Source organism: Microchirus variegatus, assembly GCF_963457635.1.
Source record: "Microchirus variegatus genome assembly, chromosome: 5".
NCBI classification, from domain to species: domain Eukaryota; kingdom Metazoa; phylum Chordata; class Actinopteri; order Pleuronectiformes; family Soleidae; genus Microchirus; species Microchirus variegatus.
In genome coordinates this window covers 30,252,903-30,313,850 of record NC_139806.1, presented here as the reverse complement: position 1 = coordinate 30,313,850, position 60,948 = coordinate 30,252,903, and the positions used below count along the sequence as shown (strand labels likewise).

General features: G+C 42.9%; 6 protein-coding genes and 1 long non-coding RNA gene across 7 annotated transcripts; 5 read left to right on the top strand and 2 right to left on the bottom strand.

The window, feature by feature from the left end:
- Positions 1 to 4,003: 4,003 nt before the first annotated feature.
- On the top strand, positions 4,004 to 5,242 carry LOC310927641. Its single transcript, XR_014592826.1, has 3 exons — positions 4,004 to 4,024; positions 4,909 to 4,971; positions 5,053 to 5,242. It is a non-coding gene; the product is annotated as an uncharacterized lncRNA (long non-coding RNA).
- Positions 5,243 to 5,718: 476 nt separating this feature from the next.
- On the top strand, positions 5,719 to 8,673 carry LOC310927416 (uncharacterized protein; the record flags this gene model as incomplete). Its single annotated transcript, XM_083889710.1, has 5 exons — positions 5,719 to 5,910; positions 6,439 to 6,592; positions 7,593 to 7,655; positions 7,737 to 7,954; positions 8,426 to 8,673. 5 exons carry the CDS (start codon positions 5,719 to 5,721, stop codon positions 8,606 to 8,608), a joined length of 810 nt encoding a protein of 269 aa, XP_083745836.1. The 3' UTR covers positions 8,609 to 8,673.
- Positions 8,674 to 10,109: 1,436 nt separating this feature from the next.
- On the top strand, positions 10,110 to 13,381 carry nhp2 (NHP2 ribonucleoprotein homolog (yeast)). Its single transcript, XM_083888895.1, has 4 exons — positions 10,110 to 10,365; positions 11,159 to 11,228; positions 11,308 to 11,413; positions 11,594 to 13,381. Exons 1-4 carry the CDS (start codon positions 10,197 to 10,199, stop codon positions 11,717 to 11,719), a joined length of 471 nt encoding a protein of 156 aa, XP_083745021.1. The 5' UTR covers positions 10,110 to 10,196; the 3' UTR covers positions 11,720 to 13,381.
- A 6,288-nt stretch (positions 13,382 to 19,669) lies between these two features.
- LOC310927415 (forkhead box protein I1-like) lies at positions 19,670 to 20,823 on the bottom strand (the record flags this gene model as incomplete). The annotated part of the gene is made up of 2 exons (XM_083889709.1): positions 19,670 to 20,217; positions 20,307 to 20,823. 2 exons carry the CDS (start codon positions 20,821 to 20,823, stop codon positions 19,670 to 19,672), a joined length of 1,065 nt encoding a protein of 354 aa, XP_083745835.1.
- Positions 20,824 to 23,426: 2,603 nt separating this feature from the next.
- lcp2a (lymphocyte cytosolic protein 2a) lies at positions 23,427 to 32,055 on the bottom strand (the record flags this gene model as incomplete). Its single annotated transcript, XM_083889708.1, has 20 exons — positions 23,427 to 23,576; positions 23,718 to 23,867; positions 24,774 to 24,848; positions 25,169 to 25,181; positions 25,342 to 25,429; positions 25,548 to 25,563; positions 26,104 to 26,122; positions 26,218 to 26,325; positions 26,407 to 26,429; positions 26,592 to 26,617; positions 26,757 to 26,834; positions 27,539 to 27,602; positions 27,689 to 27,786; positions 27,903 to 28,068; positions 28,668 to 28,705; positions 28,804 to 28,829; positions 28,921 to 28,986; positions 29,063 to 29,109; positions 30,497 to 30,559; positions 31,978 to 32,055. The coding sequence occupies 20 exons, from the start codon at positions 32,053 to 32,055 to the stop codon at positions 23,427 to 23,429; spliced, it is 1,392 nt and encodes a 463-aa protein (XP_083745834.1).
- A 1,113-nt stretch (positions 32,056 to 33,168) lies between these two features.
- On the top strand, positions 33,169 to 39,657 carry zmat2 (zinc finger, matrin-type 2). The gene is made up of 6 exons (XM_083889114.1): positions 33,169 to 33,194; positions 35,433 to 35,532; positions 35,610 to 35,733; positions 36,727 to 36,800; positions 38,748 to 38,893; positions 39,231 to 39,657. Exons 1-6 carry the CDS (start codon positions 33,177 to 33,179, stop codon positions 39,372 to 39,374), a joined length of 606 nt encoding a protein of 201 aa, XP_083745240.1. The 5' UTR covers positions 33,169 to 33,176; the 3' UTR covers positions 39,375 to 39,657.
- An 11,973-nt stretch (positions 39,658 to 51,630) lies between these two features.
- Positions 51,631 to 59,895, top strand: fam53c (family with sequence similarity 53 member C). The gene is made up of 5 exons (XM_083890530.1): positions 51,631 to 51,808; positions 54,849 to 55,372; positions 55,600 to 55,657; positions 56,518 to 57,566; positions 58,479 to 59,895. The coding sequence occupies exons 3-5, from the start codon at positions 55,651 to 55,653 to the stop codon at positions 58,776 to 58,778; spliced, it is 1,356 nt and encodes a 451-aa protein (XP_083746656.1). The 5' UTR covers positions 51,631 to 51,808; positions 54,849 to 55,372; positions 55,600 to 55,650; the 3' UTR covers positions 58,779 to 59,895.
- The last annotated feature ends 1,053 nt before the right edge of the window (positions 59,896 to 60,948 follow it).

The window sequence follows — 60,948 nt, the reverse complement described above, 5'->3', positions numbered from 1 at the left end:
TATTCATGGCTATCATTTTGTTAGCAGCGAGCGTCACGGGAAAAGTGGATGTCAACCACAATGTTTTAGCCTAGCTGAGCACCAAGACCGCAAGTTAGCATAGCTGTCTTGTACCTTGGTAACAGTTCCCAGGATGAGGAAAGGAGAGATAGCATTATAGTTAGCGTACTGCGGCATAGAATTACAGGTAGCTGATTTAGCATCCATTAATGTTAACACTGTTAGCTCACTGTGACACCATGTTATAGCATCACTGACTGTTAGCTCAAGTTTAGCCGTTCATGGCTATCATTTTGTTAGCAGCAAGCATCACGGGAAAAGTGGATGTTAACTACAATGTCTTAGCCCAGCTTAGCACCAAGATAGTAACTTAGCATAGCTGTCTTGTACCTTGGTTACGGTTCCCAGGATGAGGAAAGGAGAGATAGCATTACAGTTAGCGTACTGCAGCATAGTATTACAGGTAGCTGATTTAGCATCAGTTAACATTAACACTGTTAGCTCACTATGACACCATGTTATAGCATCACTGACTGTTAGCTCAAGTTTAGCCGTTCATGGTTATCATTTTGTTAGCAGCAAGCATCACAGGAAAAGTGGATGTCAACCACAATGTTTAAGCCTAGCTGAGCACCAAGACCGCAAGTTAGCATAGCTGTCTTGTATCTTGGTAACGGTTCCCAGGATGAGGATAAAAGAGATAGCACGCCAGTTAGCGTACTGTGGCACAGTATTACAGGTCACTGATGTAGCATCAGTTAACATTAGCCTCAAGTTTCAACCACTCAAGTTTAATTCTTGCCAACTGTTCAGCGGCTAACTGTTTTTTAAAGTTGTTTTTAGCTCCTAGAAAAAAGAAGCTAGCGTTAGCTAGGTGTCACTAAACATGTTGCTGTTAGCAGCAGTTTGCAGTTTGACCTTTGACCCCTGTTGACTGACACATGGAGTGTTTTCATATTTTTATTTTGTCAGCACTTTCATTTGTAGAGTTTCATTTACTCTTCTGTCTGTCCCTCAGTCCTCTTTGACTCTTCTGTCCTCTGTCCCTCAGTCCTCGTCCTCTGGTCCACACGTCTTTGTCCACGCTGCAGCTCCAGAGTCGCGGTGCAGACCAGAACATTTACCAGATGGACGAAGACGTCTACGACACCTGTCCCTGACCACTGTGAAGCTCCGCCCACCTAACCCTGACCCACGAGGCGGGGACACGATAAGCTCTGGACACAGTGTGTGTGTGTGTGTGTGTGTGTGTGTGTGTGTGTGTGTGTGTGTGTGTGTGTGTGTGTGTGTGTGTGTAAGACAAACGTGGACATGAAGACACTTCAGTCTGTCCCTCACCCTGGAATATGACAGTCCTGACAAAGGTCAAAGGTCAAAGCTTCTCCTCTTTAACCAGTAGTTAATAAAATGAAATAAAACAATAACTATTCAATCATATGAAATGACTTTGACTCAGTTAGTTAATTTAGTTAGTGTTTTAGTTTAGTTTGTTAATTTAGTTTGTGTTTTAGTTCAGTTTGTTAATTTAGTTAGTATTTTTGATTCAGTTCGTTAGTGAGTTAGTGTTTAAATTCAGTTAACTATTTTGAGTCAGTTAACTATTTTGGGCCAATTAGTTAGTAAACTATTTTGAGTTAGTCAGTTATTAACTTAGGGCCCTATGATTTCCGTGTTAACGGAACACGGACGGAATCGCGGAATTGGCCAATAAAAACGGAATCTAAAGTTAAACGCGGAATATCGCGGAAATTGACATAATGTGACTGAAATGCTGTCATCGTGAGGAGAAGGAACGTTTGTCTGGAGAAATGTTCCGGGGAACGCTCATTCGTGGCACCACCCGTGCATCTCCCCACAAACACTCACCCGGCCAGGGTCTCCCCCAGTGCGTGTTGCTTGTTTATTTACTTTATATACACTTATATTTATACAAGTGCGCTGCGCCCGCATGTAACCGGCGAGCGTCCCCTTGTCCATGTGCCGATTGAAACTCAAGTCACACCATCAAATACGCGATTATTACGGTTATATTGTTATTGTCAATAAAGATGTTATATTTAGGAATGCACCGATAATTCGGCGGCCGAAACACGGCGAGTAAACTGTGGAACATCGCCTGTTAAATGCTGGAAAGTCTCTGCGCAAAAGTGAAACTTATGAACTCCCCGCGACTTTCACTTCACACCAGAGAACATTCTCTCTCTTTGAACAGTTAACTAAAGACATCGGCTCATCTGATGCATCTTTTATCCCCTTAATTGCAGAGTTGTAGGGGTAATATTGCGTGTAGAGAAACGATCCAGTCGGATACGGAGAAGCGCACGGAGCAGGAGAGGGAGAACAGTTACAGCGCAGGGGCGGTGCGCAGAAATCCGTCTGCACCAGATGAGGGGACACTACCACTTTTTTATTTATGTTAATTATTTTACTTTTAAATGTGACCAGCATTGCATGGCTTGTTTTAAGATTCACTGGCATTTACTTAATTAGGATTTAACTTAAAGGTACAATATGTAGTATTTATGGGTTTATATAACCCAAAATCCACTTTTTTATACATATTATGTGCTCCTGCATTGTCTAGTCGCTGTATAATAGTTTTTGTTTCATTTTCGTAGTGTTTCAAAAGTCATGTAAAATAACATGACCGCGGACCGCGGTTGCATAGCCACTGTTAGCAGCGAGACGCCATGTTTCTACCGGAGCCTGTAAGGACAAACGCGAGAGAACAAATCAAGTGTCTCTTTACTTGTAGCAGAAGTCCCGCCTCCTCTCTCTCCGCTTCGTCTGCTACGGCCGTGGTAGCTCGCCCTCTCCCTCGCCTCACGAACCTCATCTGCTGACACGGAGAAAGACGACGAGGACGACATTTGACCAGCTGAGGATACCGTAGCGCTCAGGGAAGGGAGGGGGTGAGCAGAGGAGCAGGTCTTTGTTGTAAATTTCAGCCTCTCCTCTAGATGGCACTATAAACTACTTATTTCCCCTTTAAGTCAAAACAAGTGAACAATTGAGAAGTTAGTGGATTCAAGAAGAAAGTTGCATTTCAGTGGACATTTTATCCACTGACACAAAAAGCACACATTCTATGGTGGTAAAGTAAGTATAAAAGGTAAAAAAAAAACTGAATAAAAAATAAATAAAACGGAAAAAACGGAATTCTAAAAAATTAAAACGGAAAAAACGGAATTTGGAAAAAAATAAAACGGATTTCATAGGGCCCTATTAACTATGTTAGTTAATTATTTTAGGTCAGTTAGTTAACTATGTTGAGGCAGTTAACTAATTTGAGCCAGTTCGAATCGTTCATTAGTTAACTATTTTGAATTAGTCAGTTAGTTAACTATTAACTATTAGTCAGTTAACAACAGGAAACTGAAGTCACTCTCCCACACCAAAGTCACTCACTCTCCCACACCAAAGCCCATAGAGTAAACCAGTGATTTTAACATCACAGAGACACAGGAGTTCACAGGAGTTGTTGATCCACTGTTGCCTCCATCACTAACTTACATTGTCTAATTTTGTTTAATTCGGCTTTTAAAATATTTACTTTAGACTTAACTCAGTGACACAAAGTGACCACACGAGGCAGCAGAGGACCAGCAGCTCCTGTGTCCCTGTGAGCTAAAATCACTGGTTTTCTCTGTGGACTTTGGTGTGGGAGAGTGAGTAGTTTACAAACGTCAGTTTAATAGTGAGATAAAGACGTGATCATGTTCTGAAGTGTTTTGTTTGGTGGCTAAAGTCTTTCTAAAGTCTTTCTAAAGTCTTTCTCTCTAATAAAACTCTGGTCCACACAAGGGAGAAGAAGACGTCCTCAAAAGGACAAACAGTGACATCTCCACTGTATCTGTTTGTCTCTCATGATAAACTGCTCTGCAGGGAAGACGCTGAAGTGGAATTCCAGAGAAGCAAAACCAAAAGAAGATTTTCCCAGAAGAGACGTCCTCCGTCCACCTCCTTAGAGACAGAGACGTCCCCAGTCACACAGGCTGCATCAGAAGCTGTGAGGCACTTGCAGGTTTGGTCGTCTTTGTTTTCTGCGTGTGTGTGGGGGGGGGTGTGTGTGTGTGTGTGTGTGTGTGTGTGTGTGTGTGTGTGTGTGTGTGTGTGTGTGTGTGTGTGTGTTTAGACTTTAGTTATTGTTAACATGGTGATTTTGTGATATAGATATCAAACTTTTCTTCTTTTCTTCCGTGTTTCACTCAGTGTGTGTGTGTATGTGTGTGTGTGTGTGTGTGTGTGTGTGTGTGTGTGTGTGTGTGTGTGTGTGTGTGTGTGTGTGTGTGTGTGTGTGTGTGTGTGTGTGTGTGTGTGTGTGTGTGTGTGTGTGTGTGTGGTGCGTGCGGGTGGCTCAGATTACCTTCTGTGTTTCCGTGATTACATAATCAACACTGTGTGAATGTGTGTGTCTTAGTCGTTTGGTTAGTCGTATTGATTCAGTTAGTTTGTTAGCCAGTTAGTTAGTAGTTTTAATTCAGTTAGTTAATTGGTTGGTTAGTAGTTTTGATTCAGTTATTTAGTTTGTTAGTCAGTGAGTTAGTAGTTTTAATCCAGTTAGTTAGTTGGTTAGTTAGTTTTAATTCGGTTAGTTAGTAGTTTTGATTCAGTTAGTTGGATAGTCAGTTAGTAGTTTTGATTTAGTCAGTAGTTATTTATTTAGCTAGTCAGTTAGTTAGTAGTTTCGATTCAGTTATTTAGTTACTCAGTTAGTTAGTTGTTTGATTCAGTTAGTTAGTTGGTTAGTAGTTTTGATTCAGTTAGTTTGTCTGTTAGTTAGTTAGTTAGTAGTTTTGATTCAGTTATTTGGTTAGTCAGTTAGTCAGTAGTTTTGATTTAGTTATTTAGTCAGTTAGTTAGCCACACATCTTACCTGTTAACTGCAGCTTCCTTTTCCTGTTTCAGGTTCTTTGATCCGAGTGTTCATCAGTCACGTGACTCTGTCAACAACAACAACAACAACAACAGGTCAGAGGTCGTGTCCATGTCACAGTGATCAAAGTGTTGTTCTCTTTTTTCATCTCTTCTTCTTCTTCTTCTTCTTCACAGCGATGACTCTGGTACAGTACTCAGCAGAGGGCGTCCCACTGAAGGACCAGAAGTACAGTCAGATCCAGGAGCTCCAGCCTGGATCTCCTGGAGTCCTGGAGTCCACCACGGTGAACATCTCCCCGGAGCCTCAAGACCACGTCGTCTGGTCCCTCGCCAATTTTTTCTACGCAAACTTCTGTTGTCTGGGACTGGCAGCTTTAATTTGCTCCATCAAGGTGAGGCCGAGCTTTTCAGAATAAAAGTCTCCGTTTCTGTTCATCCACACTAACACACAACCATAAGGTTTTCTTTTTGTCCATTCTAAAAGGAAACCACCCAGTTTTCAAAATAAAAGTCTTAAGTTTCTTTTTGTCCATTCTAAAAAAAAAATAGTTTTCAGTTTTCTGTTTATCCATCCTAAAAAAATCCAGTTTTCAAAATAAAAGTCTTAGTTTCTGTTTATCCATCCTAAAAAAAATCCAGTTTTCAAAATAAAAGTCTTACGTTTCTTTTTGTCCATTCCAAAAAACACCCAGTTTTCAAAATAAAAGTCTCAGTTTCTGTTGTCCATTCTAAAAAATATCCAGTTTACAAAATAAAAGTCTTAGTTTCTGTTCATCCACACTAAAAGACAACCATGCATTTTTCCAAATCAAAGTCCCACTTCCTTCCAAACACCAAACGATGACCATGAATCCTTCCTTCCAGGCCCGAGACAAGAAGAGACGTGGAGACTTGGCTGCTGCTCGACAACACGGCTCCAAAGCCTTCATCATCAACACCGTGATCGCAGTCCTCATCTGTGTCTTCATCATCACATCCATTGTCGTCTACTTCTATAATCCAATGTATTCTTATGCTGTTGCTGGATACCTGGTACGCAAACTGTAAAGCAGTGGCGTTGGTTCCCGCAGTGGCGTCTTTTCTCTGCTGACGCTCTGTGTATTGACGTGTCAATAAAAGCCTCTTTTTCACAAACTGTCAGCGATTGAGTTTCCTGGTTCCATCGCCGCACACACTCCACTTTATTTTAACCACTTTTCTGAGCAAGGTCACAAAGGTCAACAGAGGCCAAATGAGGGCAAAGATATCGATATGTTCACGTCTTTATCTTCACTGTTAGACAGACTTCTGTAAACCACTCACTCTCCCACACCAAAGCCCATAGAGTAAACCAGTGATTTTAACATCACAGAGACACAGGAGTTCACAGGAGTTGTTGATCCACTGCTGCCTCCATCACTAACTTACATTGTCTGATTTTGTTTAATTCGGCTTTTAAAATATTTACTTTAGAAAAACTCTGGTCCACACAAGGGAGAAGAAGACATCCTCAAAAAGGACAAACAGTGACATCTCCACTGTATCTGTTTGTCTCTCATGATAAACTGCTCTGCTGGGAAGACGCTGAAGTGGAATTCCAGAGAAGCAAAAACAAAAGAAGATTTCCCAGAAGAGACGTCCTCCGTCCACCTCCTTAGAGACAGAGACGTCCTCTTCCTCTCAGAGACGTCCTCCTATCACACAGGCTGCATCAGAAGCTGTGAGGCACTTGCAGGTTTGGTCGTCTTTGTTTTCTGTGTGTGTGTGTGTGTGTGTGTGTGTGTGTGTGTGTGTGTGTGTGTGTGTGTGTGTGTGTGTGTGTGTGTGTGTGTGTGTGTGTGTGTGTGTGTGTGTTTAGACTTTAGTTATTGTTAACATGGTGATTTTGTGATATGGATATCAAACTTTTCTTCTTTTCTTCCCTATGTTTCACTCAGTGTGTGTGTGTATGTGTGTGTGTGTGTGTGTGTGTGTGTGTGTGTGTGTGTGTGTGTGTGTGTGTGTGTGTGTGTGTGTGTGTGTGTGTGTGTGTGTGTGTGTGTTTAGACTTTAGTTATTGTTAACATGGTGATTTTGTGATATGGATATCAAACTTTTCTTCTTTTCTTCCCTATGTTTCACTCAGTGTGTGTGTGTATGTGTGTGTGTGTGTGTGTGTGTGTGTGTGTGTGTGTGTGTGTGTGTGTGTGTGTGTGTGTGTGTGTGTGTGTGTGTGTGTGTGTGTGTGTGTGTGTGTGTGTGGTGCGTGCGGGTGGCTCAGATTACCTTCTGTGTTTCCGTGATTACATAATCAACACTGTGTGAATGTGTGTGTCTTAGTCGTTTGGTTAGTCGTATTGATTCAGTTATTTAGTTTGTTAGTCAGTGAGTTAGTAGTTTTAATCCAGTTAGTTAGTTGGTTAGTTAGTTTTAATTCGGTTAGTTAGTAGTTTTGATTCAGTTAGTTGGATAGTCAGTTAGTAGTTTTGATTTAGTCAGTAGTTATTTATTTAGCTAGTCAGTTAGTTAGTAGTTTCGATTCAGTTATTTAGTTACTCAGTTAGTTAGTTGTTTGATTCAGTTAGTTAGTTGGTTAGTAGTTTTGATTCAGTTAGTTTGTCTGTTAGTTAGTTAGTTAGTAGTTTTGATTCAGTTATTTGGTTAGTCAGTTAGTCAGTAGTTTTGATTCAGTTATTTAGTCAGTTAGTTAGCCACACATCTTACCTGTTAACTGCAGCTTCCTTTTCCTGTTTCAGGTTCTTTGATCCGAGTGTTCATCAGTCACGTGACTCTGTCAACAACAACAACAACAACAACAGGTCAGAGGTCGTGTCCATGTCACAGTGATCAAAGTGTTGTTCTCTTTTTTCATCTCTTCTTCTTCTTCTTCTTCTTCACAGCGATGACTCTGGTACAGTACTCAGCAGAGGGCGTCCCACTGAAGGACCAGAAGTACAGTCAGATCCAGGAGCTCCAGCCTGGATCTCCTGGAGTCCTGGAGTCCACCACGGTGAACATCTCCCCGGAGCCTCAAGACCACGTCGTCTGGTCCCTCGCCAATTTTTTCTACGCAAACTTCTGTTGTCTGGGACTGGCAGCTTTAATTTGCTCCATCAAGGTGAGGCCGAGCTTTTCAGAATAAAAGTCTCCGTTTCTGTTCATCCACACTAACACACAACCATAAGGTTTTCTTTTTGTCCATTCTAAAAGGAAACCACCCAGTTTTCAAAATAAAAGTCTTAAGTTTCTTTTTGTCCATTCTAAAAAAAAATAGTTTTCAGTTTTCTGTTTATCCATCCTAAAAAAATCCAGTTTTCAAAATAAAAGTCTTAGTTTCTGTTTATCCATCCTAAAAAAAATCCAGTTTTCAAAATAAAAGTCTTACGTTTCTTTTTGTTCATTCCAAAAAACACCCAGTTTTCAAAATAAAAGTCTCAGTTTCTGTTGTCCATTCTAAAAAATATCCAGTTTACAAAATAAAAGTCTTAGTTTCTGTTCATCCACACTAAAAGACAACCATGCATTTTTCCAAATCAAAGTCCCACTTCCTTCCAAACACCAAACGATGACCATGAATCCTTCCTTCCAGGCCCGAGACGAGAAGAGACGTGGAGACTTGGCTGCTGCTCGACAACACGGCTCCAAAGCCTTCATCATCAACACCGTGATCGCAGTCCTCATCTGTGTCTTCATCATCACATCCATTGTCGTCTACTTCTATAATCCAATGTATTCTTATGCTGTTGCTGGATACCTGGTACGCAAACTGTAAAGCAGTGGCGTTGGTTCCCGCAGTGGCGTCTTTTCTCTGCTGACGCTCTGTGTATTGACGTGTCAATAAAAGCCTCTTTTTCACAAACTGTCAGCGATTGAGTTTCCTGGTTCCATCGCCGCACACACTCCACTTTATTTTAACCACTTTTCTGAGCAAGGTCACAAAGGTCAACAGAGGCCAAATGAGGGCAAAGATATCGATATGTTCACGTCTTTATCTTCACTGTTAGACAGACTTCTGTAAACCACTCACTCTCCTTCACCAAAGCCCGTAGAGAAAACCAGTGATTTTAACATCACAGCACACAGGAGTTCACAGGAGTTGTTGATCCACCGCTGCCTCCATCACTAACTTACAATGACTGATTTTAGTGAATTTGGCTTTTAAAATAATTACTTTAGACTTAACTCAGTGACACAAAGTGACCACACGAGGCAGCAGAGGACCAGCAGCTCCTGTGTCCCTGTGAGCAAAAATCACTGGTTTTCTCTATGGGCTTTGGTGTGGGAGAGTGAGTCCATTGTTCATTCTAAAAAACACCCAGTTTTCAAAATAAAAGTCTTTGTTTCTGTTTGTCCATTCTATTAAAAAAACACCCAGTTTTCAAAATTAAAGTCTTGGTTTCTCTTCATCCACACGAAAGGAAACCACCCAGTTTTCAAAATAAATGTCTACAATTTCTTTTTGTCCACTCTATAAAAAACATCCAGTTTTCAAAATAATTGTATTAGTTTCTGTTGTCCATTGTAAAAAAAAAAAAACACCCAGTTCTCAAAATAAAAGTCTTAAGTTTATTTTTGTCCATTCTAAAAAAAGCATCCAATTTTCAAAATAAAAGTCTTAAGTTTCTTTTAGTCCACTCTAAGAAAAAACACCAGGTTTCCAAAATAATAGTATAAGTTTCTGTTTCTCCATTCTAAAAAAAAACATCCAGTTTTCAAAGTAAGTCATGAGTTTTAATGAAACTCTCCCACACCAAAGTCTATAGAGTAAACCAGTGATTTTAACATCACAGAGACACAGGAGTTCACAGGAGTTGTTGATCCACTTCTGCCTCCATCACTAACTTACAATGACTGATTTTAGTGAATTCGGCTTTTAAAATATTTAATTTAGACTTAACTCAGTGACACAAAGTGACCACACGAGGCAGCAGAGGACCAGCAGCTCCTGTGTCCCTGTGAGCTAAAATCACTGGTTTTATCTGTGGACTTTGTTGTGGGAGAGTGAGTGGTTTATAAACCTCAGTTCATGATATATATGTGTGTGTGTCTGTGTCATGTTCTGTGTGTATTTCTATCATAAACAACTCTCTTTTTTTTCTTTATTTTCATGTTATTTGTCATTATTGGGAAAAACACGTGTTTTGTCTTTGGCATGGGATTTTATTTTGAAAGGGGGGGCCCGGATGCTCTCACCCTCTCGGGCCGCTGGGGGGCGCTGGCTGTCGTGTTTCAAACGTGACGGAAATCGAAGAAGAAGAAGAAGAAGCAGCCCCCAAACACGTGTGGTTTCTTCGCTGCTGTTCGCTCTGACGATAAACGACGATCGATTGTCGACTGTGATCGAACTCACTGATCAGAAAATGACGAAAGTGAAGAAGGAGAAAGTTTCCGCGGAGGAGGCGGAAGAGGCCGCTGCTGGAGCCGGAAACGAGAGGTCGTACCAGGAGCTGATCGCTCACGTGAACCCGGTGTCTCAGCCGCTGGCCTCCAGGAAACTCAGCAAGAAGCTTTACAAGTGTGTGAAGAAAGGTAAGAGACTGACGAACCCCCTTAAAAAACTGAAAAAGTTCATCGCGTGTTTTCTCGCGTTCAGCAGCGGCGGAGCTCGACAAACGCGACACATTCTGAATGCGTGGACTCCGCTGATGAATTCGGCGCAAGTCGTGTCCCTGTAATGTTAAAGTTAAGTCTGCAGTACAGGTTTTCGTCTCACGGTGGCAGCACAGGGAAACGTGAGCGTGGAGTCGGTGTTTGTTTGGGGCGGAATTTCATTTGAAAAAGCCTCGATTTTATTTTCTGGTGCTCGACATCGCGTGGTGAAAACGTTTCAGCTCGTCACGTGATGTTTTCTCAGGGTCACGTGACTCTGACGTGTCATTCGGCTTTCATTATAGATATAATATATAGATATATATATTATATAGATATATATATGTAACTATATATCCTCAGACAGCAGCTCTGCAAGAAATAAAAGTCTGAATTTCTTTTGTCATTCTAAAAAAACATCCAGTTTTCAAAATAAAAGTTTTAGTTTCTGTTGTCCATTTTTTTTTAAATCCACTTTTCAAAATAAAATTCTCAATTTCTGTAGTCCATTCTAAAAAAAAATATCCAGTTTTCAAAATAATAGTTTGTTTCTGTAGTCCATTCTAAAAAAAAAAATCCTATTTTCAAAATAAAAGTCTTAGTTTCTGTTCGTCCATTCTAAAAAAAAACCATCCAGTTTTTCAAAATAAAGGTTTCGGTTTCTGTTCTCGGATGCATTGCGGCGTGTTTTGCTAACTAGGTCTGGTTTTTGTGATGTTTTCGCTGAATCCAGCTGCGAAAGTGAAGAACATCCGACGAGGAGTGAAGGACGTTCAGAAGTTCATCAACAAAGGAGAGAAAGGGTGAGTTGTTGTTTTGTGCAGGACACGTGTTCACATGACGTAAACCGCGTGAGATAACTGTGTGTGTGTGTGTGTGCAGGATCGTGGTTCTGGCCGGAGACACGCTGCCCATCGACGTCTACTGTCACCTGCCAATCATGTGCGAGGACAGGAGCCTGCCGTACGCCTACATCCCTTCAAAAGTGGTGAGTCAGGGCCGCACTCTTATTGTGAAAAAACACACAGGAAGTGACGAGGGGGGGCTTGAATTCAGAGGGAGAGAGAGAGAGAGTGAGTGAGTGAGGACGGGTGTGTGTGAGACGACGGACGTGAGTGTGTGAGGACCGACTTCCATGTCTCTAAAGTGTCTCCATGTCTGTCCTCAGGACCTTGGTTCTTCTGCAGGTTCTAAACGTCCGACGTGCGTCATCCTGATCAAACCTCACGCCGATTATCAGGACGCCTACGACGAGTGTGTGGACGAAGTGTCTGCTCTGCCCAAACCAGTCTGAGACGCTGCGGCCAATCAGGGAGCGGCTCTGGGCTCTGAGGTTGCCGCCCACATTTTAAACGAACAGTCCGGCCCATTTAAAGCAGCTCTCCTCCCGTTTCTTGTCAGAAGCTCCGCCTCCATCCACTCGTGTATAGAGTGGGTGGAGTAAGGCTAACGGTGTCCCTCTGTGGGCGGTCTTTTTGTTAAGCTAGGCCTCTGTATGTTTTTTCTTTGTGCTATGCTAGGCTAACACTTTCTCTCTTTTGATCAGCTAGGTTAGCACATTCTCTCCAGCCTTTGTGCTAAGCTAGGCTAACACCTTTCCTCTGTGTCTTTGTGCTATGCTAGGCTAACATTTTCTCTCTTTTTGTTAAGCTTGGGAAACACATTCTCCCTCAGCCTTTGTGCTAAGCTGGGCTAACACTTTCTCTCTTTTGAGCAGCAAGGTTAGCACATTCTCTCCCACCCTTTGTGTTAAGCTAGTCTAACACTTTCTCTCTTTTTGTTAAGCGAGGCTAACATTCTCTCTCAGCCTTTGTGCTAAGCTAGGCTAACACATTCTCTCTCAGCCTTTCTGCTTACCTAGGCTAACACATTCTCTCTCAGCCTTTGTGCTAAGCTAGGCTAACACTTTCTCTCTTTTTGTTAAGCTTAGCAAACACATTCTCCCTCAGCATTTGTGCTAAGCTGGGCTAACACTTTCTCTCTTTTGATCAGTAAGGTTAGCACATTCTCTCTCAGCCTTTGTGCTAAGCTAGGCTAACACATTCTCTCTCAGCCTTTCTGCTTACCTAGGCTAACACATTCTCTCTCAGCCTTTGTGCTAAGCTAGGCTAACACTTTCTCTCTTTTTGTTAAGCTTAGCAAACACATTCTCCCTCAGCATTTGTGCTAAGCTGGGCTAACACTTTCTCTCTTTTGATCAGTAAGGTTAGCACATTCTCTCCCACCCTTTGTGTTAAGCTAGTCTAACACTTTCTCTCTTTTTGTTAAGCGAGGCTAACATTCTCTCTCAGCCTTTGTGCTAAGCTAGGCTAACACATTCTCTCTCAGCCTTTCTGCTTACCTAGGCTAACACATTCTCTCTCAGCCTTTGTGCTAAGCTAGGCTAACACTTTCTCTCTTTTTGTTAAGCTTAGCAAACACATTCTCCCTCAGCATTTGTGCTAAGCTGGGCTAACACTTTCTCTCTTTTGATCAGTAAGGTTAGCACATTCTCTCCCACACTTTGTGCTAAGCTAGGCTAACACTTCTCTCTTAGTCTTTGTGCTAAGCTAGGGTAACACATTCTGTCTCAGACTTTGTGCTTACCTCGGCTATCACATTCTCTCTTAGCCTTTGTGCTAAGCTAGGCTAACACATTCTCTCTCGGTCTTTGTGCTAACCTAGGCTAACACCTTTTCCCCTGTTCTTATGCTAAGCTAGGCAAACAGTCATGAAGAGCAGAGGATGACATTTTCTAAAAACAACAAAGAAAACACAAATATTTCCATTTGCGTTTGTTGCTTTGAGACGGACGAATGTTTGTCTCCAGAGGACGAATCAGAGACTGTCACCCATGAAGACAGTTTTTTCTACGACTCGTACTTTTATTTTTATTGTGTTAAAAACTGTAAAACTGTGTTCAAACGAGTTCATGATGAATATTGTTTGTTTTTAATTAAAGAAAACGTTGAAAAGACTCTTTTTTCTGTTTTTTTTTGTGAATTTTCTCTGACATTATATAAAAAGCCGCTCAATAATACACGTTTATTTAAAAGAACAAAGTCACAGCTGGGAATCAGAGGAAACTTCAAATATGGATCAAAATGATCAATAATCCTTAGGTTAGATGTCATTTAAAAGAACGGCCACCAGAGGGCTCACTAACCCACATCTCTTCTGTTTTGGATGAACTTTGTCAAATATTAAATGTTATATATTTGAATTTATCAGAATAAAAACTAAAGGTTTCATTCAGAACCTTCCTCTCCCTGACCACCAGGTGGCAGCACAGCACATGTTTTCATAACATTATTTGAAGCATTTTTTTTATTATTTCTTTGTTTTTCATAAAAGCATCAATAATTTCAGTTTAAATAATAAAAAAAACACCACTCTTATTTCTCAAAGTAAACCTAATGTTGTAATACCTGTGAAAAGCACCAGGGGGCATTAGAACCACTAACGCTAAATACTCAACTCCTGTGTGTACTACGAGTTACATTAGTTAATGTTAAGTAATATTAAGTTAAAATTAACTAATGACCTAATAATTAACTAATATTGAATCGGTATCCAACCTTTAACTAATCAACTAATAATTTTTAGATTTTTGTTAACTCATCATTAACTAGTGTTGAGTTAATGGCACGGTTATTAACCAAGTAATAGTTAGCTGATTGTGGTTAACCAGTAACTGCTAACCTGATGATTATTGGTTCATTGGTACTTGAACCTATAGTAATGATTAGGAGTGATTAACCACTCATGAGTTAGTGGTTAACCAATGTTTAGTTAACCATTAACTAATGATCCTCAAAGGTTAATTTAAATGTTTTTAGAGGTCGTGAGGATCTGTGGTTTCAGTGTAACGGACACGACCAGAGACATACGGGTCGTCTTCATGAACGCTGTCAGGATACCTGCATGACACACACATACACACACACACACACACAGACTGTTAAACGGCTCACACTGTCATTTAAAGTGATTCAGTGAAAACACAAGAGAGAAAAAACACACACTTTAACCAAACCTCATAGAGAAAACCAGTGATTTTAGCTCACAGGGACACAGGAGCTGCTGGTCCTCTGCTGCCTCGTGTGGTCACTTTGTGTCACTGAGTTAAGTCTAAGTAAATATTTTAAAAGCTGAATTCACTCAAATCAGTCATTGTAAGTTAGTGATGGAGGCAGCAGTGGATCAACAACTCCTGGGAACTCCTGTGTGCTGTGATGTTAAAATCACTGGTTTTCTCTATGGACTTTGGTGTGGGAGAGTGAGTGACTTTGGTGTGAGAGAGGGAGTGGTTTATAAACGTCAGTTTCCTGTTGGGACAGCGTCGTTGTTGAGACGTGGTGGAGTGTTGAGTCCGTGTCTCAGCAGCAGGGGGCGATCACACACACACTCACTGCTCCTTTAAAGACGACACACACACACTGATTGTTTTTCCTGCGTCAGTTTGTCTCGCGGAAAATGACGTTTATTTTAAACTTTATTTGAGGTGTGTTTACTGCTGCAGGCCACATACACTTCCTCTGTGTGTGTGTGTGTGTGTGTGTGTGTGTGTGTGTGTGTGTGTGTGTGTGCGCGACGTTATGCAAATGTGAGGTAACCAGTCATCACTCTGGCAGTTATCGGGTCGACCACACACACACTTCATCGTGGTAACCTACTATTTCTGCTGCCCTCTAGTGGTGCTTACTGGTAACAGCGTCTTAGTATTCAGGTGTGTGTGTGTGTGTGTGTGTGTGTGTGTGTGTGTGTGTGTGTGTGTGTGTGTGTGTGTGTGTGTGTGTGCGTGTGCGTGTGCGTGTGTTTGTGTGTGCGTGCGTGTGTGTTCATCTATTTGTGGGAGTGTGTGTGCGTGTGTGCGTGTTCATCCATTTGTGTGTGAGTGAGTGTGTAGGTATGCGTGCGTGTCTATCTCTGTGTGTGTATGTGTGTGTGCATGTGTCTATCTGTTTGTGTGTGAGTGAGTGTGTATGTGTGTCTATCTTATAGTGTCTGTTTATGTGTGTGTCTCTATCTGTCTGTGTGTGTGTCTATCTATCTGTTTTTTGTGAGTGTGTGTGTGTGTGTGCGAGTGTGCGTGTGTTCATCTATTTGTGTGTGAGTGAGTGTGTATGTGTGTCTATCTTATTGTGTCTGTTTATGTGTGAGTGTATGTGTGCGTGCGTGTGTGTGTCTGTTTATGTGTTTGTGTGCGTGTGTGTTCATCTATTTGTGAGTGTGTATGTGTGCGTGCGTGTGTGTGTGTATGTGTGTGTTTGTGTGCGTGTGGGTTCATCTATTTGTGTGTGTGGGTTCATCTATTTGTGTGTGTGCGTGTTCATCTATTTGTGTGTGTTTGTGTATGTGTGCGTGCGTGTGTGTGTATGTGTGTGTGTTTGTGTGCGTGTGTTCATCTATTTGTGTGCGTGCGTGTTCATCTATTTGTGTGTGTGTGTCTATCTGTTTGTGTGTGTGTGCACGTGTGTGCGTGCGTGTTTGTCTATTTGTGTGTGTGTGTGTTCATCTATATTTGTGTGTGTGTGTGTGTGTGTGTGTGTGTGTGTGTGTGTGTGTGTGTGTGTGTGTGTGTGTGTGTGTGTGTGTGTGTGTGTGTGTGTGTGTGTGTGTGTGTGTGTGACATGATATAAGTGCGGGGCCCCCTGGAGGAGAATGTATTTTTATGAATGAATGAATGAATGAATGAATGAATGAATGAATGAAGTCACTGTCTCTCACACACACAGACACGTGAGGCGTTCAAAGACTCTGAAACTGTGATGTTGTTTTGACTTTGAGGGGAAAATGAGACCATCGTGGAAAAGTACTGATGGAAGTTAGACAAGCAGAGACAGGAGCACTGTAACACACACACGCACGCACACACACACACACACACACACACACACACACACACACAGGTAGATGTAATCAGGACGTTATGACAGTTATGCTGGTAACCAAAGTACAGCTAATAACAAACTGTCCTGTAAAATACACCTGGACGTGTTCATAAACTGACATTATCTGTAAACCACTCACTCTTCCACACCAAAGTCACTCACTCTCCCACACCAAAGTCACTCACTCTCCGACACCAAAGTCCATAGAGAAAACCAGTGATTTTAACATCACAGCACACAGGAGTTGTTGATCCACTGTTGCCTCCATCACTAACTTACATTGTCTTATTTTGTAAAATTCGTCCCTGTCCCTGTGAGCTAAAATCACTGGTTTTCTCTATGGACTTTGGTGTCGGAGAGTGAGTGACTTTGGTGTGGGAGAGTGAGTGGTTGTGTGAGTCTTTTATGTTACTCATGTCAATACAGCGACTTCGTTAAAGGTGCAGTTACAAGATTTACACACAAAAAAAACACAAACTCTACATCACACACGCACACACACACACACACACTCTGCAGTGTTTATTGTGACAATACAGATCATCAGTGGCATGTGATGACAGTGTGTTGTGGGTTTTGCTCTTCATGTGGGGACCTAACCTCATTTACACACGAGTCACATTATCATAAGTGTGTGTGTGTGTCCTGGGGGTGTGTAGTTGTGTGAAGATAAGTGTGGAGAGTGTAAACAAAAGGCACACTTACTCCGCCGTCACTGATCACACCTGTAAAGGTCAGAGGTCACGCCTCTGCTGCGTCCTGTCCTGGAACCAAAGGCCTCGTTTAAATGACACACACGCACACACACACACTGCGTGTTGTGCTGTAAACAGTGGGAGCCTGTCAGACGTCTGTCAGTGATCAGCTGATGCTATCACGGTGTCAGAGTGTGCTGTTTGTTTACGGCCACATACACATCAATGGACAACATGATGACAACACACACACACACACACACACACAGGTTAACTTTTTCACTTGAAACAAAAGTCGTCGTCATCTTCCCTCCAGCCCTGCAGATGCTAACCTCAGCCCATCATTGATTTTATTTTAATTTTATTTATTTTATTTATTTTTTGCTCCATTAAAAGTTTCCCCTGCGTCGCCGCCGTGTTTGTGTCAGATAAAGTCGAACGACCGGTTTTAGCCGCTTCACTCTGAACTGATAAGAATCTGTGTCGGTTTAGGTCTGCGACGTCTTTATCTCAGTGTTAAACTGAAGTTTGTAAAACACTCACTCTCCCACACCAAAGCCAATAGAGCAAACCAGTGATTTTAGCTCACAGGGACACAGCAGCTGCTGGTCCTCTGCTGCCTCGTGTGGTCACTTTGTGTCACTGAGTTACGTCTAAAGTAAATATTTTAAAAGCTGAATTCACTAAAATCAGTCATTGTAAGTTAGTGATGGAGGCAGCAGTGGATCAACAACTCCTGTTAACTCCTGTGTCTCTGTAATGTTAAAATCACTGATTTACTCTATGGACTTTGGTGTGGGAGAGTGAGTGGTTTATAAACGTCTGTTTCCAGTTACTAGAACCTTTTCTATTTGATAAAATCCTCATCAAGACAAGTCTGTGATATGTTAAGAACACGTTCACGTCTTTATCTCCACTGTTAGACAGACTTTTCCTTGTGTAAACTGAAGTTTGTAAACATCTCACTCTCCCACACCAAAGCCCATAGAGTAAGCCAGTGATTTTAACATCACAGCACACAGGAGTTCACGGGAGTGGTTGATCCACTGCTGCCTCCATCACTAATTTACAATGTCTTATTTTGTATAATTCGGCTTTTAAAAATCTTCATTTAGACTTAACTCAGTGACACAAAGTGACCACACGACGCAGCAGAGGACCAGCAGCTCCTGTGTCCCTGTGATGTTAAAATCACTGGTTTTCTCTATGGGCTTTGGTGTGGGAGAGTGAGTGGTTTACAAACTTCACTTTCCCACGCCTCCGTCACTTCACTGACTGTGGGAAGCTGCCGGTGTCACGTGACCGTCGATCTAATCTGCCGCGTCGTCTCATCAAAACTGCTGAGTCGCGCCGCGGAGCAAGTCAAACACACCAAAGGCGACAGTTTGGGCTCTGGCATGACATGACTCAGCACTTTGGTTTGTTTTGCTCAAACCTGCCGACGTCATTGGTTTTGGTGGTGGGAACAAACTGAGACTGAAACTGTCTGTCTCTGCAGCTTTAATCCAGGGACACTTCAGGATTAAGCCAGGCTCAGTGAAAGCAGAGACAACGGGGAACATCGGTTTAAGTCTGCGATAAATTTAGAACATGTTCCACGTCTTTATCTCACTGTTGGACAGACTTCAACATCAGGAAACTGGAGTTTATCTCCCACACCAAACCTCATAGAGAAAACCAGGGATTTTAGCTCACAGGGACACAGGAACTGCTGGTCCTCTGCTGCCTCGTGTGGTCACTTTGTGTCACTGAGTTAAGTCTAAAGTAAATATTTCAAAAGCTGAATTCACTAAAATCAGTCATTGTAAGTTAGTGATGGAGGCAGCAGTGGATCAACAACTCCTGTGAACTCCTGTGTGCTGTGATGTTAAAATCATTGGTTTACTCTATGGGCTTTGGTGTGGGAGAGTGAGTGACTTTGGTGTGGGAGAGTGAGTGGTTTACAAACTTCAGTTTACACAAGGAAAAGTCTGTCTAACAGTGAGATAAAGACGTGAACATGTGATATATAGAACTGGCATAGATTTAATTGGATGAGTATTATTTTTTAGGCTAAATAAAAATGTAACTATAATCTTTTAAAGTTTCCTGTCCCACACCAAAGTCACTCACTCTCCCACACCAAAGCCCATAGAGAAAATCAGTGATTTTAACATCACAGCACACAGGAGTTCACAGGAGTTGTTGATCCACTGCTGCCTCCATCACTAAGTTATAATGACTGATTCTCCATAATTCGGCTTTAAAAAATCTTCCTTTAGCTTTAAATCAGTGACACAAAGTGACCACACGAGGCAGCAGAGGACCATCAGCTCCTGTGTCCCTTTGAGCAAAAATCACTGGTTTTCTCTATGAGGTTTGGTGTGGGAGAGTGAGTGAGATTACAGACGTCACTTTCATCCATTTCTCGTGAATTAAAATAACTTTTTAGCTGAATTTCTCTACCGTTTTAAAAGAAAACAAAGGAATCTGCTTTAAAAATAACACTTTTTGTTTGTTTATTCTCGTTCCAAACACAGTCATATTTACACAAACATTCAAAAATTAAAATAACAACAACAATAATGATAATAATAATAATAATAATAATGAATAAATGGATACAGAAGATAAATACGAAGATGACTTTTTGGACACTGTAAACATCATCATCATCATCATGATGGTTGGAGGTTTTCACTCCTGCAGGAGCAGAGTCTCACTGAAGCCTCCACAGAACACAGGCTCAGCCTGATGATGGTGATGATGATGATGCAGCGACGCACACGGCGCCACCTGCAGGTCAGCGTAGAGCGGCGTGGGGAAGTGCGACGGCGTCACAAAGGCAAGAGAGTCCCACTGAGGAACCACGGCGCCGGGCGAGTATGAGGAGAAGCTCTCCTGAGGAGGAGGAGGAGGAGGAGGAAGAAGAGGAGGGGGCAGGAGGAGGGAGGAGGAGGAAGAGGAGGAGGAGTCCTGGAGGTGACACAGGAAGTCGTTAAAGGCGGAGGAGGAGGAGCAAGAGGAGGAGGAGGAGTCTGAGGGAGGAGGAAGATCCGTGCATGGGATCTTTGGGCTGGGCTCGGATGAAGAGGAGTCACGTGATGATGATGATGATGATGAAGAGGAGGAGGAGGAGGGTTTCTTGGCCACGCCCTCTGACTTCCTCTTCCTCTTGCGGCGGAAGTTTCCGTTGTCGAACATCTTCTCACAGTTTGGGTCCAGAGTCCAGTAATTTCCTTTCCCTGCAGAGGAAACAGTGTTACAAAAACAGCACAGGAAACACACACACACACCGCGGGATTTTCACAATAAAGCTCCGCCCCCCTCTCACCTGGGTCGCTGTCGTCGCGCGGCACCTTCCGGAAACAGTCGTTGAGTGACAAGTTGTGTCTGATGGAGTTCTGCCAGCCGGCCTTGTTGCTGCTGTAGAACGGGAAGTTGTCGCAGACGTAGCGGTAGATGTGGCTGAGCGTCAGCCGCTGCTCGGGCGCGCTCTGGATCGCCATGGCGATGAGGGCGGAGTAAGAGTAGGGCGGGCGCACCAGGCGCAGGATGTCGTCCGGCGCCGAGAAGGAGAACCACGGGTTCCCGGGAGGCAGGAATGCCGGGAGGCCGTAGAGGGGAGGGAGGGGGGCGGGGAACGCCAGGGAAGAGGCGGAGCAGGGGGCGGGGTCAGCGCTGGGGAAGCAGGGGTAGCAGTCGCCGTGGTTAGCGGTTAGTGCCTGGAGGGGGGCGGAGTTTGGAGGAGGGCTGTAGAGGCTGAAGTCAGACGGATCCAAGCCCAGCTCGGGCAGCTCCTGCTGGGGCAGCGAGGTCAGGTCCAGCTCTGGGACGAAACACGACGTCATGGCGGTGGAGGCGGTGGAGGCTCCGCCTACTTCTCAGTCAAAGGAGTGTGTGTGGGGAAAATGAGACACACACACAGAGCTCCTGCACCTGCTCTCTGTACACCTGCTGCTCTCCACCTGAGACCCTTATACCCTGATGCCCCGCCCACCTGTGAGCTGATTGGTCGACTGCTCTGTCTCTACACACACACACACACACATATTGAAAGGAGGAGGGGGAGATTTGAATACGAGCAGGTTTTTATTTTTTCCTTCAGGCAGAAAAAAAATAGCCTGAGGAATGTCAACACACACACACACACATATATGCACACACACACAAATATACACACACAGACACACACACACACACATATACACACACAGACATACACACACAGACACACACACACACACACACAGACACACATATACACACACACACATATACACAACACACACATATACATACACACACACATATACACACACACAGAGACACACATACACACACACCTAAAATTGTGTGATTTTCCTTGAGTTTGATTTTTCTGCTGATTCAGATGATTTTTTGTGATTTCACACAAACGCAGCATCAGCCGATGTGTGAGGTGTTTGAGGTGTCGCCCATCACCTATTGTCTTCAAACGACACCACCCACCCCCCCCCCCCACCCCACACACACACACACACACACCCACCCACACACACACACACACACACACGCGTTAGCTTGTCATTTTGCTTGGTTGTTAGTGAACCTGCTAATGCTAACATTAGTTTAAAATGGTGTTTTTGTGCATGAAATTCCACATCATGTGATCTACTCAAACTAGCTCACCGGCTCGTGAAACACAGCTATAATGCTAACACATTGTAGCTACAGCATTTCTGTGTGTAAACAAACATTGTAATGTCAAAATTAGCTTAGTCAGTGCACTTTTTATGTATAAACCGCGTCATGTATGAACTAAACTAGCTCATTAGCTCATGTATTCAATCACATGTACACAGTAAAAACTGTTTTTTAATAAAGTAAAATAATAAAACAATAAAATAACAGCAACAAGCTAAAACTGTGATATTTTATTTCAAAGGGGCACAGTTTTATTTTTACACGTGAAAACATTTATAAAATACAACACACTTTTTGTCATTTGTATCTTCACACACACACACACACACACTTGTCTGAGGTTAAAATAAATATTTAAATTCTCTTAAAAACCTCTGTCTGTGCTGAAGGAGTGTGTGTGTGTGTGTGTGTGTGTGTGTGTGTGTGTGTGTGTGTGTGTGTGTGTGTGTGTGTGTGTGTGTGTGTGTGTGTGTGTGTGTGTGTGTGTGTGTGTGTGTGCTGACAGTTGGCAGTGGCAGCATTAACCTTCACTCTGTGGTGCCTTCAAGTGTGTCACAGACAAAACAACATAACTGATGTCTGGGATTATGGGGTGGTGTGTGTGTGTGGGGGGGGGGGTTATGTTGAATAAACAGTGACAGGAAGCTTCAATAATCCTAAATCATTCATCAATGACTGAGTGAGTCACGAATGAAAGAAATCCAGATTCTGTCATGAATATAAATGATATGAACACACACACAAAGGTAATTTGAGGTTCTGACAATTTGTTAAAATCTACCTGAGTTTGAGTCTACGATGAATTCATTAATAAATGGTGAATTTAACATCTTTATCTCACTGTTAGACATCTCTTAAACCACTCACTCTCCCACACCAAAGCCCATAGAGAAAACCAGTGATTTTAACATCACAGCACACAGGAGTTCACGAGTTGTTGATCCACTGCTGCCTCCATCACTAACTTACAATGACTGATTTTAGTGAATTCAGCTTTTAAAATATTTACTTTAGACTTAACTCAGTGACACAAAGTGACCACACGAGGCAGCAGAGGACCAGCAGCTCCTGTGTCCCTGTGAGCTAAAATCACTGGTTTTCTCTATGAGGTTTGGTGTGGGAGAGTGAGTGGTTTACAAACGTCAGTCTCCTATTGGAAAAGTCTAACAGTGAAGATAAAGACGTGAACATACATTCTTAACGATATCGTGGACAGATTTTATTCTCCCACACCAAACCTCATAGAGAAAACCAGTGATTTTAGCTCACAGGGACACAGGAGCTGCTGGTCCTCTGCTGCCTCGTGTGGCCACTTTGTGTCACTGAGTTAAGTCTAAATGAAATATTTCGAAAGCCGAATTTTACAAAATAAGACATTTGAACTTCGTGTTGGAGGCAGCAGTGGATCAACAACTCCTGTGAACTCCTGTGTGCTGTGATGTTAAAATCACTGGTTTACTCTATGGACTTTGGTGTGGGAGAGTGAGTGACTTTGGTGTGGGTCTCAACACACAGACGCTTAAAATGTAAAAACATTTAAATGGGAAAGTTATTGCTTTGCGAGCAGAGAACAGACACAAAAGGTGAAGTGTTGAAAAGCAAAGGAAAAGAATGGATTATTATGGTCTGTTGGGTCCAGGTCAGGTCAGGACCAGGTCAGGACCAGGTCGGGTCCAGGTCCAGGTCCAGGTCCAGGTCCAGGTCCAGGTTCAGGTTCAGGTCCAGGTCCAGGTCCAGGTCAGGTCAGGTCAGGTCAGGTCAGGTCAGGTCAGGACCAGGTGTGTCCGGTCATGTGGGAGCCGGCCGGGTCAGAGAGCAGACACTGGTTGTGTTGGCTGGAGCTTCGGTCTTTGGTGTTGATGAGGAGCAGAGGAGACTGAGAGTAATGACTGATGATGTCACTGACAGACGGGAAGAGCTGCACACACACACACACACACACACACACACACACACACACACACACACACACACACACACACACACACACAGGAACAAGAACAGGAGGTCAAAGGTCATGGTCCACAGTGAGGATGACTCAGCGTGAAGGTCACCTCACCTCCTGGACCTTGAGTCCCGTCCCGAGCAAGAAGTGCTGCTTCTGCTGCCGGATCTGGACGTTGTAGACCTTGCCCTGGTAGAAGACCATGAGGGTGAAAGGCTGGTTGTCCAGCTGCCGGGTGCTGTCCCTCACCAGGTACGCTCCGTCCTTCACGGGACACAGAGGACAAACATGGGACACTGTCCAACACGCGTCACATGGAACCACGTTTCCCACAATGCTTTGGGGACGGGGTAATTGACCGCTAGCTAACGCTGCGTTCCATTTATATCAGAATTTCACCGATGCGAACGAGTGACCAGCTGACCAAGCGCCACTTCCTTTCAAAATAAGAGCTGACTATATTATCTGACTATATTATGTTAAATATTGTATTTAATATATTAAATATTATGTTAAATATATTAAATATTATGTTAAATATTATGTTAAATATTATGTTAAATATATTAAATAGTATGTTAAATATTGTATTAGATATATACAAATATGTAAATTATTTAATGAAATATTATATTAAATATTATGTGAAATATTTTATTAAATACATACAAATATTATGTTACATATATTGAACATTATATTAAATATATTAAATAGTTTGTTAAATATATTAAATATTATGTAAAATATATTAAATAGTATGTTAAATATGTTAAATATTATGTTAACTTTTTATTTAAATATTATATTAAATATATGAAGTAAATATTGTTATTTTTTATTAAATATAAGTTTAAATATATTAGTCTGTTAAATATATAAAATATTATGTTAAATATTTTATTAAATAAATGCAAATATTATGTTGAATATATTGAACATTATATTAAATATTATGTTCAATATCCTATTAAAGTGTCTGTTAAATATTATATTAAATGTATTAAATATTATGTTAAATATTATGTTGAATATCAATCGCAGCTTTCGAGGCTTTTATAAATGTGTTAAAACTTTAGTGAATTGGTTCAAACTTTTCTCCGAGTTCCGACGACAAATGGAACGTACCATTTCTTTGAATGCTGCTGCACTTGTAGTGTCTGTTTTTACCTTGTGAACTCGTCTCAGACTTCCTTCTGCCTGACCCCGGGTCACTTTACCCACATACCAGCGGGGGTCCAGGTCCTGTGACACACACACACACACACCGTTGTTTGACTGCAAATACAACAGCACCACCTGCTGTTTGCTGTGTGTGTGTGCGTCTTGTTACCTGTGACTTTGACGTTGTCTGTGGACGGAACGAGTTTCTCTCTGATCACACACACACACACACACACACACAAACACACACACACACACACACACACACACACACACACACCCCACACACACACACACACACACACACGCACGATGTAGTAACACATTAAAGCCACCCCATGGTTGTGTGTGTTGTGTGTGTGTCTCTGACCTGTTGGCAATCTGCAGGCTGCAGAGGTCACGCTGGGAGGAAGACTGTGAAAGAACAACAACAAAAACATGAAAAATCACTGTGTGCAGGCTTTGGCCAACAAGGGGCGCTGTAAAGTAATCATGAAATCACTGGTTTTCTCTATGGACTTTGGTGTGGGAGAGTGAGTGGGTTACACACACACACACACACACACACACACACCTGTGTCCCTGATGTGAGGGCGGACCAGGGAGACCAGGGCGGGGGGGCAGACCTTTATTTTGGAGGGGGAACGTGTTGTTTTTAGAGGCTGAAAGAGAGGAAGTGAGACAATCACTGTGAATAAATGTCTCCACTTTTATTTTGAAGGGGACACAACAATAATAAAAAAAAGATGAATAAAATAAAATAAAAATAATTCACCTCACCTTCAGGAGGATTTTGCTGATAGAAAAGAGAAAAAAAGACCAATATAATCAAACATAGATAGATAGATAGATAGATAGATAGATAGATAGATAGATAGATAGATAGATAGATAGATAGATAGATAGATAGATAGATAGATAGATAGATAGATAGATAGTTTGCTTGCTAGCTGTGTTTTCTTGTCATTGAAAATGATAGCTTGCTAGCTAAAATGATGGCTCCCTAGCTAGCTCGAGATAGATAGATAGATAGATAGATAGATAGATAGATAGATAGATAGATAGATAGATAGATAGATAGATAGATAGATAGATAGATAGATAGATAGATAGATAGATAGATAGTTTGCTTGCTAGCTGTGTTTTCTTGTCATTGAAAATGATAGCTTGCTAGCTAAAATGATGGCTCCCTAGCTAGCTCGAGATAGATAGATAGATAGATAGATAGATAGATAGATAGATAGATAGATAGATAGATAGATAGATAGATAGATAGATAGATAGATAGATAGATAGATAGATAGATAGATAGATAGATAGATAGATCTGAACTTACTTCTCTCCTTTGCTCAAACCTGTTAAACCACAAAACAAACAAACACAGTGTTTTATTGTGGAATTGGGGTTAGGTGTGTGTGTGTGATAATGGAGGTGCTGGTTCGACGCTCGCCTGTCAGGAGGAGGAGGTCTGGCCGACGAGTTGCTCCTGCTGACGGCAGCTGACGGCGGCGTAAGAACGGGAGGTTTGGTCCTCGTGGGCGGATCCAGGTTTTCAGACCTCCACACGCACACACACATACACACATTATTATTATTCTCGCCATCATTTAACTTTAAGCGAAATCTTAAATTTACTCACTTCCATGTCGGCGCTCCTCCCGGCTGCAAGAAAAACACAGAAATGAAAGTGTTTTAGAAGTGACTGCGGAGTTCCTCAGGGCTCTGCTCTCGGCCCGTTTTCGCGACCGATTTATGCGTCGTTTTAAAGCAACGCGACGACAAATAGTGCAGGTTTTCTTCAACAACATTAAGAAAAGCACTCACTCTGTCCACGCTGCTGCACTGAAGTCCTGCAGAGACAACAGAGAATTAAAGTTATATATTTACATATCACAGTGGAACTGAAAGTGAGATCCCTGGAGGCAATGGTGTATTTTCATAAATATAAATATATAATACATATATATATATACATATATATATCTTTACCCCTGACAGATGTTGAGTTGTATCCTGAGCCTCTGCCTGGTTTGTTGTCACGGTAGATCTGCGGTGGCTCTGGAGCGACTGAACACAATTTAGCAGAAAAGTGATCGAGAATTCACTCTTTACAGCGGGACACGGCGAAGTATAATGACGAAAATAATATATATAATAATATAATGACGTGTGTAAACTACTCGCTCTCCCACACCAAAGCCCATAGAGAAAACCAGTGATTTTAGCTCACAGGGACACAGGAGCTGCTGGTCCTCTGCTGCCTCGTGTGGTCACTTTGTGTCACTGCAGTAAATCTAAACATATGATTTTAAAAGCCGAATTGACAGAATAAGTAATTGTAAGTTAGTGATGGAGGCAGCAGTGGATCAACAACTCCTGTGAACTCTTTGGCTAGCTAGCTGTGTTTTCTTGTCATTGAAAATGATAGCTTGCTAGCTAAAATGACGGATTGCTAGCTAGCTCGAGATAGATAGATAGATAGATAGATAGATAGATAGATAGATAGATAGATAGATAGATAGATAGATAGATAGATAGATAGATAGATAGATAGACAGTTGGCTAACTAGCTGTTTTTTCTTGTCATTGAATGATAGCTTGCTAGCTCCTGTGTGCCTTGATGTTAAAATCACTGATTTTCTCTATGGGCTTTGGTTGATAAGTTAGCGTCGACTAATACGAAACCACACACACACACACAAAAACGCATCCCCTTGTGTGTTCTCATGGGAAGTTTATTTCGATGACATCATCAGCAGCAGGTTACTCACATTTCCCCGACGCCCGAGCGCCGCCGTGGGGGGAGGAGTCTCTGCGCGTGGAGGAGTCTCCGCCCTGTGGACGGACACGACACGACAAACCCGTGAAAAAAACAACCTGACGCCATGTTTAGAAAATTGCACACATGTTTAGAGACTCACCACCCGAGGAGAGGGAGGAGTCAGCGTGGAGACCGGGGGGCGGGGACACACGGCAGGGGGGGCGGGGCCTCTGGACGACACGTGGTTGTCCCTTTTATCTACACACAGACACACAAAGACACACAGTCAGGCAGATGGTTGTAATTCGGGAGGTCGGAAGTTAACGTCAACGTAACGCGGTCCGTTTTTTCTCTCACAATCGCGACATATTTACCGATGTATTCGCCGTCTCCAATGGGCAGGGACGGACACAGGTTGTGGGCGAGGTCCTCGGGGGGCTCAGAAGGCGGGGGCTCGTAGTCGCCGTCCAGGTCATCGGACGGCGACTCGTAGTCCTCGTCGCTGCTGTTTGGTTTCTCGTAGTCGTCGTCGTCGTCGTCCTGGTGGAGCAAAGAACCTTTCCCGCCAAATGCTTTTGTTTGTTTGGCTAAGCCCCGCCCCCACCACCACCACCACCAGACCCAACGCGGCACCGTGTGCACGGCGCGAATCGTAAACGTGTAGGTTTTGGAACGCGTTAAGTGCGCGTGGACAGCACACGCACAAACTGTACTACCTCACCAGTAGGGGGCTTAAAAACCAAAGAAGTCGTCGCCAGGTCAAGACTCGGATGGCTCTACTTGGCGACAACTTCTTCGGTTTTTAAGCCCCCTACTGGTGAGTTGGACAGTTTGCACCTAACGTCAGATCGATACGTCTGGTTTCGAGTGGCTCACAGATGTCGGAGTCGGGGTCTTTGCGAGCGGTTTCAAAATCCAGGGCCTTTAAGTCAGTCAAGTTTAGTTTGGGCTTGTTTTTGTTAGCTTTATGCTAACACATTGTGGGTGTGTTGTGAGGAGACGTGAGTGGCGAACATTAGCTCAGCTAGCGCAGTCAATCTGAAAGTGAATTGTGGTGGTTATTCTCGCCCTTTTCGGGCAGTCGTGCGCGAGGGTGGAGCTTAGCCACAGGTGAAGAACTGTTGAACGGTCAGACTTACGAACTCGTCTTCTCCCCAGCCCTGGACGTCAACAATGTCTGCACAAAGACAACAACTCACACCTTTAATATTTACGACACATTTACGTCCACGGAGACGCTGCAGATCGTTTAAAGACAAAGACATCACTTCCTACCTGGCTCGTGATATTTGGGCGTCGTTCTGTGACGGAAACACAAAAAACACAAAGATTTTCGGTCAGGTTCTTGAACGCAGCAGCAGCGTTTGCGATCTTTCAGTTGCGAAAACCTACTTTTTGGCGAACAGGCCTCGCTTCTCCTCCTTCTTGCTGATCTCGCTGCTGAGCTTCATGATCATCCTGAGGAAAAACAGCGGCAAAATCACACGTCGGTCGTGAACAAGGTCGCAAATCGTCCTCGACGGTCGATACTTACGGAGAATAAGGTTTGGGGAATTTCTGCAGGTCGTTGTCGCTCAGATTCTGCGAAAACGACAAAAAAATTATGGTTGTTTGTTTGTTTGCTAGCTTGCTTTCTAGCTTGTATGTTTGCTAGCTTGTATTTTTGCTTGCTTGTTTGTTTGTTTGCTTGCTTGCTTGTTTGTTTGCTTGCTTGCTTTCTGGCTTGTATGTTTGCTAGCTTGTATTTTTGCTTGCTTGCTTGTTTGTTTGTTTGCTTGCTTGCTTGTTTGTTTGCTTGCTTGCTTTCTAGCTTGTATGTTTGCTAGCTTGTATTTTTGCTTGCTTGTTTGTTTGTTTGCTTGCTTGCTTTCTGGCTTGTATGTTTGCTAGCTTGTATTTTTGCTTGCTTGCTTGTTTGTTTGCTTGCTTGCTTTCTAGCTTGTATGTTTGCTAGCTTGTATTTTTGCTTGCTTGCTTGTTTGTTTGCTTGCTTGCTTTCTGGCTTGTATGTTTGCTAGCTTGTTGATTTGCTTGTTCGTTTGCTTGCTCGCTTGTATGTTTGCTAGCTTGTATGTTTGCTTGCTTGTTTGTTTGCTTGTTTGTTTGCTAGCTTGTTTGTTTGCTTGCTTGCTTGTTTGTTTGCTTGCTTGCTAGCTTGTATGTTTGCTTGCTTGTTTGTTTGCTTGCTTGCTAGCTTGTTTGTTTGTTTGCTAGCTTGTATGCTTGCTAGCTTGTATGTTTGCTTGCTTGTTTGTTTGCTAGCTTGCTTGCTAGCTTGTATGTTTGCTTGCTTGTTTATTTGCTTGTTTGTTTGCTTGCTAGCTTGTTTGTTTGTTTGCTTGCTTGTTTGCTTGCTTGCAGGCCCGTTCTGACAAGACAACAAACCAAGCAATTGCTTGGGGCCCCGAGCTGGCCTGGGGCCCCAAGAGAACGACTGGTTATGAATAAAATGCAAACGACAAACTGTGTGAGCACCCCTTTGATAGTCAATGCAGTAAAGTGTAATTGACATGTCCATTTTGCTTGGGGCCCCCAAATTCCTTCAAACAGCCCTGCTTGAGCGTTTGTTTGCTTGCTCGCTTGTATGTTTGCTAGCTTTCTTGTTTGCTTGCTAGTTTGTTTGTTTGTTTGTCTGCGTGCTTGCTAGATTGTTTGTTTGCTTGCTAGCTTGTGTGTTTGCTTGCTTGATTGCTTGCTAGCTTGTATGTTTGCTTGCTTGTTTGCTTGCTAGCTTGTTTGTTTGTTTGCTAGCTTGTTTGTTTGTTTGCTTGCTAGCTTGTTTGTTTGCTTGCTGGCTTGCTAGCTTGTTTATTTGCTTGCTGGCTTGCTAGCTTGTTTGTTTGCTACCTTGTTTATTTGTTTGTTTGCTTGTTTGTTTGCTAGCTTGTTTGTTTGCTAGCTTGTTTGTTTGCTTGCTGGCTTGTATGTTTGCTAGCTTGCTTGTGTGTTTGTTTGTCTGTTTACTCACCACAAACCTGGAACCACTGATGGAGTGTTTCAGCACGGCTTTATCACACCCGGAAAGATTCATCTGGAGAGACGGACACTGTCAATGTCATTGTGTGTCTCCGTGTGTGTCCTGGTCTTTTGTCTCTCTGTGGTCGTTTTTTGTCTCTCTGACGTCTTCTTTTGTCTCTCTGACGTCGTCTTTTGTCTCTCTGACGTCTTCTTTTGTCTCTCTGACGTCGTCTTTTGTCTCTCTGACATCGTCTTTTGTCTCTCTGACGTCGTCTTTTGTCTCTCTGTGGTCGTTTTTTGTCTCTCTGACGTCTTCTTTTGTCTCTCTGACGTCGTCTTTTGTCTCTCTGACATCGTCTTTTGTCTCTCTGACGTCGTCTTTTGTCTCTCTGACGTCATATTTTGTCTCTCTGTAGTCGTCTTTTGTCTCTCTGACGTCGTCTTTTGTCTCTCTGACGTCGTCTTTTGTCTCTCTGACGTCGTATTTTGTCTCTCTGTAGTCGTCTTTTGTCTCTCTGACGTCGTCTTTTGTCTCTGTGCGGTCGTCTTTTGTCTCTCTGACGTTGTCTTTTGTCTCTCTGTAGTCGTCTTTTGTCTCTCTGAAGTCGTCTTTTGTCTCTGCGACGTCTTCTTTGGTCTCTCTGACGTCGTCTTTTGTCTCTCTGACGTCGTATTTTGTCTCTGTGACGTCGTCTTTTGTCTCTCTGACGTCGTCTTTTGTCTCTCTGCGGTCGTCTTTTGTCTCTGCGACGTCTTCTTTGGTCTCTCTGACGTCGTCTTTTGTCTCTCTGACGTCGTATTTTGTCTCTGTGACGTCGTCTTTTGTCTCTCTGACGTCGTCTTTTGTCTCTCTGCGGTCGTCTTTTGTCTCTCTGTGGTCGTCTTTTGTCTCTCTGTGGTCGTCTTTTGTCTCTCTGTAGTCGTCTTTTGTCTCTCTGACGTCGTATTTTGTCTCTCTGACGTCGTCTTTTGTCTCTCTGCGGTCGTCTTTTGTCTCTCTGACGTCGTCTTTTGTCTCTCTGACGTCGTATTTTGTCTCTCTGACGTCGTATTTTGTCTCTGTGACGTCGTCTTTTGTCTCTCTGACGTCGTATTTTGTCTCTCTGTAGTCGTCTTTTGTCTCTCTGACGTCGTCTTTTGTCTCTCTGTGGTCGTCTTTTGTCTCTCTGTGGTCGTCTTTTGTCTCTCTGTGGTCGTCTTTTGTCTTTCTGACGTCGTCTTTTGTCTCTCTGTGGTCGTCTTCTGTCTCTCTGCAGTCGTCTTTTGTCTCTCTGTGGTTGTCTTTTTTCTCTCTGACGTCGTCTTTTGTCTCTCTGCGGTCGTCTTTTGTCTCTCTGTGGTCGTCTTCTGTCTCTCTGACGTCGTCTTTTGTCTCTTGTCTTTTGTCTCTTTGTGGTCGTCCTGACGACTAAAGACGAGCACAGAGACACAGAGGACGAGGACGTCTTCTGTGTCTCTGTGCTCATGTTGTGGTCTTGCTAAAGTCCTCACCCTCTTCATGAAGTCTCCCAGCTGCTGTGGACTCCACCCCATGACCTCTGACCTGTACGGCACCTGCTCCGAGCTCATGGCGGTGTCTCTAACCCGGCGTCGAACCCGCAGCAGACGATTGGTGTGTGTGTCTCTGACTGACAGGACGACCTCGCTTCCTGCCAAGGCAGAAAACCCAAACGTCTCACAGAGACAAAGTGTCCTCAGAGTTCTACTTCTTCCTCGAGTGGACGAAGAACTTTTCCCTGCGGAGACGATAGCGTGCAAACGCAGGACGGAGACGAGCAGGAAGACGTGAACCAAAATGGCTTCCTTTTTTTTTGACTGTCTCTGTCCTCCTCGTCCTCTATGTGTCAATCTATCTTTCCTGCTCGGTCTCTGGGAGGAAGTGACTGTGCAGGGTGGGGGGGGGGGGGGGGGTGATGAAGGCCCCGCCTCCACTTAACCACAGAGCGGAAAAGACGACGCTGCTGCTGCTGCTGCTGCTGTTTCTGCTGCTAACGTCTGACACTGACACAAAGCAATGAATGCTGGGAAATGTCTTTATGTCTTTGACTTGTACAAACCACATGTTTACCTTTTTTGAAATCATTAAATGTCATGTTATGTTATAAAAGAAGGTCTGTGTCGTGGTAAGCGTGACCCCGGGGTTCGATCCCCAATTGGAACAAGGACCTTTGATTAGCTTGATTTAATGAATTAGCTTGTCAATATAATCCTTAAATCCTTCATTTAAAGGTCTTAATTTAAAAAATAATCCTTAAATCCTGTGCTAAAAGGCTCTTAACTTTACAAATAATCTTTATGTTGTGTGTTATACGGTCTTAAAATCACAATTAATTCTTAAATCCTTCATTTAAAGATCTTAAAAATGACAAATGAACCTTAAATCCTTAATTTAAAGGTCTTAACTTTACAAATAATCCTTAAATCCTGTGTTAAAATGTCTTAAACTTACAATTAATCCTTAAATCCTTCATTTAAATGTCTTGAAATCACATGATTGACATGATTATAAATCATTAAATATAATAACGACGGGGAAAAAAAGAAAAGAAAAAAAGAACGTTCGTCCGTTCTATTCTGGAAAAACACAATTTCAGTCGGACTCGCTGTGCGCCTCCGCACCTGAAGGGGGCGCCCGTCGCCGCCAAACCTACTTCCGTTCCGTCACCGGTTTGTGTCACAAAGCAAACAAGATGGCGTCCGGCAGTGGGGTGAGTCTGTGCTCTGAGAAGGTTTTTCGTGTTAAAAGTGTAAAATATATCGAGTGTGAGACTTTCCGTGAGTGGTAGGTGTTTCCTAGTTTATGAGAGACATTATCGGCGCAGATGAATCACACGTAAACTGTTTTTAAAATCGCGTTTCTCGCGCTCCGTCCCGGCGCCCGAGCTAACGCAGATAGCTAGGTTTAGCCTGCTGAACGCTCACCAAAGTAAGGGTTTTCGCTTTTCATTTGAAACGTATGTGTGTATGGCTGCAACTAACGATTATTTGTGTGACCTGTTTATTTGTACTGTTTTTATATTTTCTACAGTATTTTTATTGTTTTGTTGTTCTAGGGTCTATTGGGTCACACGTTTGTATGTTTTATTTATTTATCTCTGATGCACAGCACGTTGTTTAAGCTGTTTTCAAAGTGCTTTATAAATAAAGTTGGATTGGATTGGATAACCGGTTTATGATGATTAGTGATGATGTTCTCAAATGTCTTGTTTTTGTCCACAAACTTGAATTATCCACTTATCCATGATTTCTCTGATGGAGCAAAGAAACCAGGAAATATTTACATTTAAGAAGCTGTTAAAATCAGTCAAACTAATTATCTAAATGGTTAATTTAGAAATCAGTCGGTTGGATATTCGTTGCAGCTTGATAATGATTTTATGCATTTTAAATTCAAATCACGTACGTAAAAAACGTATGTAGCTGAATCTTAAATGCATAATAAAACAGTCGAGCAGCATTTATTACTATTTATCAAAACTTTCATCATAATTTACAATAATTTGCCACTCGCTAAATTATTATCAGCTTGTGCTGCAGTTAAAAAAAATCCTTCATATAAATGTCTTAACTTTACAAATAATCCTTAAATCTTGTATTAGAGGGTCTTAAACTTACAGTTGATCCTAAAATCAGGTATTTAAAGCTCTTCCAATTAACAATCCTTAAATTCTGTGAATCTTAAAATCATAATTAACCCTTAAGTCCAGCATTTAAAGATCTTATAAATGACATTTTTTCCTTAAATCCTGTATCAAAAGGTCCTAACTTTACAATTAATGATGACGACGGGTGCTCAAATGGGGTATTTAAAGGTCTCGATCACTAAATCCTGAGTTTAAAAGTCTTATAAATAAGACTTTAAGCGTTAATTGTGCGTTTACAGGTCTTAAAATGACTATTTCACCTTAAATCCTGTGTTTTAAAGCATAATAATGAGCCACTGGACTGTGTTTGATTGACCTCATCCTCCTCTTCTTCTCTCTCAGTTATTACTGTAAAAATTGGCCCAATGATCAGACAGATGTGTTGATCGATCAGTTTACTTTACAAATAATCCTTAAATCCTCTGTTAAAGGTCTTGAATTTACAATTGATCCCTCATTCCAAGGTCTTAAAATAACATTATTTAAATTCTGTGTTAAAAGGCTCTTAAAATCACAATCAACCCTTTAATCCCGCATTTAAAGATCCTAAAAATGAAAAATAATCCTTAAATCCTGTGTTAAAAGGCTCCTAAAATCACAATTAAATCTAAAATCCCACATTTAAAGATCTGTGTTAAAAGGTCTTAACTTAATAAATAATCCTTAAATCCTGTGTTAAAAGGTCTTAACTTTACAAATAATCCTTAAATCCTGTGTTAAAGGGCTGTTAAAATCACAATTAATTCTAAAATCCCACATTTAAAGATCTTAAAAATTACAATTTAATCTTAAATCCTGTGTTAAAAGCTCTTAAACTTACTATTGATCCTTAGATCCTTCATTCCAAGGTCTTAAAAATAACAATATTTAAATTCTGTATTTAAAGGCTCTTAAAATCACAATCAACCCTTAAATCCCGCATTTAAAGATCTTAAAAATAACAAATAATCCTTAAATCCTGTGTTAAAAGGCTCTTAAAATCACAATTAATTCTAAAATCCTTAATTTAAAGGTCTTAAAATCACAATTTAATCTTAAATCCTGTGTTAAAAGGTCTTAATTTAACAAATAATCCTTAAATCCTTCATTTAAAGGTCTTAAAATCACAATGAATACTTAAATCTTGTGTTCAAAGGTCTTAACTAAACAAATTATCCTTAAATCCTGTGTTAAAAAGCTTTTAAAATCACAATACTCAAACCTGTGTTAAAAGGTCTTAAATGAACATTTCCTTTGACTGTTACTCAGTTTAAAAAGACCTTTGAGGAGGTAAATGTTGTGTCTTTTCTCTTCCTCCTTCAGTCCAGTAAGAACGACTTCCGTCGGAAGTGGGACAAAGACGAGTATGAAAACCTGGCACAGAAGCGAATCACGGAGGAGCGAGACAAGGAGAGGAGAGATGGTGAGGAGACGGAGAGAGAGTGGTGTCTTCTTCCTCTTCCTCTCCATGTTTTCACTCTCACATTCTCTCTCTCTCAGGAAAAGTGGCTCCTCCCATCAAACGTGAGCTCCTGCGTCACAGAGACTACAAAGTGGACCTGGAGTCTAAACTGGGGAAGACCATCGTCATCACTAAGACCACGCCTCAGGCCGAGATGGGCGGGTACGACACAGTCAGCAGATGATATGTTTCATCACGGAGCAACCACAGAGCCTCAGTTATCTTTAAAAAACACCATTTAACCTTTAAAATTACAATTAATCCTTAAATCCTTTATTTAAAGGTCTTAACTACAAATAATCCTTAAATTCTGTGTTGAAGTGCTCTTAAAATAACAATTAATCCTTAAATCCTTCATTTGAAGGTCTTAACTTTACAATGAATCCTTACATTCTGTGTTTAAAGGCTCTTAAAATCACAATTAATCCTTAAATCCTTTATTTAAAGGTCTTTACTTTACAATTAATCCTTACATTCTGTGTTTAAAGGCTCTTAAAATCACAATTAATCCTTTATTTATAGGTCTTAACTACAAATAATCCTTAAATTCTGTGTTGAAGTGCTCTTAAAATCACAATTAATCCTTAAATCCTTCATTTGAAGGTCTTAACTTTACAATTAATCCTTAAATCCTGTGTTTAAAGGCTCTTAAAATAACAATTAATCCTTAAATCCTTCATTTAAAGGTCTTAACTTTACAATTCATCCTTAAATTCTGTGTTATAAGGCTCTTAAAATCACAATTAATCCTTAAATCCTTCATTTAAAGGTCTTAACTTTACAATTAATCCTTAAATTCTGTGTTATAAGGCTCTTAAAATCACAATTAATCCTTAAATCCTTTATTTAAAGGTCTCAACTTTTAAAATAATCCTTAAATTCTGTGTTATAAGGCTCTTAAAATCACAATTAATCATTAAATCCTCTATTTAAAGGTCTTAACTACAATTCATCCTTAACTTCTGTGTTTAAAGATCTTAAAAATTACAATTAAAATTAAAAATTCTTAAATCAAGTCACTAAATCCTGAGTTTAAAAGTCTTATAAATAAGACTTCAACCTTTAATTGTGTTTACAGGTTTTAAAATGAGCTTTTCACCTTAAATCCTGTGTATTAATGTTCTCTTCTCCTCCTCTCCTCCCCTCCTCTCTCAGTTATTACTGTAATGTGTGTGACTGTGTCGTCAAAGACTCCATCAACTTTCTGGATCACATCAACGGAAAGAAACGTGAGTTCATGTCACACGCACAGATCTACACACACACACACACACACACTGAAGGTCACCTCTCAGTGTTGTTAGTCGTCTCTCATGTATGAATTCAGACTAAAGAAAAGCAGATGTTTTCCTCATACGACAGCAGTTTGTCTCCCAGAGATGAAGAAAGTTATACTTTAAAATAAATTCACCTGGTGAATGTGAGACAGCTGATGACACAGATGCTTTAGACGCCGCTGAGTGGATTAATGAAGAGACGAAGTGACCTGATATCTACTCGTACCTGATCGACTCTCAGAGTCTTTATTCCAAGGAGAACTTGGGGCCAATTCCTATCTTAACCCTCAAGCTCAACCCTTAATCTGAACTGGCCCTCAAAACCAAATGTTGAGGGTTATTTGTCACTTAGAAATGGGACACCCCTTAAATGCAGATACGTCTTCAGACTGTAGGGGGCAGAATAACGCTAAAGCTGCGTCCAGTCTGTAAAGTAGTGATGCTCAAATGAAGCAGTGAAGCAGTATTGAACCACTTTGCCAATTGTATTGAACATGGGTTCATTCATTCAAAGGTTCATTTCAGTGACATCTAGTGGTGAAATGGTAGACAACAAACTCTGTGTTCAGCTGATTCAGTAGATCTGGGATTGGGGAGGGTTTGCTTTAGAGCAGCGGTCACCAACCTTTTTTGCTCCACGGACCGGTTTAATGTCAGGAAATATTTTCACGGACCGGCCCCCTAACGCTCTCTGGTCGCCATGGTAACGCTTAAACGTGCCTTCAAAATAAGATACACAAAACAGCTGTAAACGGTTCATTAATGTTGATATATTTGTTTCAATCGCTGAATGAAGCCTGTCATATTTGGAACAAGAGTCAGGAACTCAAATTGCTTGCACAAAACTATTGATCAGCGCTCAGCTTTTGTTTGTTGTTCCTCAAAATCAGTATGCGCCGAGAGCGCGGGCGAGCGGGCGCAGAGAGAGAGAGTAACGAGTGCGAGTGAGTGAGGTCTGGCCATTACTTCATTTATTATTTTTCTGTAGGTGTGTACCCTGAAAACATTGCACAAGTAAGCAAGTTTTGCGACTCACTCCGTGTCACTGAAATGTGCTGCAGCGGTGACTTCTTTTCTGAGAGAAATCGATGCAGCGGCTCTCGCTGCAAACACTCTGGCCAGCGATCTCCCTCAGGATGTGTCAAGAGTAAATCATAGACGGATGTAACGGAGGGAATCCGGTCGGTATTTTTCAAAATAAAACATTGTTCAGACCCCGATAATAAATCAAACGGAAATAATGTTATTTTTATTTAAGTTATTACACACATACACACACAGATATACACACACACACACATATATACACACATATACACACACACACAATGTGTATACAATGTGTAATTAATGGAATAACAGATCATCGGATGAGCTGATGTCTTTAGTTCTTTAGTTAGTCAAAGAGAGAGACAATGTTCTCTGGTGTGAAGTGAATGTCGCGGTGAGTTCATAATCTGCTTCGTATGCAGCCAAGTTTCGCTTTTGCGCAAAGAAACTTTCCAGCGTTTAATAGTTTTTGTTCCACAATGAACTCGCTGTGTTTCGGCCGCTGAATTATCGGCGCATCCCTAAATGTAACATCTTTATTGACAAGAACAATGTAACTGTAATAATGACACACTTGATGGTGTGACTTGGGTTTCAATCAGCACCTGAACAAGGCAGCGCTGCGCTGATTAAATGGGAGAGCATGCGCCCTTGTTCCCAGGTATAGAAAAATCTGTGGTGTATAAAAAAAAAAGTGCTAAGCCTGGCTCATAATACACTGAGGGAAACCCTGTACACACGCATATATACGCACGTGCACACACATAGACACACGCACACACATATTATATACACACACCAACAGTCTTTCTAAGGGTTTGTAATGTGTGTGTGTGTGTGTGTGCACAGACCAGAGGAACCTGGGCATGTCGATGCGTGTCGAGCGCTCGTCTCTGGATCAGGTGAAGAAACGTTTTGAGGCGAACAAGAAGAAGCTGGAGGAGAAGCAGAAGGAGTACGACTTTGAGGAGCGCATGAAGGAGCTGAGGGAAGAGGTGAGGAGGAGGAGGAGGACATTTAACCACTCACTCAATCACTCTCCCACACCAAAGTCCATAGAGATAGAAAACCAGTGATTTTAGCTCACAGGGACACAGCAGCTGCTGGTCCTCTGCTGCCTCATGTGGTCACTTTGTGTCACTGAGTTAAGTCTAAAGTAAATATTTTAAAAGCTGAATTCACTCAAATCAATCAAATCAATCATCAGGCAGCAGTGGATCAACAACTCCTGTGAACTCCTGTGTGCTGTGATGTTAAAATCACTAGTTTTCTCTATGGACTTTGGTGTGGGAGAGTGAGGAGGAAGAATCCTGAATGTTTCCTCTGTTTCAGGAGGAGAAAGCAAAGGCGTACAAGAAAGAGAAGCAGAAGGAGAGGAAGCGGCGAGCAGAGGACGACGGTGAGGTGGAGGTGGACGAGGACATGGCAGCGGTGATGGGCTTCACAGGCTTCGGCTCGTCAAAGAAGAGTCACTGACGTTTCCTCCAAAACATTCACAGCCACCAACACAGGCTCTTATTTTGGTAGAGTCAGCCATCTGTGTGTAGCGGTGGCGTTTGCCCGCTGCAGCTTCCTGTCAGAAACGTGTGTGCGTGTGCGTGCGTGTGTGTGTGCGTGCGTGCGTGCGTGCGTGTGTGTGTGCGTGTGTGTGGTCGGTCATAGAGAGACGGACGACACTGAGACAAACAAAGAGAGAGGACAACGGACACTTTAATCTCTGTTGTTATTTACTGAATTTATTTGAATAAACTTTGTTTTTGTTTGATGTGAAGAGTCAAAGGAAAGTCGTGTGTGTGTATATATATATATATATATATACGTGTGTATATGTATATACATATACACATGTGTGTATATATGTATATATACACGTGTGTATATATGTATATATACACGTGTGTATATATGTATATATACACGTGTGTATATATGTATATATACACGTGTGTATATATGTATATATACACGTGTGTATATATGTATATATACACGTGTGTATATATGTATATATACACGTGTGTATATATGTATATATACACGTGTGTATATATGTATATATACACGTGTGTATATATGTATATATACACGTGTGTATATATGTATATATACACGTGTGTATATATGTATATATACACGTGTGTATATATGTATATATACACGTGTGTATATATGTATATATATATATATATACGTGTGGATCTGCATATGTGTATACACGTGTGTGTATATATACGTCTATATGTGTGCAGATATATATATACATATATACATGTGTGTGTGTGTGTGTATATATATCTGTATATATATATATACATGTGTGTGTATATATACACATATATGTGTTTAAATATATATACGTGTGTATATATATATATTTACACACGTATATATGTATAAATATATATACTAGGGCTGTCAAAAGATTAACATTTTTAATCAGATTAATCACATGGTAGCTGTGGATTAATCACGATTAATTACCATTCGTAAATATGCCAGAACAATACTAATTTTCCCTTTATATTGTTGTAGGATACAAATTTAGTAAAAAATAAACATTACATTGTAAAGAACCCACATAAGACAATATAAATAAATATAAAATACTGTTTTTTTAAACTACACATTGCACTGTAAATAACTCACATTATAATAAGTATAGAAGTTAAATAGTTTTCTTGGGGGAACTAAACCCACAGCAGGAGAAGCACTGCTTCTACTAGTTAGCTTTAGCATCAGCTAGCATTCTGACGCTAATGTTAGCTACTGTCTGTGTCCCCGTTAGTTAGACAGTGACTGTTAATGTTGTGATTATATCATTATCTGCACCAGCAGCGCCACTTACAACTGTGTGTCTTTCTTTCTTTTTTTCTTCCTCTTCTTACTTCCTGACTGATAACTCCTCTTCATTTTCCTTCAGCTTCACACAGGTTAGCGTGAGGTGACGTGGGGCCTCTTTAGGGAGGTTTCCGACCGAGATATCATTGCAAATCAACCATTGTTGTTTAAGGGAGACGGGGATGCAGCTGCTCACTGATGCATTAAGGTCCGAGTGTCGGGTCCCCCCTATCGACTTGGGGCCCCAAGCAGTTGCCTGTCTTGCCTGTTCATAACTGCACGTCCACTCGAAGCGTGATGAAAGTGAGAAAGTGGGTTAATGCGTTAAAAAAATAACGCGTTAATTACACAAATTAATCATCCTGTGTTAATTACACGTTAATTATATATTATATATTATACACACATATGTGTGTATATATATATTTATACATATATATATATACAAGTGTGTGTGTATATATGTATATATACACGTGTATATATATATATATGTATATATACGTGTATATATATATGTATATATACACGTGTATATATATATGTATATATACACACGTGTGTATGTGTATATATGTGTGCGTATGTATGTGTATATACACACACATATACACGTGTGTGTATATATTTTTACACACGTATATATGTATAAATATATATATATATACACACACATATACGTGTGTATATGTACACATATATATACGTGTGTATATATGTGTATAAGTATATATATAAAGTTAAATCTCAACTTTGAACCGCCCCTTAAAGGGACAATGTGTAGTATTTATGGGTTTATATGACCCAAAATCCACTTTTTTATACATATTATGTGCTCCTGCATTGTCTAGTCGCTGTATAATAGTTTTTGTTTCATTTTCGTAGTGTTTCAAAAAGTCATGTAAAATAACATGGTCGCGGGTCGCGGTTGCATAGCCACTGTTAGCAGCGAGACGCCATGTTTCTACCGGAGCCTGTAAGGACAAACGCGAGAGAACAAATCAAGCGTCTCTTTACTTGTAGCAGAAGTCCCGCCTCCTCTCTCTCCGCTTCGTCTGCTACGGCCGCGGTAGCTCGCCCTCTCCCTCACCTCACGAACCTCATCTGCTGACACGGAGAAAGACGACGAGGACGACATTTGACCAGCTGAGGATACCGTAGCGCTCAGGGAAGGGAGGGGGTGAGCAGAGGAGCAGGTCTTTGTTGTAAATTTTAGCCTCTCCTCTAGATGGCACTATAAACTACTTACTTCACCTTTAACTGAAAACAAACCTTAATCTAATTAAATTGACCTTCATCTTAATTTAATTGCAAGACCAGTTTTAAACAAACTTAAACTCAGACCTTTAAAATATAAAGTTATCTTTATCTAAGTTTAAGTTAATTAAGTTCAGATTAGGTTCATTACATCTACCTCATAATCTAAAGATCCTCTGTTTAAATCCCGGATGCAGCATTTTTGTTTGTTTGTTTAAACTTTTTCTTGCAGAGTCATCATTTCAAGCTCATTCATAAACAGACAAAACTCAACAACAACAACAAAAACATGTCGCACAGGTGAACCGCGTAGGCCCCGCCCCCTCCGCGCAGGTGCGTCTCATTAAAAAGCAGCGGAAGCCGCAACAATGGCGTCTGTCCGTCTGAAGAGAAGGCGCCAAACCTGCACCGCAGAAAAGACATGTCGTCGAGAGGCGTGGAAACGGCTCAGAGCCCGCTGCTCTCCTCCAGGTCTGTACCGACTCTTCACACCGCACTGACAAACCCGGGACTGACCCGGGACAAGCGGCTCCATTTAAAAAGTCACGCTGCTGCCAAACCTCATTGACAACAGCGTCCAATCAAAGCCGCTCCCCGCCTGTCTCCGTCATGTGTTTCTCGTCGACGATGAACCGTCTTATCCGGTTCGCGGCCTTTTACCTGCGCGTCTTTTCGGACAGTGAACGGCGCCGAATGAGCCGCGGTCACCTCCAGATGAGCGTGAACCCGTGACTGCGCAGGAAATATCGCTGAGTCACGGAGAAAGTAGCGAAACGTGAAAAAACGTGGACATTTCAAATGAGGTTCTGCACGTGAGAGGAGGAGGAGGAGGAGTCTTTTTGTCGCCTTTTTTAAAGGCTGATTTTATTGAGGTTCAATCATTGGTGACGAAGTTCAAATGTGTGATTTATAAATAAATGAATAAAAACAGTGGATTGATTTTGAGTTTTAAATTTAAAGTTGAATTAGGGCAAATTAATATAGTTTGATTTTTGTTTATTTTAAAGTTTTAAAAAAATGATCGGTGTTGATTAATTTGGTTCCTTGTGTTTAATTGTTAAATCTTATAAAATAAACATAAGCAACAGCAGGAAGTGTATTTTTTTTCTTTTATTTTGAATTTAAACGTTTGACGTACGTGGTTTTTTTACGGCGTCCTCAGCTTCCGCTTCGGCCCGTGGTCGTGCGTCTGTGCCAAAGGTTGGTCGACGTCAATGTCTTCGTCGCCATCGTCGTCTTCGGCGTGGAACGGCCTCCCTGACCCGCTGCTGGCCGCCGCCTCTTCCTCTGGATGCTCCACCCCTGAGCCGTGGCTCCTCCCTGGGTGCAGCTACGTCTACGACAGCCTGGTCAGGTGAGGAAGGCGCCGCCTTTTAAAATGATTATTATTATTATTAGCTTTTAATATAAGATCAAACCTGCTTTATTTAAATGTACTCAAACTTAAATCCTAAATCTTTTATTTTGAAAAGTCGCCACAGATGAGAAAAATCTAAATCTCATCTCATGTCACAATTTTAATTATTTATACTATTTATATATTCACCAGACTTACAATAAATCTTAACTTAATTCTAAGAGCAGGTTCCAACTAACTTAAATCTTGGATTAAGTTATTATGATTACACTAACTTAATCTAAAGGTGAACTTAAAACTAACCTAAGTCTTAACTTAATTCTAACTAACTTAAATCTTGGATTAAAGCCCAATTTATACTTCTGCGTAAAGTGCTATGCGTAGGTTACGCAGAGTCCTCTGCGTGGACGTAGAGCCTGTCGAAGAGCCTCTGCGTCGTCTCCGACTGCACAAAATATTTTTTTAAGTGTCCGTCACTCCGTCAATGGACAACGGAAACGGCAAGAGTTGCGATTGGTCCTCAGGACAGGCCGAGCTAAGCTGCTCTGTGCCGGCTCACAGTGAGCACCGAGCGTCCACAGACGCGGAGCTGATCCCCGCCGATAACGCCGCTGCCAAACTATAAATACGTCATATCTTAACACACACAGAACATTTTTAGACTCTAAATGGCCAATTTCTCGCCTCAAATTATCTTAAAACTGTGTTTCCGTCACACAGAAAAGTGAGAAACGGCCACTGTTTCAACAACAGTCTTTCTCTCTTTCTTTCTCGGACGCCATTGCTCACTGTAGCCAGAAGCACAACAACCTTGCGCAGCGACCCCTACTGATCGGGCGGGAAATTGCAGCGCATGTCCGTCACCACGACGCAGAGGTATAAAGGCTCGAGGCGTCTCCGTGGTGACGCAGTCGGATAACGCATTACGCAGTCGGAGAAGTATAATGTGGCCTTAAGTATAGGCGATGAAACGCGCAATGTTTAAACCTCCCTCAGATTTACGACATAGCAACACAGTACTTCACAGCTCCACCGTAGCTCCCCCTTGTCCCTGTGAAATGCGAGGGAGGAAGAGTTGCTGCACAGCGGAGCACGGTGTTTTACACAAACTTCCAGCCTCAGAGGACTTGTGTGTCCAGAGGATATATTTTATTTATGAAAAAAATGTTCACAAGCTTCACAAGCCCTTTGTTGTTGATCGTGTATGTAAATTCCTATGCTAGAAAAACACCTTGAACGCACCAGTTACGTGCCGCTGCAGTAATGTGGCCTTTAGCGAGTGACGTGTGGATCAATAATATGAGCAAGCGTTTGAAGGTACTGCAGAAAGATGTAGATGTTGTCCTACATTTCTTCTCAACCAAAGACGCGTTTCCACGTTCTCTCCTCATTATTGTTCCACACACGTCACTTGCAGCTGCAGTAACACGGGTGCATTCAAGGTGTTTTTCTAGCATAGGAATTTACATACACGCCGCGCAGCGCATTAATAGTTTTTCTTCGATTCTAATGTTTTTATGATGCCTTACGGTGAAACGCAGTAACAACGGGTAAACGGACATTACTATGGGGTATATGGAGCGGGGGTTGTGACGACGGTGCATGACAACAGGTGATAAGTGGCGACAGTATGGATGTGGATAGTAAAGCCAAATTTATACTCCTGCGTAAAGTGCTCTGCGTAGGCTACGCAGAGTGCTCTGCGTCGATGCAGAACCTGTTGTAGAGTCTCTGTGTCGTCTCGGAAACGGCAAGAGCTGCGATTGGTCCTCAGGACAGGCCGAGCTAAGCTGCTCTGTGCCGGCTCACAGTGAGCAGCGAGCGTCCACAGAGGGCGGAGCTGAACACCGCCGACTTCGTCGCTGCCGAACTATAAATACGTCATATCTTAACACACACAGCACATGTTTAGACTCTAAATGGCCAATTTCTCGCCTCAAATTATCTTAAAACTGCGTTCCGGGACACAGAAAAGTGAGAAACGGCCACTGTTTCAACAACAGTCTTTCTCCCTCGGACGCCATTGCTCACTGTAGCCAAAAGCACAACAACCTTGCGCAGCGACCCCTACTGATCGGGCGGGAAATTGCAGCGCCTATCCGTCACCACGACGCAGAAGTATAAATGCTCGAGTGGTCTACGTGGTGACACAGACGGATAACGCATTACGCAGTCGGAGAAGTATAATGTGGCCTTAAGTTGGATCGACACTACCCTGGAAGCAGTGGGTGTGTGTTTACCTGGGTCTCATTCACATGTAAATGATCAGGCACAAAACCGAGCATTCTGAAAAGGGCTGTTTTGACAGAGTTATTGAACTGCTATTGTGCTTCATCCTTATGATGTTTTGACTAAAGCATGACACAGACATGTTCATTAGGGCATCAGCAACGAGTTTAACTTGGGGTAATAGTGTATAATATGGGCTCTTTAACTTTAAAGTAACTTCATTTGAATTAACCCTTAAATCTTAATTGACATTAAGGGTTTGTTTAAGGTTAAGATTATTAAAGTTAAGATTAAGTGCAGGGTCCAACATAAGCTTAATCTTAATTTCACATTAAGCGTGATTTAGGGTAAATTCAGTAAACTATCTTAATCTAAACGTACCCTTAAATCCTGACTTGATCCTAACTCCTTGATGAAAGGCTTTTTAAAACCATGTCCTCTGTCCTCCACAGTAACTTGTCTCCAGTCTCGTCTCCTCCCGTCAGCGGCGTCCGAGGACGAGAGCGAGCGTCCAGCAGCAAAACTCGCAGGTCACACTCAATCTGGGATTATGACGCAGATTTACAGTCTCATGTCCGTCCTGTTGTGGATTACGATAATTACGGAACGATCTGAGTTTTTGTTGTTTTTGTCTCCCCCTGCAGGCCTTCCATCCTGGAGCGTTGCATCCTCAAAGTGTCCACCAGCAGCGTGGCTGTGGGGACGGACGACCTGGACAACAGGAGGTCAGTACAGTCAGGTTAGCTTAGCATTAGCCCGATTGTATTTAAGGTTAGCGCGGCATTGGCTGGCTCGGTTTAAAGGTTAGCGCGGCGTTGTCTCGCTTGTATTTAAGGTTAGCCTAGCATTGGCTCGCTTGTATTTACAATTAACGCGGCACTGGCCTGCTTGTATTTAAGGTTAGCCTAGCATTGGCCTGCTTGTATTTAAGGTTAGCGCAGCATTGGCCTGTTTGTATTTAAGGTTAGCGTGGCGTTGGCTCGCTTGTATTTAAGGTTAGCCTAGCATTGGCCAGCTTGTATTTAAGGTTAGCCTAGCATTGGCCCACTTGTATTTAAGGTTAGCCTAGCATTGGCCCGCTTGTATTGAAGGTTAGCCTAACATTGGCCCGCTTGTATTGAAGGTTAGCCTAGCATTGGCCTGCTTGTATTTAAGATTAGCCTCGCATTGGCTGGCTCAGACTAAAGGTTAGCTGGATATCAGGTTGTTCAGGCTAGCATCATCTTCTTTTAGTCTAACGTTACCTTGCAGAGTCATTGGTTCAGGATGAGGTTGTTTGGGCTAAAGGTTAGCGTAAACAGCGGGTTAACCTCAACGACTTCCTGTGCCGTCCTCGTAGGTCGACCTTCGGTCGCTCCTTCCCTCGCCACATGGATCCGGCCAACACCGAGACCAACGAGGCGGTTCTGAAGCGGCGGCAGAAACAGATCCACTACGGCAAGATCACCAGCGGTTACCAGAACTACCTGCAGCAGGTCCCCAAGTGAGCGTCCACGTTAGCGTCCACGTTAGCGTCCACGTTAGCGTCCACGTTAGCGTCCACGTTAGCGTCCACGTTAGCGTCCACGTTAGCGTCCACGTTAGCGTCCACGTTAGCGTCCACGTTAGCGTCCACGTTAGCGTCCGTGGCCTTTTGTGGGCGAGGACTTACTGTTTCTTTCTCCTCAGACACCTGCGGGACCCTAAGCTCCACCCCTCCACGCCCAACATGTACAGGAAGTACAGCCGGCGCTCCTGGGACATGCAAGTGCGTCTGTGGAGGCGGGCTCTGCACCTGTGGGACCCGCCCACCGACAACCTGCCGGACGCCTTCGACTCGGACGACCCTGTGGAACAACTGTAGGCAGAGTCTGAACATATCACAGAGACTCAATGTGCATTTTATTTTGTAGGACTAACTACTAAAAATGGAATGTAACAGAAAAATTAGATTTTTAGGAATAACTACAAAAATAGAAAAAAATCATATGTGCATTTTATTTTGTAGGAATAACTACTCAAATGAAATATAGCATAGAAATGTGCATTTTATTTTGTAGGAATAACTACTAAAATAAATAAAACATGAATTTTATTTTGTATGAATAACTACTCAAATTAAATAACATAGATGTGTGTATTTTATATTGTAGGAATGACTACTCAAATTTAAAAATAACAAAAATGTGCATTTTATTTTGTAGGAATAACTACAAAAAACAAAAAACATGCATTTTATTTTGTAGGAATAACTACTCAAATGAAATATAGCATAGACATGTGTATTTTATTTTGTAGGAATAACTACTAAAATAAAAAAAACATGCATTTTATTTTGTAGGAATAACTACTCAAATTAAATAACATAGAAATGTGCATTTTATTTTGTAGGAGTAAGGACTCAAATGAAATATAACATAGAAATGTGAATTTTATTTTGTAGGAATAACTACTAAAATTAGAAAATAACAAATGTGCATTTTAGTTTGTAGGAATGACTACTCGAATGAAATATAGCATAGAAATGTGTATTTTATTCTGTAGGAATAACTACTAAAATTAAAAAAAACATGCATTTTGTTTTGTAGGAATAACCACTCAAATGAAATAACATGAATGTCTATTTTATTTTGTAGGAATAACTACTCAAATGAAATGACATAAAAACATGCATTTTATTTTGTAGGAATAACGACAAGAAATTAAAAATAAGAAATGTGCGTTTTATTTTTTAGGAATAATACTAAAAATATAATATAACAAAAAAAAATGTGTATTTGCTTCCTTCCTTCAGGCAGAGTCAGCTAGCTAAGATGACCTCTGGCCTGTGTGAGGACATAGGAGACAAGCAGAGAGAGAAGGAGACTCCGGCAGCTTCTGAAGCCTCCTCTGTGTCTCCTCTGTCCACTGGGACGTCACTGGACATGCCTGGCCCCTGGGGGGCGCCCTTCTCCCCGGTAACTTCCCCTCCTTCTACATTTTATTATTATTTTTATTATTATAATTATTATTATTATTATTATTATTATTATTATTAATAATAATGTTTCCTTCGGGCAGGAGGCAGAGTCTAACCACCGGCCTCTCCACTCTCCCCCCGGCCTGAGCTCCTCCCTCAGGAGTCACCTGAGCTCCAGGGACAACATGGCCGAGTGGCTCCGCCTCCTCCTGGAGGCCGACCACGCCCAAGGTAGGATCTCGCCTTGTTTTTCGTAGGTCAGGTGTTTGCGATGTTTGGGAAAACGTCTACAGTTGCACCTGTGTACTGCCTCTGTTTTTAAACTTTAGCGATACTTTACGGACTAATTTTAACGGTCGGGAGAAATGTGCGTTGACACCGCTAACCACCGTTAGTTAGCACTTGTCAATACAGTTTCTTTGGCAGTGGACATGTTTGTCCTTAATGACTTAAGAGGGTAATAAATTAAAAAAAAATGGACATTCAAACCAAGATGGCGGCCTCCCTGTGGGACTAAAGCCCAATTTATACTTCTGCGTACGTTACGCAGAGTCCTTTGCGTGGACGTAGAGCCTGTCGTAGAGCCTCTGCGTCGTCTCCGACTGCACGAAATATTTTTTAAGTGTCCGTCACTCCGTCAAGGGACAAGGGAGACGGCAAGAGTTGCGATTGGTCCTCAGGACAGGCCGAGCTAAGCTGCTCTGTGCCGGCTCACAGTGAGCACCTAGCGTCCACAGACGCGGAGCTGATCCCCGCCAATAACGCCGCTGCCAAACTATAAATACGTCATATCTTAACACACACAGCACATGTTTAGACTCTAAATGGCCAATTTCTCGCCTCAAATTATCTTAAAACTGCATTCCGTCACACAGAAAAGTGAGAAACGACCACTGTTTCAACAGTCTTTCTCTCCCTTTCTCTCTCGGACGCCATTGCTCACTGTAGCCTGAAGCAGAACAACCTTGTGCAGTGACCCCTACTGATCGGGCGGGAAATTGCAGTGCGTATCCGTCACCACGACGCAGAAGTATAAAGGCTCGAGGCGTCTCCGTGGTGACGCAGACGGATAACGCATACGCAGTCGGAGAAGTATAATGTGGCCTTTATCGGCATTAGCACAATCAACGTTAGCATGTGGCGCATTTCTATGATGACTGAGCAGAAAGACACGCGTGACGTGACGTTTGCGTGACACTGCACCAGAGTCCAGACACTGTTTACCAGTTAGCTGCGCTAGCTCCTTTAGCGCTGTAAGCACATCTACAGTTGTACCTGTGTACGACGTTTAGCGTTACTTTAGAGACTCGTTTTAACGGTCGGGAGTCACGTAAACATGACGTCACGCGCGTCTTTTTGAGGTCAGTCGTAGTGGAAATGTGCGTTAACGTTGACACCGTTGGTTAGCAATTGTTAATACAGTTTTTTTGTAAGTGCACATTTTTGTCCTTAATGACTTGAGTGTAATAAATTAAGAAAAATGGCCGTTCAAACCAAACCAAAACCTCCCTGTCGTACTTGCACCAAAGTCCTCATTGACTTTTTGGACCGTCCTGACGAGATTATCGCGTCTACCAACTTTCGTTTATCTACGTGAAACTTTTTTTTTCCGTCGTTGGCCACGCCCACCTCCACGTTTTCAGACGTCTTCTCACCAGGATCGTCTTCTGGTTTCTCGCAGATTTCGGTTCGGACGACCAGCAGGTGCCCGTGTTCTCCGACCACCTCTCCTGGAACCCGTACTGATGCTCGCCTCTTCCCCGCTGCCGGCGATCCTCGTCGGAGCCCCGCCCCTTCTCGCCGGTCGTGGACGGGACTGGATTTGTTGGACATCCCGTGTGTGTGTGTATGTGTGTGTCCCAGTGCGTTCGTCTTTTTAAGATCTCTAAAGAGTTCCTATAGCGACAGTTCCCTGACTCCAGTTGCATTCCCTCCTCCGGTGTGACAGGGGGCAGCACTGAGTGTGGTTTCCTGTATTTTGCACATTTATCTCCAGTTTTTCTTCTTTGTTGTTGTTGTTGCACATCTCACCGTTACAGATTTTCTTTTCCTTCACTCGTGAAAAATAAAAAAAGCACTTATTTTGAGTTAAAGTTGGTCACGTCTTCGCCGCCGTCACCGTCACGCTCCGCTCCGCCCGCTGCTGCTCGCCGCCGTGTTTTTTCTCAAAAACAAGCCATTGTTTATTGGAGGTGAGAAGCTGCCACTTTGTGTTGTTGTTGTTGTGAGTTTACTTTTATACTCTTTGTGTTTTTGGTCGACTTTTGCTGCTCGGTAAAAAATGGAGAGCGAAGTTTGAACGATGTGATTAATAAAGATGTAAATAAAGTGTCATGGAATTAAACCACGTGGTTGTATTTGGTGGTTTTTCATGGGATTTAACTTTTAAAACCAAAGATAACATAAAATTGCATGTTTTATTTTGTAGGAATAACTACTCAAATGGAATATAACCCAAAAAACATGTATTTTATTTTGTAGGAATAACTACTCAAATGGAATATAACATCAAGTGTATTTTATTTTGTAGGAATAACTACTAAAATGTAATAACATCCAATGTGTATTTTATCTTGTAGAAATAACTACAAAAATTAAAGATATAATAAAAATGTATAATTTATTTTGTAGGAATAACTACTAAAATGAAGAGAAAAAAACATCTGCGATTTTGCGTAAAGTGGAACGTGGAACGTCTACTTCGCGACAATATCGCGAAGTAGACGTTCCACTGTTAGCGGTAACAGGAAGTGGTCGCATGGCGCGGGAATGAGAGCGTTTAAGTTACATATGTCAGCTTTAAGGTGAGCGAAGGTTAGCTGGAAGTAGCGTTTTTTTGTTTCTTATAATTCACGACAGACTACATTTCCCGTCATGCTCAGCTGAAGTTGAGTTAGCATGTTTTAACTCGGTGTAAATAAACCGCAGGTGATGAGACTCCGCCCCACCCCCCACCGCCTCGCCGCGCGCGCGCCGTAGATATTATTTATGAATGCCCACCGTCGCTCACGGGCGCGTGCGCGCGCACAGACTCGTTATTATGATGTTTGGTCGTTAGGAGCCACCGGACGCTGGTCGGAGCCGGAGCCGGTGCTGCGGTGAGCGGCCGCACTTTGATTCACTGTGGATGTTTTGGTGGCGGCGGGTGGAGAAGTGTGTGTATCCGTGTGTGTGTGTGTGTGTTTGATAATAATCACGTTAGTGGGTCAACTACACACCGAGCGGCGCCGCTGTCTGCCGCCGGAGCTGCCGCACACCGACACCTGGACCCTACAGCGCCCGCCCGGCGAGGTGAGTGTCCCTCCCGGCTTGTCAGTGAGCTTGATGACCGTGTGTGCCGCCTCCGGGGCCCGGTGTGAGCTCCCTGCTCCTCCCGCAGCATCCTCTCCTCCTCCACACGGCGCTCGGGGAGCTCACAGGCCGCCCGCAGCTCACCGCGATCACCGCTGGTACCAGCCGGTCCCGACTCTGGTTCTGGTCGTGGTTCTGGTGTGTGTGTGTGGGTGGGTGTGGGTGTGTGCGGGCTGTGAGACGCTCCGGTCCGTGTCAGAGGACTGCGTGAGGCAGGAGGCGGGAGGAGGGGCCGCTCTCCCGGGCTGACCCTCATGTGTTTCGGGGGGTTTGTTTGTGAATCAGCGCTGCTAACAACTGCTAGCATCAGCAGCTCCCGTTAGCTGCCATTAGCAGCCGTTAGCTGTCGCCGCGGCTCCGGCCGCAGCAGTGGCTCCACACGGAGCCCGCGGAGCGGAGCAGCCCAGGCCCCCACCACTACCACCACCGCCCCCCGGTGGAGGAGGCTCGCTGCTCCGCCAGCAGGTTTGTCTCATTGAGCAAGATGGCTGAATTTATTGTACCGACCTTGACAGTAATAACGACATGACATATTATTTATAACGGCAGCTCGGCCGGTGATGTAACGGCAGCCCGGACACTGAAAACCCCCCCTTTTATTGGCGTGTTTGTCCCGTTATTCCCCCCCTTTAGAGTGGCTTCATGTCAGGATTTTAATCACGACATCCACACAGACATGTATGCAGCTGTGGGACGAGGCGTGTTAGCATCCCCCCATTGAAAACAATAGGATGCGTTAGCCACATGCTAGCAGCTGCAGCCGGAGAGCAGCGGCCTGAGTGAGTCTGCGGCTCCGGCTCAGGCTGCGGCTCAGGCGGCACCGAGGCCTCGGCTGCCCCGCTTCGCCTGTCACCATCACCTGCACCGCCATCAGAACCATGTCCACACTGAGCACCACCGTGACCTCCATCACTCTGAGCACCACCATCATGACCAGCACAGGCGGCACCATCGTTACTACAACCAGGGCAGGCTCAAGCTTTCGTGGGGCCTGAAGCTCAATGTCTATTTTATTTTGTAGGAATAACGACTTATAATGAAAGATAACATAGGCATTTATATTTTATTTTGTAGGAATAACTACTAATAATGAAAGATAACATAGAAATGTGTCTTATTTTGTAGGAGTAACTACTAATAATGAAATATAACATGGGAATGTGTATTTTATTTTGTAGAGATAACTACTAGTAATGATAGATAACGTCGACATTTATATATTATATTTTGTAGGATTAACTACTAATAATGAAAGATAACAGAAATTTATATTTTATTTTGTAGGAATAATACTAAACTGAAAGATAACAGAAATTTATTTTTTATTTTGTAGGAATAATACTAAATGGGGAATGTAACAAACATTTGAATTTTTTTTGTAGGAATAACTACTAATAATAAAAGATAACATTTATATTTTATTTTGTAGGAATAACTACTAATGAACGATAACAGAAATGTGTATTTTATTTTGTAGGAATAACTACTAATAAGGAAATATAACATAGAAATGTGAATTTTATTTTGTGGGGATAAATACTAATAATGAAAGATAACGTCAATATTTATATTTTATTTTGTAGGAAAAATACTACACTGAAAGATAACAGAAATGTATATTTTATTTTGTCGGAATAATGCTAAATGGGGAATGTAACAAACATTAGATTTTATTTGTAGGAATAACTATGAAAATTAGGGTAAAAAAACATTAAATGTGTATTTTATTTTGTAGGGATAACTACTAATAATGAAAGATAACATAGAAATGTGTATTTTATTTTGTAGGAATAACTACGAAAATTAGAAAAAACATCAAATGTGTCATTTATTTTCTAGGAATAGCTTAGAAAAAGTAAAGATAACAGAAATGTATATTATATTTTGTAGGAATAATACGAAAATAGAATATAACACAAATGTGCATTTTATTTTGTAGGAATAACTACTAAAAATTAAAGATAACAGAAATGTGCGTTTTATTTTGTAGAAATACTACTCAAATGAAATATAATACAAAAATTTGAGATTTATTTTGTAGGAATAACTACTTAGTTTTTATTCAATACATGTAAAATAGCACATTTTTAGCGTCCGTAGACGTTCCACTGTTAGCAGTAACAGGAAGTGGTCGCACAGCGTGGGAATGAGAGCGTTTAAGTTACGTACTGCAGCTTTAAGGTTAGCGAAGGTTAGCTGGACTTGGGAATAACTACGAAAATGAGGGGAAAAAACCCATCAAATATGTATTTTATTTTGTAGGAATAACTACTGAAATGAAAGATAACATACAAACGTGTATTTTATTTTGTAGGAATAACGACTGACATGAAAGATAACATAAAAACGTGTTTTATTTTGTAGGAATAACTACTGACATGAAAGATAACATAAACACATGTTTTATTTTGTAGGAATAATATTAAAATGGAATATAACATACAAACGTGTATTTTATTTTGTAGGAATAACTACTGAAATGAAAGATAACTTAAAAACGTGTTTTATTTTGTTGGAATAACTACTGAAATGAAAGATAACATAAAAACATGTATTTTATTTTGTAGGAATAACTACTGAAATGAAAAAAAACCCATCAAATGTGTATTTTTTTTGTAGGAATAATACTAAAATGGAATGTAACACACAAACGTGTATTTTATTTTGTAGGAATAACTACTGAAATGAAAGATAACATACAAACGTGTATTTTATTTTGTAGGAATAACTAGTGAAATGAAAGATACCATAAAAATGTGTATTTTATTTTGTAGGAATAACTAGTGAAATGAAAGATACCATAAAAATGTAAAAGATTCTTCGGTCTCGCCTCACACCGTAAATAAACCCTCACACAACAGAACTGTCCCTTTAACACCTGTCACTGTTGATTGATTGATTGATTGATTGATTGATTGATTATTAAAACAGTTAAAGTCAGCTTCTTATTTTGAAATGCTTGCGTCTCCCTCCTCTCCAGTAACGTTGCCGGGGGCAACAGGACACTGAGGATGCCCTTGTGAGAGTGGGCGGGGCTACCTGGCCCTAAGTTGGTGGTGGTGAGGAGAAGGAGGAGTCACAGCCCTTTGCCCCTCCCCTCTCCACCTCCTCGTGCCTCTGCAGACGGCCGGACGCAGCGACGGGCGTGGCCTTCCCCTCCTGCTCCGCCCCTCTCTCTACCCGTCTCCTCCCCTGCCCCGCTTCCCTCTTGCCCCTCCTCTCCTGCTCCGACCCTTTTCTCTGCCTGTCTCCTCCCCTGCCCCGCCTCCCTCTTGCTCCTCCCTTCCTGCTCTGCCCCTTTTCACTACCTCTCCCCTGCCCCGCCTCCCTCTTGCCCCTCCCCTCCTGCTCTGCCTTTTTTCACTACCTGTGTCCTCCCCTGCCCCGCCTCCCTCTTGCCCCGCCCCCATCCCGCGCCACCATGCTGTGGTCGCGCTGCTGGTGGAGAACCTGAGGACGTAGACTCTGGAGGGTGACCCTGCTCAGCCGCGGGACGTCTACCTGGTGAGTCTCGCCCGTGGGTCACATGAAGCCTCAGGCCACACCCACATGATGATGTCACATTGTCAGCAAATGTTATGTTATGTTTTCATCATCAAATCACAGAAAGTTGTTTTTAACCATCGTCTCAGATGGTTCTCTTTAATGTCCATGAGGTGGCGCCCTAAGACAAAGTGTCTCCCCCTCAGACTTTAACATGTGATGGCGTTGTTTTTGTCTTTGTCTTGCAGTCCCTGCTGGACCCGAACAGCCTCGCAGAGCGCTGCCCCCCTGATGGCTTGATGCCTGGTCAGTGGTTTACACTCTAGGCTCTTATTTTGAAAGTCTTAACTTTTACCTCAACTTTTGTTTTCAAGATTTTTGTCCACTTTACAATAGTCTGCGAATATAATCGGCGTCAATTTAAGTCTACTATATGTTAAGAACACGATCACGTCTTTATCTTCACTGTTTATAAATCAATCACTCTCCCACACCAAAGCCCATAGAGAAAACCAGTGAGCTGCTGGTCCTCTGCTGCCTCGTGTGGTCATTTTGTGTCACTGAGTTCAGTCTAAATGAAATATTTTAAAAGCCGAATTCACTAAAATAAGACATCTGAACTCAGTGATGGAGGCAGCAGTGGATCAACAACTCCTGTGAACTCCTGTGTGCTGTGATGTTAAAATCACGGATTTTCTCTATGGAGTTTGGTGTGGGAGAGTGAGTGTTTTACAAACTTCAGGAAAAACAGATTTTAGCCTCTAAACAAAGTACTTAGCAAAAAAAATCGACATCAATTTAAGTTTACGATATGTTAAGAAACACGTCTTTATCTTCATTGTTAGACAGACTTTAACAACAGGAAAACTGAGGTTTTTCTCCCACACCAAACCTCATAGAGTAAACCAGTGATTTTAACATCACATCGCACAGGAGTTCACAGGAGTTGTTGATCCACTGCTGCCTCCATCACTAACTTCAAATGTCTGATTTTGTAAAATTCGGCTGTTAAAATATTTAATTTAGACTGAACTCAGTGACACAAAGTGACCACACGAGGCAGCAGAGGACCAGCTCCTGTGTGTCTGCCAGCTAAAATCACTGTTTTTCTCTATGAGGTTTGGTGTGTCTGTGTCTCTGCTGACAGATGTGTGTGTGTTCCACAGAGAGCAGCTACTGGCAGCTCTGCCCTCCCTCAAAGTCCAGCCTGCAGGGGGGGTTGCTGAGCTCTAGTTTCCCCCCCGGGCCTGTGCCTCTGGTGCCACCCGATGCTCACCTGCAGGAGGGGGTCGACCCCCTGGACCGGACGCCGTCTCTGCTGCAGCAGCAGCAGCAGCAGCATCGCCCCCTGGTGCCCAGCACCTCGGCGTCTGAGCTGACCCTCCCCGGAGCGGGGGCGGCGGCAGCAGCGCCTCCCGCCCCCGGCCTCCCTCCACCGCCGCCCCCGCCCCCAAAACGTCACTGCCGCTCGCTGTCGGTGCCCGAGGACCTGTCGCGCTGCCGCTACACCTGGCGTCCGAGCGCCTCGCGAGTCTGGACTCCTGTCAGCCGCCAGCAGTGCCACGGCGGCGTGGGAGGAGGGGTCACGGGCATGGGGGCGGGGGTGGCAGGAGGCGTTATAGGTGCAGGTGTGGCAGGGGGCGGAGCCTGTCCGCTCCGCGCCCCTAGCTCGTCTCTGAACTCGTCGCTGCACTCGTCGTCCAGCCCCACCTTCTTCAGCCTGGCGCTGTCTCCGGACTCCCCCCTCCCCTGGAGTTTCCCTTGGGATCCCAGTGAGGCGGCGGCAGGGGGAGGAGCCTGCTGCTGCTTCTTCCCCTCCCCCTCTTCCTGCTCCTCCTCCCCCTCCCCCCTACACCCGCCCCCCCCACCTCAGCGGCGTTTCTCCCTCTCCCCCGTCCTCATCAGAGACTCGGCAGCCTCCACCTTCCTGCCCCCCCCTCCTGTGCCGTGTCAGGTGGTGGCGGCGGCTGCGATGGCTCCGCCCCTGTGTGGAGTTCCCGCCACTGCCAGGGCGACCTCGAGGGGCCCGGTGCCCGCCTCGCCGTCCTCGGCTTGCAGCACGCCGTCGTCTCTGCGCCGCAGTCTCCCCCCACAGCTGCCGCGCTGTCACTCACAGCCGTGTGACCTCCTGCTCCTGAAACCAGGACTGAAGAGACGACGAGATCCAGACCGACCCTGTGCTAGACCTGTCCTGGACTTCACTAAGATGACTCAGGTCAGTCTGCGGGCATGACTCAGCGTTATCACACTGTCTGTGGGCACTGTCTTTGTCTCAGGTGTCTGTGTCTTTGTGATGCATTCACTGTCTCTGTGTCTTTGTGTTGCGTTCACTGTCTTTGTGTTGCGTTCACTGTCTCTGTGTTTTTGTGTTGCGTTCACTCTGTGTCTTTGTGTTGCGTTCACTGTCCCTGTGTCTTTGTGTTGCAATCACTGTTTTTGTGTTGCGTTCACTGTCTCTGTGTTTTTGTGTTGCGTTCACTGTCTCTGTGTCTTTGTGTTGCGTTCTCTGTCTCTGTGTTCTTGTGTTGCGTTCACTGTCTCTGTGTTTTTTTATTTTGCGTTCGCTGTCTCTGTGTTGCATTCACTGTCCCTGTGTCTTTGTGTTGCCTTCACTGTCCCGTCTTTTTGTGTTGCGTTCACTGTTCCTGTGTCTTTGTGTTGCGTTCACTGTCTCTGTGTCTTTGTGTTGCATTCACTGTCTTTGTGTTACGTTCACTGTCTCTGTGTTTTTGTGTTGCATTCACTGTCTTTGTGTTACAGTCACTGTCTCTGTGTTTTTGTGTTGCATTCACTGTCTCTGTGTCTTTGTGTTGCGTTCACTGTCTCTGTGTCTTTGTGTTGGGTTCACTGTCCCTGTGTATTTGTGTTGCTTTTACTGTCCCTGTGTCTTTGTGTTGCGTTCACTGTCCCTGGGTCTTTGTGTTGCGTTCACTGTCCTTGTGTCTCTGTGTTGCGTTCACTGTCTTTGTGTTGCATTCACTGTCCCTGTGTCTTTGTGTTGCGTTCACTGTCTCTCTGTCTTTGTGTTGCATTCACTGTCTCTGTGTCTTTGTGTTGCGTTCACTGTCCTTGTGTCTCTGTGTTGCGTTCACTGACCCTGTCCTCATGTCCCTCTTCCGTCCCTCAGACGCGCAGCATCGACCCTCAGTGTCTGGAGCGCGGAGGCGGCCGGTTGGCGTGCGGCGGCGACATGTGCATGGGTATGGAGGCGTTCATGGGCGACTTCCGGCGCTCGTGCTCTCCGGCCGAGTGTCTGGGCAGGACCAGCATCGGCCCGCTGAGCGAGAGCGACGAGGAATGTCGCGAGGACGATGAGGACGACGAGGACGACGGCGAGGAGGACGTGGGCGAGCGAGAGGCGGCGCAGCAGGCCGTGTTTGAGCGAGACTGTACAGAACTGGACTTGAACTTAATCGAAGAAAACTGACGACTTTGTAAATGAAGGCTGTTCTCTGTTCCCCCCTTTTTATAGTTTAGTTTTATTTTGAAAGGGCCAAGACCCCGCCCCTTCCTCCTCGTCTCAACACTCGCCGCTTCTTTGCCACCAATCAGCGAAGCTCTCAGGAAAAAACACCACCTCCTCATCAGATGAGCTGCGGTAAAAGAAGCCGACTGAACACGACAGTGATGATGTGACTGCGGCGCTCGCCGTAAACCGCGGTCGCCATGGTGACAGGAAAACGCCGACTCGAAGTCGCAGCCGGCGGTTTTGCCTGCGACTGGACTCGGACCGTGGCGTTTTTCACGCCGCTGCATGGCGTCCAAGTGTCTTCCAGCACGTAACAACCGGCTAACGCCGCCGCTGCCGCTAACCTCACGCATCCACGCCGCACAGGGTTAAAGGGTCAGTTCACCCAAAATCCGACGTCCACAACATCCGTTTGTTTTTAGCTCCACGTTGTCGTCAAAAACATCGTCATTCTGTTGACGGATATTGCAATCTGTAACCAACGATCGGGTTTTTTGGTCGTGAAGCGCTGAATTTCAAACTTTTTCGACCTTTCTTTGACCAGTTTTTATCGTGATACCGTTAGAAATCGTACCTAAGCTAACCTTCCTTCTTCCCTCTCTCGGGCCACGCCCCCCTCCCCCTCCCACTCTCCGACGACATCGTAGCCTCGTAAGAATCGCGACGTCGCGGAGTGGCGTTTATCGGAGTGAACTGACTTTACCAACGTGACCTCGGCGGCGTGATGCGTTCAGGTTCTCCGGCGTGGCGTCTCATCAGGTTTCACTGAGCGCAGGAAGCCACTGATGCTGTCGATCGACCGAGTGTTCGCACATTCCCGACATTCCCGACGTAACGTACGTACCCGTCACCACTACAACAACTCGGTGTGTGTGTGGTCATGTGACTTGTATCCAGATTGAATCCAGATGGCATTGATAACGTAAGAGAGTTAATATTGTTACGATTATCCCGACCGAGATAAGTGCGATGTTATGATATTATTGCGATAATTCTGATTTAAAATGTCGCCCTTGCAGATAAATGTTCGTATTTGTTCACGACTTCTGAAAGTTGTTACTGTGGCGTTTTTAAAAACACGAGGGGGGCGGAGCTTTGTCTGCGAATGTGGGTGGGATGTATAAAATTATTTTCGTGATATTATCGTGATAATTCAAAAAGAATATCCAATTTTAAAATCACGTTTTGGGTTGTTCGTATTTGTGTACATTTTCTACAACTTTGCGAATTGTAGAGAATTTTTTTTCCCGAAATCACGTTGCTAATGTTACAATTAATGCTAGCAGATGATTTGAAAATTTCATGTCGCGATTATCCGAACCGTGCGATTTTACGATATTATTGCGATAAAACAAATATCGTATTCGTGCACATTACTTGCAAAATGACTTCCAGTTTTATCGGTGGGGCGGGGCATGCCATGTCATCATGTGTTCGAATCGCGATGAATGACTGGAAAGGAGCAGCGCCCCCTTGTGGCACTTGTCCCAACTGAATTCACTACTATCAACGTATCGGGAAAAAAATTAACGTAATGTGCGATAATATTGCGCATCGCCTCAATCTCCTTGTTGATCATTTTATCGTGAAATTAACTAATTGCATCGTAAACCACCGTCTTATTTTACAGAAGTTAAGCGACAAAATCTTTGAGAAAAGTAAAGTGAGTCTGGATTAAATCTGGATTAAATCTGGATGCTGAGGAGTCGCAGAACCACAGAGTGAATGAATGAATGAACCTCCCTCACTCACACAGTTTGACCGATGCTAACGGACCGAACCACCTGATTCTTCCCTCTCAATCGTCACAGTCCATTCTGTCATTTAAAGGGACACTTCTTTATTTATTTATTTATTTATTTTTGTCTGACTTAATTCCCGAAAAATTCCCGAAATTCACAAATCTGCTTAAACTTCGGGGCAATGCTCCAACCGTGAAATGTGAAAAAAACCTGTTTTGAATTCAAAAATCCACAATCCTAACTATCACCACTTGGTCCAGCAGAGGGCGCTGTGAGCACATCGCAGCCTCGGATCAATGGCTTTTTCGGAAAAATACGAACTTTTACGTTTTTGATCACAAGATCAAGAAAAGCAAAGAAAAATTGCGATGTTGAAGCATCTGAAA

Excerpts from the sequence above, each read along its gene's own strand:
- nhp2 (XM_083888895.1), top strand. The coding sequence starts at position 10,197 with ATGACGAAAGTGAAGAAGGAGAAAGTTTCCGCGGAGGAGGCGGAAGAG. Across the intron at positions 10,366-11,158 it reads TTACAAGTGTGTGAAGAAAG|CTGCGAAAGTGAAGAACATC; the intron begins GTAAGAGACTGA and ends CGCTGAATCCAG. Across the intron at positions 11,414-11,593 it reads CCTACATCCCTTCAAAAGTG|GACCTTGGTTCTTCTGCAGG; the intron begins GTGAGTCAGGGC and ends GTCTGTCCTCAG.
- zmat2 (XM_083889114.1), top strand. Across the intron at positions 35,533-35,609 it reads AGACAAGGAGAGGAGAGATG|GAAAAGTGGCTCCTCCCATC; the intron begins GTGAGGAGACGG and ends TCTCTCTCTCAG. Across the intron at positions 36,801-38,747 it reads TCACATCAACGGAAAGAAAC|ACCAGAGGAACCTGGGCATG; the intron begins GTGAGTTCATGT and ends GTGTGTGCACAG.
- fam53c (XM_083890530.1), top strand. Across the intron at positions 57,567-58,478 it reads ACTTCACTAAGATGACTCAG|ACGCGCAGCATCGACCCTCA; the intron begins GTCAGTCTGCGG and ends TCCGTCCCTCAG.